Source organism: Cucumis melo, chromosome 1 (assembly GCF_025177605.1).
Source record: "Cucumis melo cultivar AY chromosome 1, USDA_Cmelo_AY_1.0, whole genome shotgun sequence".
Classification (NCBI taxonomy): domain Eukaryota; kingdom Viridiplantae; phylum Streptophyta; class Magnoliopsida; order Cucurbitales; family Cucurbitaceae; genus Cucumis; species Cucumis melo.
Window position 1 is genome coordinate 8,386,638 of NC_066857.1, and position 72,089 is coordinate 8,458,726.

Here is a 72,089-nt window from a genome sequence, read left to right on the forward strand (position 1 = left end):
TCATTATCAATAGCATCAAGTTATGCATTTTAGCTACCATCAATGCATAATCATAAATACATGTGATCTCTTAAATTCTGTTTGAATGTCTAGTAGGAGAATCTCTTACCTTGAGATTTTAGCCAAACAAAGTACTCTCTAACTGACAGTAAAAATTCTCCAATTAACTTGATCCTAATCATAAAAGGAAAAATATTCAGTATCTTAATTAATAAAATTAGCAATTAGCTAACATTCAAAAATTCTCCCAAATTAATTAACTTTCTAAAAAAATGAGGTTGAAACCAATTCAACATTGATTGGGAAAAATCTAAGATTAAATCTTCAAGAATTAGTCAATTGAACCTTTAAAGAAACCTCAAATAGATCCAAAATTAAATTAACAAAATATTGATTCAATTACCTTAGCTTACTAAGGCCATCTAAATGGAAGTTGAAAAATTTTCTTATCCTTGATAAAAAAATTCATCACTTTAAATCTTCAAGCTTTGCCAAAAGAACCAATCATAACTAAAACTGGTGAGACGACGACAGTAGAGGGTTATCTTAAAGAAGAAGATGAAAAACCTTTTTCTTTTTTCTTTTCTTTCTAACTTAAACTATAGACCAAAATAATAACAATAATATTTATTATTATTATTTCCTTTTTCTTTTTGGATATATATATATATATATAATGCCAAAAATATATCTTTATTCTCATTATCTTTCCCCAATAAATGCCTTAAATGCATAAAATCTTAAGCACTTATAACCATTAATAATAATAATACTTCTTTATTATTATTATTTTTCTCACACCAAAATCTACAATAAACATATATATTTATTTAAACCATTATTCTCTCTTCTACATAAATATATATCTTTTTCGTCCAATCAAATCAACTATCTCTCTCCTCATAGATTATCTTCTTTTCCAAACAAATATAATTATATTCCAACATATAATTAACTTCACTTTTTCAAATTATTAATTAAATATATATATATATATACACTCAATTAAATCCAATTTCACCTAAAACCAACTTTTCCCTCCAAAATCTCAAATTAACTTAAATCCTTAATTCTTTTAATCAATCAAATCTTTTCCAATAAATCACTTATAACTTCCAACATGAATTATCTTAACCCAAGCATAACAACTCCACTCCAGAATCAATATTTATCTTTCTGCAGAATAATTAATTATCTTTCTCCAAAATAATTAATTATCTTCCACCATAATTAATTATTATTTATCTTTCTCCAAAATAATTAATTATCTTCCACCATAATTAATTATTATTTATCTTCCTCCAAAATAATTAATTATTTTCCACAATAATTAATTATTATTTATATTTTTCCAAAATAATTAAGTATCTTCCGCAATAATTAATTATTGTTTATCTTTCTCCAAAATAATTAATTATCTTCCACAATAATTAATTATTGTTTATCTTTCTCCAAAATAATTAATTATCTTCCACAATAATTAATTATTATTTATCTTTCTCCAAAATAATTAATTATCTTCCATAATAATTAATTATTATTTATCTTTCTCCAAAATACAATTATCTTTTCCTTAAATAATTATATTTCAACAAATATAATTATCTTTTCCTTTCACATAATAATTATATATATATATATATATATCCACATATACATATAATTATCAAATCTCTAACGAACTTTCTACCCTACAATTTAATTAAATAACATCCATAATTATTTAATTTAATTCAACTTCAACAACACTAAAAATCCACAACTTCACTTAAATCTCTTAACTTACCATTTAATCAAAAACTCAACAAACACCACGTGTCAAAACCTCTAATTAATTAAATATTTATCCAACAAATATTTAATTAATTTCAATTGCCACAAAAATCAAATAATTCTCGTTAAATGAATTCAAAATAACACCCAATAAATTAAATCTAATTAAATAAAATTAAGATAATTAACTCCAAAATTATCTTATTTTTGGGGCGGTACATCAAATCTCAACACCTAGTATTCCACTAACCACTGATGGAACTTAGTAGACTAGGTGTTCACATTTGCTGTACCTACTTATCCCACTAAGTGTTAGTTGGATTTTTCCATTAACCTTACTCCAAGGATAATATGATCATTTAACCATTCAAGTCAAAGTTAAACTTTGGTTTTTTCAAGCTAAAAGTCAACATTTTGACTTTCAACTATTTTGTCTGTCTTGACTAATTAATTTCGACCTCTTGAACATAAATCTGCATTGATTTTTCTAAAATTCAAATCACATTTGAATATAAAGTCAGTCAAAGTTTGACTTTTCAATGTCAAAAGTTGAAAAGTCAATATTTTGACTTTTCACAACTTTGACCATTTCCATCAATTCCGAACTTTAGAATATGAATCCGCATTTATATTTTCAGTATTTAATTTATATTTAAACATAAAATTGCATCTCAAACTTATAACTGACGGATATATCGCATATATTCGTCGTTTTCTCTCTCTCTTTACGTAATTTGAACAATTTGAATTATTCCAACATATTGTCATAAGTTAATTCCATATGAGCTAGTAGAGGAATCTAATGTATCTATAGATCATGGGTTCCAACAATTCGAGATTAACTGGCTAAACCCTTTTAGACCAAGCTAAATATTCATTAGCTAACGAGTCATTCAACTAAAGTCTCGTAGTTGCACTCTCCTTACTATAGATATATTTGTGTTTATCTGTTATAACCATGATTGGTAAGTTAATTATTTACAGGTTGTTCATAGCTTCGGCTGGGTTAAAATATCATTTTACCCTAAGACTATATCTTGCTCCTTAAGTCTCATTGGTTTACTATTGAACAATTGGTTTAAGGTCCAACCTAGAAACCGAATCCCTCTTGGGTCAATGAGAGAGTGGGGTCTATTGTTCAAAACTTGGATTCAGTCCTTAGGGGAACAACTTATCTACTAACTCTAAAGTGGGTTAAAGCAAATTCTATTTTGCACCCTATGTCTCTAGCTATCCATCCGGTCTTACCCCTGAAATGGGAGGCTTATTGGACCAATATTGTTAAGCTACCCTCACCTATGCAGATCTAAGGATAATTTTTTTTTAAATAGAAGTTACCTAGATTATCAATAATCGAAATAGTCAGTCTTATACAGTCGACCGTGGTATAACTTAAAAGTAATTATTTCATGGTTCTAGTCATATGTAAACTCTTTACATAGGATGCCTTCATTTCAATGTCTCTACATGAACGATTCTGGATTATATCATTTGTACTAACTACAAAATGGGCTGCATCCTTAGTGTCCCTAGAATAAAGCGTTCAACCTTATTCATATACCATAGATTGTTTAGGCTATATACTCGAACTTGATTCACGTTTATGTCTCTACATAAAGTTCAAGTTACACTAGATAGCCTCGAGATCTTAGTTTATTGAATTCAAGATTATAGTATTCTATTTTCACCAATAAGTTCTCAATAACCACTTTATCGAATAGAATATAATTTTAAATTATAAACTACAGAGTTTTAAAACATAAATTTCAATAGAAACCTCTATATTTTGCTAAGAAGTCCCTTTCTTAGCTTCAAAAATTGATCATGAGAACTACTAAGATTCTTATTTATATAGGCGAGCATATTTTCACAATGTATAGGAATTATATTGGATAAATAAAAAGATAAATCCTCAACATTTGACTTGATTACAAAAAGTAGGTGAAAAGAAACTTTAAGATCTAATGTTGTAGATGGATAGAAAATGAAAAACAAAGAAAACGAGTTGTCATTTGCCTATAACGACAATCCGAATCAAAAGTTATGACCTAAATATAAATGACATGTTTAAAGCAACAGAACAACACATCTATAGTATATATAAAAGTCTCAACGTGGAGAAACTTTTTCTCTCTATTATATAAGTTTAGTTTTGTGTTCCAACTTATATTTTGGTTTTATGGTAAATTCGTTTTTAATTTTGTTTTTTTAATATAATTAATTATGGAAGACTCACTTTCTCTCGCTATTTTTTGAACTCCAATGTTAGAAGTATGTAAATTAAAGAAAAAACGTTAAAATATGCAAATTGTGAAAAGTTGGAAGGTAAATGTTCATTTACATTTTAGAAATTAATTAAAAATTAAAGATTTTACATTAATTCTAATTAACAATACAACTTTAAAAACTTGAAAATTCAAAAGTTTTTATAACATTTTCTTCAACTTTCACTACTATATAAAGAGTTTCTTGGATTTTTTCTACCAACATTATTGAATATCTTCTTCAATTAGTTTGTTATTCTTTCCCCCTCAAAATTTTCTCCAGAAGTTCTCTATTTAGTTTGTGAAGATGGAAACTCGTTCAAAAAAGATCGAGTGCACATAAAAGAAGGCTAAAAATGCATTTCAATCCTTAACATCCCTAACTCAACTAGCTCTGCATATTCAAGAAGAAGACAACCTTATTTATTACTTTTTTTTTTCTTATTTCCTTAAGTAACATAGAAAATAGAAGATGGAGTGTGTTAGCTCACATGGAGCTAACTTTTTTAATTTATATGAATATATATTTCTTTTTCAATAGTATATATAAAAGCATAGATGAGAAGAAATTTTTTGTTCCAATTTTATCCTTTCATTATAAGGTTTTTTTATTACTATTTTAGTGGCCATTTTGTCATTTAAATATGGAACTTAATGTAGTTAATTGCTAAATTAAATTAATTATTTTTTAGTTATCTTATTAATATAATGGTTGTGTTCTATGATGATCTATATTTTACTTTTGCATTGTTTAATAATTAGTTTATTATTCTCCCCTTCCACTACTTCTCTCCAGATGTAAGATATAAGGAAATAACTCTCCCCCACATCTAAAAAGACTAGTTTTTCTCATTAATTAATTTTCTTATTAAAACTTTTCTTTTCCTCATCCATTGTTTTTATCTTTATCTTGACCTTTTTATCTCCCAACTATTCACACTCTTCTCTTCTCTATCTCCCAACATTTTAATTTCCTCCTTTTGAAATATTTTAGTATATATATTCTTACTATTTTCTTCCATTCATACTCATAAGTCAAAACAAAAACAAAAAAAGTAAGATATGAAGAAGAAGTCAAATGATCATTTTCTTATGCTCTCTTTTATTTTTTTTTTCATTTTTGTTGTATTTATTTATTTCTATATATAAATATGTTTGCATGTATTCTTTCATGGATGTTTAAATCATGTAATCTTAGATTTCTTTTTTATTAGAATGTAAGCATTCATGGGATCTAAATATGTTCATGTGTATTTTTACAAGATGTTTGAATCATGTAACCATAAAAATCTTTTTATTTATTTATTTATAGAATGTAATCCTAGGGATTTGGAGACTGTAAAAGGATAAACTCTTTATTCTTATTTTTTTCTTTGTTTAATTAATTTATATTTTTTTATTAGAGTTTTTTTATTAATAAAATGGTGAAATGTGGTTAATACTTTTATTGTGTTTGAATTATATAACTTTTGTTGAAATGTAATTATCAATTATAGTTAAAGATAATAGAATGTGTAAAAGGTAGAAATATGAAAATAGTTTTTCTGTTTTTTGTCCTAAGAAATTCATTAAAAATAATAAAGATTTTAAATTTAATTAATTTTAGAATTTTAAAAGTTTTAGAATTTGAATAGTTTTATCTAATAATTATTAAAAAATCATAACAAATTTATGATTTTACCATAAATTATAACAAATTTTAGAATTTGAAAAGTTTGAAAATTTCAATAATTTAACAGCACTACTCAACTTTTAAAATTAAATAGACATATTATATTATTTCTATAAAAATCTTGTATGTATATTTGTTTTTTTTCCATACTCAACCATTTGTTTAAATCACATTTTCCTATAAAAGGTTATTGGATCTTTTCAAAAGTACAACAAAGCGACAAAATATTTACACGATATACAATAATTCTGGAAACGGAAAAAATCCACAGGTCCACAATAGAAAATACTAAAAATGTCATGTCAACCATGCCATCAACAACGCACGTAATATATTTGGTACGTTTAGATTTGGTTATTGTTTGGTACACGATCATTTAGATTTGGCTATCCAAATCTAAATGATTTATTATTTCAATTTTAACGTTTAATTTGGTTACATGATCATTTAATTTGGTTACACGATCATTTAGATCTGGCTAAACGAATTTTTTCAAGATTCTTTTGGTACACGATCAGTTTAGATTCGTTGACACGATTGTTTATTTTTTTCAAGATTCTTTGGTTGTGATCGTTTAGATTTGGCTAAACGATTTTGTTAATTCTTTTGGTACATGATCGTTTAGATTTGTCTACCGATCGTTTACTTTTTTACACGATTTTTTAGATTTAGTTACAACATAAATAAAGAAGAGGAAAAAAAGAAAGATTTTGGAAAGAAATTGCAACGAAAAAAAAGAAAATGAAGAAAAACGATAGAAAAAAATCAGATTTGGTTACTCAAATCTAAATGACGTAAAAAAAAGAAGAGGAAAAGAAGAAAGACGATGGAAAGAAATCGCAGCGAAAAAGAAAAGAGGAAAGAAAGAAAGTCAAGGAAAGAAATCGCAGGAGCAGAAAAAAGACAAAAGGGCAAACCTTGAATATTTAAAAAATGACTAATTTTGTAGATTTTGTTACACGGTTGTAAATATTTTAGTAGTTTGTTATATGTATGAAAATTAACCTTTGTTTTTTCTCTTCTTGACAAAGAATTTATTCATTTGGTATGAATATGAGATATTAGACAAGTGCACTAAGTTTTTTTATTTTTTCCTTCCTAGAATAAATTATAAAGTAAGTGCTTTAATAAATATATGTTTTGATATATTTGAAAAATAACTTTTAATTTGATTTTAAACGTCAACGATAGATTAAAAAAAATTATCTCAATTGCATAAACTAATCTCTTCCATTTAATAGATGTTTTCACGTTTTCTTTAATGTATACATTCTTCTTCCTAATAAAAAATGATATAAACTTTGAAAAAATTGTATATTTTTCAAAATGAAAGTAGCATATTTTGTTAAAAAGCGAAGTTTTTTTATGCAAGATTATTTTTAATACATTATATCTTATAGAATATATTAAACGTTAGCATAAAATGACTTTTAATCATCTTCAATTTTTCATTTCCATTTTGGAATACCTTTTATACAAACATTTTTTCTTCAATAAACTAATTATCAAATAATATTAGTGATAACAATAATAATGTATCTTTTATTAAACTATTAACGCAAAAAGTTTGAAATATCATCGTCATCGCACATGTTAAGTACTAACAATTATAAAAAGTAGTGAACACAAAATTTTCTCCTATTTTCACCTATTTTCTTGCCGAATATCAAACTTTGACATTCATTTCATCATTTTACTTCCGGAATAGCGGTTTTTTCCATTAAAATGTTCAATTTTCCATTAAAATTAAAATGTTCAACTTTCCATTAAAATTAAATATGTTCAATTTTCTACAATAACATAAATTAACAATAAAACTAACAAAATTTGAAGCCAAATGACTTTTACTTTGTTACAATTTTGGTATATTCTCTTGTTAAACCCTAAAATATAAAAGTCATATTTCATTGAGGTCAAATATTCGCGACAATCATCAAAAAACCCAATTGCGTTTAAATCCCTATTCTTTCGGAAAAAAATCCAAAATATCAGGGGTTTTAGTTAGCAATGTCTTACCATGAAGCTAGGAAGATGGGAGAGCAATGAGGCGGCATAATAAAACCTCCATACTTCTTTTCTTCTCTACCATTCACTTTGCCCCGTCTTAAATTCAAGGCGAAACTTCTTCTTACACCAATTGAGAATAAAAAATCGCCATGGGAGGTACAGGAAGGACTCTCCTCTCGCTTTCAATCTCCACAAACCTCTTAATCAGTTCTCGTCTTTCACCTCCTAAATGTCTTCCACTCCTCAAAATACCAAAACCCTTCAGAAATTTCTCAGGATTTAGGCCTCTTTCCTCTGCTACTACCGCCACAACCTCCACTGAATCCACGGAAGCAATCCAGGTGATTGAACCCTTGAAGCATTCTCAACTGCTTGAGAGGCTGAGGACTAGACATCTCAAAGAATCTGCTCCTAAAACTAAGCCAACCAGAAACACTCTGTCCCAGTCTGTGGGAAGTGCGGAGGATGAAATGAAGAAGTCTGAAAAGAAGAACAAGAAGTTGGTTGAAAGTTTTGAAGAGTTGGGTTTAAATGAGGAGGTGATGGGGGCTGTGAGGGAGATGGGCATTCAAGTTCCCACTGAGATTCAGTGCATTGGAATCCCAGCTGTTTTGGAAGGAAAGAGTGTGATTTTGGGTTCCCATACTGGCTCTGGTAAAACTCTGGCTTACTTGCTACCCCTTGTTCAGGTACTTTTAGTTTTTCTAATTCAACTGTATTTTTGTTGTGGGGTTCCCGTAAATATGTTGTAGACTAAACTATTTTCTAATATTTGGAGCCTGGTAGTGGTTGTGATATTTGCTTCGTGTTGTCACTGTACAGTTCTACATTTAGAAGGATTTTTTTTCCTAGTAACTATCTTCTATCTTGTCACATTATTCTATGAATTGCCTGATTCCATCTTTGATGCAAATTGGTTTGATCTTTTTCTTTTTCTTTTACTCTCCCTGTGTATAAGATGTTGGTATTGGCAGTGTAACCTATTGGATGACGACGTATGTATGTTGATTACTGTGTGTTCTTTACTTGTTTTATAGTATCCCAGTTGACTAATTAAGTAGTATTTGCGATTTCTGATTTGTTTGTTTTCAGTTGCTGAGGCGAGATGAAGAATTGTTTGGTAAGTTAATGAAGCCTAGGCGTCCTAGAGCTGTTGTTCTATGTCCCACAAGGGAACTATCTGAACAGGTAGCTTTAGGTTGACTTGGTTTTATTACATTCTCTGCTATATAATTTTATATAGTATCCCATTAACGTCAAATGATTACAATAGGTGTTTCGTGTATCGAAATCTATCAGTCATCATGCACGATTTAGGTCTACCATGGTAAGTGGTGGTGGTCGGCTAAGGCCACAAGAGGACTCATTAAGTAATCCAATAGACATGGTGGTGGGGACTCCTGGGAGAGTCCTTCAACATATTCAGGCAGGCAACATGGTCTATGGTGACATCAAATACTTGGTGCGGACCTAATATTGTGGTTTTGATTTTGCATTCAGTCCAGAATTACTTAAGTTCCCTGATATTGTTGTCCAGAATAATTTAAGTTCCCTGCATTGATTTTGTAAATTTTTCTTCTGAATATATGTGACACCGTCGTGATTGTGATATGTCATTTTAGTAGGTGCTTGATGAGGCAGACACCATGTTTGATCATGGATTTGGACCTGACATTCGCAAGTTTATTGGCCCATTAAAGCATCGTGCTTCATCACATGATGACCAAGGATTCCAAACTATATTGGTCACTGCAACAATGACAAAGGTATTCTTAGTTGCTATTGTGAAATAAATGATTTCTGAAAAATATGTAATAGTCTAAATGTTTAGATAGAACCATCATGGGTTGGTCTAGTGGTAAAAAAGGAGACATAGTCTCAATAACTCAACCAAGAGGTTTTGGATTCAATCCATGGTGGCCACCTACCTAGGAATAAATTTCCTACGAGTTTTCTTGACATCTGAATGTTACAAGGTTAGGTAGGTTGTCTTGTGAGATTAGTCGAGGTGTGTGTAAGTTGGTTCGGGGACTCGTGGATATTAAAAAAAGGTCTAAATGTTTAGACATATACTAGTGACGAGAGATCCAACACAAGAAACAATGAATTGATAACCCAGTTCAACAAAACTATGCCTACATCTGGGGACAAACTTGTCCAATAAGGAGTAATACTGATAATCAATAGTGTTAAATTTACATCAACACTACAAGGAATGTATTACACCGTTGAATGACTTAAGATACCCTAAGACATGCCTCCATCACCTTGAAGATTATCTTAGTTTAGGCTCTGCTAAACTCAATATCCTTCTTTTCTGCGGAAGATTACGCATTGAAACTCTCCCTCAATGTCTCCATCTCTTTTTCACGCCATCTGCAAAAGGGTGTGGCTCCACCAACAAGGTGCCTCCCTGAAAAACAGCTACTAAGCCTAAAAACCAACACAACCAACTACTAAAGATTGGAAATGTACAAAATAAAACAAAGATATATTATCATACAGTCTTACAAATGAGACAAAAAGGAACAACACCTATAAAGCGAATAAAGGAAAATTTCAAGCCAATTATTAATCAAGGAGCACTAACAATTTTAATTTTGATGTAATAGAATTCTTTTCTCCCTGTTGAGATCATATTGTTCTTCGAATCTGTATGGATTGATAACTTTGAGAAAAAATCCAAGGTAGGCCTGCTGAACCTGATGGAACCTTTCTTTGTAATTGCATTGATAAAATGATGTTAAATGTTAAAATCCTTTTGACAATATGTTCTATATGTGAGATCAGTTTCCTTGTCTACTTTCTAGTTGAGTCATTCGGTTTGATTTACAATTTCAGCATTTCTTGTCTCATTATACATTTTGATTTTTAAAATTCTCCTGCTCATTCGATCTGGCCATTGCTGCAGGCAGTTCAAAAGCTGATTGATGAGGAGTTTCAAGGCATTGTGCATTTACGTACATCAACTTTGCATAAAAAGATTGCATCTGCTCGTCATGATTTCATCAAACTTTCTGGTTCTGAAAACAAGCTGGAAGCCTTATTGCAGGTCTGACTATGGTATTCTTTTTCTTGGGTACTTCTTAGTTTGGTTATGGACGTCCTGGTAAATATTAGCTTAGATTCTTAGACCACAATCTCCTTATTTCCATGAAGTTCATGGTTTTCTCGTTGGTTTGTGCCTCATACCCTCTTCACAACCAGGTTAAGAAATAGGGAAATTTGTACTCTTTATAAAGCATGGGGTCTAGTTCTATAACGAGCATAACCTTCTGGTTTAGTTGCATCACTGGGAGGTGGAGCCGTAAATAGACAGCCAGCGCTAGGCTGGAGGAAGGTGAATATGTAATATGTTGTCTGAAGATCATGTTTCTTTTGCCTAGACGAAGGGTTGAATGGATTGTATTGAAATTAACGACAAAGAACAAACACAAGATTTACGTGGAAACCATAGTAGAGGGAGAAAAACCACGGTGGAGAGATTTCTTATTATTTACTTATGCAACAAATAATACAAGAGGGGAAGATTAATAGGCAACAAGAGCTTAAGTTAAAAACGGAAAGAATAACTCTAACACACATAAAATACAAGAATTCCTTTGGGCTTTCAACACATAACAAGCCCACTAACCCTAACACTTCCCTTCAAGTTGGGACATAAATGTCAATAAGCCCAACTTGCTAACGTAGGAATCAAAGTTCTGTCTGTGAAGCCCTTTGGTAAAGAAGGTCAGCAACCTGTTGACCTGAGGAAATGTAAGGAATGCATATGCTACCATTGTCCAATCTTTCTTTAATAAAGTGTCTATCAATCTCCACATGTTTGGTTCTGTCATGTTGAACTGGATTATTAGCGATGCTAATAGCGGTCTTATTATCTCAAAATAATTTCATAGGCGCCTCATAGTTTTGACGAAGATGAGATAATACCTTTTATAGCCAAATCTTCGTACATATCCCCAAACTCATAGCCCTGTATTTAGCTTCAACACTGCTTCTGGCCACAATCCCATTGCTTTTCACTTCTCCAAGTTATGAGATTGCCCCACACAAAAGTAGAGTACCTAAATGTGGAATTTTTTGTCCATAAAAAACCCTATCTAGTCTGAATCAGTATAGGCCTCAATACACCGTCTGTTAGTTTTCCTGAATATCAACCTCTTACGAGGAGTAGTTTTCAAATACCTCAGAATTCTGTTAATTGCCTCTATACGTTCCTCATAAGGTCCCTAACGGTGTTTAACTTTGCAATGGGATAATGAGTCTTAGTGTAGTTGACCCCATAAGTCTAAGTAAACTCGTTTGCCAATAAATTAGCCTTGTGTCTGTCTAGAGTTCCATATGCTTTGTACTTGAGTTTAAACACCCATTTACATCCATCCCACAGCTGTATGCCCCTTAGGTAAAGCACAAAGCTCCTAAGTCCTGTTCTTTTCAAGTGCTCTCATCTCTTCCTTGTCTGCAGTTTTCCACTTAGAGCACTCTAAGGCAATGTGAATGTTCTTAGGTATCGTGGTGGAGTCAAGACTGGTTGTAAAAACTTTGAATTGGGGAGATAAATTCTCGTAAGAGACATAGTTATAGATGGAGTGTTTTGGTGCGGGACCTGGTACCTTTCCTCAGCGTAATAGGTATGTCAAGAGACAGATCATACTCATCAAGGTTACCTGAACGATCTTGTTTAGCCTCATCACTTATCGTTTCTGCCATGACTTCTATCTCATCAGCACTTCCTTTTTCACTCATATCTTCTAGAACAACTATATTAAACCTGTTATTCTGACTCATTTTACTGTCGACATATGAATCAATAGAATTAGTCATACCTTAATCTCGTGATGGTTTAGAATCTTGGATCGGAGCCAGGTAAGCAGTAGGGAACCTACTTCCTATCTGAGATTCCTCTTATAGTAGGTTATCCAGGGAACTTTGTTTGGAGGTAAGACCATGTTATGAGGATGGAGGTTAGGGAAGGGTAAGGTAACAAGAGTAGGACTAGTAGACTTGGAACCACACAGTTAGGCTCTTCACTCATATTTTACCTCTGAAGCAGGCTAACGGGAAAGAAAGGACGATCTTGAAGGAAGGTGTTACCCATGGAGACAAAGTACCTACGGGAAGGAGGATGGAAACATTTATAGCCCCATTGATGGAGAAGATACCTAACAAACACAAATGCCTGAGCCTAAGGGGCGAATTTGGTCTGGTTAGGGCCATGGTTATGAACGTAGGCCATGCACCCGAACACCTAAAGGGGAACATTAAAAATGAGACGGGTAGAGGGATAAAACTCCTTGAGACATTCAAAGGGGATCTAGAGGTGGAGGACACGAGAGGGCATCCGGTTGATAAGATGTGCTGCAGTAAGAATAACATTGTCCCACTATAGGAGGAAAGGGAAGTAGATAAGGGAAGGAGCTACTTCTATAAGGTGATAGTTTTTTCTCTCGGCAACTCTATTTTGTTGGGGTGTAAGCTCAGAAACTTTGGGGGATAATCCCTTTGAAGAACATGAACTCATTAAGGGTATGGTTTTGAAACTCAAAACCATTCAATTTGTAGAATTGCAATTTTTGCATTGAACTACATTTCTATATTGTGATCTAAGTCCCGAAATATGGAATCAACCTCGGCTTTGTCAGAGATGAGAAAGACCCTAGTAAGGCGGGTATGTTCATCAATGAAGGTCACAAACCACCATTTCCCAGGAGCGATAGCAACCTCGAATGGTCCCTAAACATCACTATGGATAAGGGTGAAATGTTGGTTTGGTTTGTATGGTTGTAAGGGAAAGAAGACCCGATGCTTTAGCCCGAATGCACACAATACAAGATAAGGTAGACACATCAACTTTAGAGGAGAGATGGGGAAATAAATGTTTCATATATTGAAAATTTAGGTGGCCTAAACGGGAATGCCACAACATACAATCTTTTTCAGAAGTAGTGAAGTACGAAAATAAAAAAACTAGTCCTAGAAGTGCTATTAGAGGTAGCATTATCGTGAAGGAGGTAGAGTCCTCTATTGTGTTCGGGCAATGCCAATCATCCTCCCCAAGCTCAAGTCTTGAAAAGAAACTAAATCATGTAAGAAAGTTGCTTTGTAGTTCAGCTCACGTTAATGTTGCTTATAGGTAGCAAATTATGAGAAATTCTAGACACATTAAACACATTCTATAAGGGTAGTCCTTCAAAGGGAAAAATTTGCCCCTTCCTAGCAATTTTGGCTAAGGAACCATCTGCAGTTCTATTTTTTCATTACCGGCACTAGGAATATAAGAAACAAAATTCTCAGAGGAACCTGTCAAATGATCTGCAACACTAAAATCCAGGATCTAGGGATTCTTCCCATCAACACTAATAAAACTGAGGGATTGAGACATACTTGATTGAGCAGTAGCTCCTAGTGTGGAAGAACTAGGATCATTCTGGTTTCCAGTGAGACCAGATGGTTGAGAGATACCAGCAGACTCACTCACATAAGCTCGTCCTGAATTATGTTTGTCGTTCGGAGAATGTTTCTTTCCTCATGGGGGATGACCGTATAATTTCCAACACTATTCTTTGGTGTGCACAATTTCTTGCAATGCTCACAGATAGGGACTGATTTCTTGTTGTGCTTCTCACTTTATGAGTAGAGGATCTCACACTAAAGGCAGCGAAATCAATGGCGAGAGTGGTTTGAATGTTCGTAGCCTCGTATGGTCCTTCTTAAGGCGGACTTCAGAACATACCTCCATTAGGGGGGAATAGGTCTTTGGCTCAGTATACGACCACGAACTACATCGAGCTTTGGGTATAGGTGTCACGCCCTGCCCCATATGCCACTTCCCACGGCCAGATGGAGGACATGTCGCCTAGACACTCGCTGCGTATCTCACTGGAGATGACTCGATGAACATCTAGTTAGTGAAACAACTTACTCCAACTTGTTTAATCGCATGGCCTTTGCCTCAAACCTTAGAGACTTAATTCAATAAAGCGGAAAAATCTACAACCTTTAGACTTACTCCATCGCTTAGCACTCTTGTCACAACAAAGAAATTCATTACTAAGCGGTAAGTACAAAAAATAAGCAGCGAATAAACATAACTTCTCTTTTTATTAACTTGACACTTTACACAAAGTCCAACTTAGCAGTTACATTCTTTTTCTCACTAGGCATAAAATTTAAAATTGAGTTCTGATCCACTTTTCTTTCTCTACCCCCCCCCCCCCCCCCCCAATGTTGCTCCTTACAACGGGGTATTTAGAGGTGTAAAGACCTCATTTTCATCCTTCTCCTCAGTTGCCCATAAACCATTTCAGGGACAACCTTCAGGGCTTCCTTTCTTTGGCTCAGTTCCTTCACACTCATCATCTTCAGCCTCTCCAACCTTAATGCGTTGGACGACCTTCCTTCGGTCTGAGTGGGAGCCCCTAGCGTTAAGGAGTGAAGTTCTTACCCACTGACTCCTTAGATGCTAGGAAGATGACATGGCTTGAACGCCAAACAAGTTCGCATAACAATCGTTCCTCTCCCTCCTTTACTTGGCTTCTATGCCTGACAACCTGGGAGGGAAAACTTAAAACGTAAGTTGAAGACTTAGTTAGTGAGTGATGGGTTTAGGAAAACGTTTTTGGGAATACAATAGATTAAATAACAACAATAACAATAGTAACAACATCAACGACAACTTTAAGCTTCATAAACTTGAGCTTTTTATCGCATCAAACACAACCACGACAATTACAACGATTCCACGCGATTCAAGCCATCAGAGCAGTCGCTACTCATCACCGGGATCTGGGATTCACACTCACCAGCTTCTCGTGATTTACCTGGGATTTCCACTAGTGTCTTGTAATTTTCAATCTCTTCCCTGACTTGGGATTCACTTTCATCAGTGTCTTCACATATCATTTCTCGCTTAGATCTAGGATTCACTTTCACCAGCATTTAGCATTTCAAGAACACATCTCATACTCGCTCAGACCGAGGATTCACTTTCATTTGCATTTACCCACCTAGACTTAGGATTCACACTCACCAGCATTTTGCTTTAAACCTGGGATCTCCACTAGCATCTTGTGATAGATTAGTCATCATTACTCATCACAACACTAACATCACAACACTAACATCACAACACTAACATTACAAGAGAGGCGTTAGCTCAACATATCACTTTCAACGCATAACAAAGATATGACAACAAACATCAATGAAAGGATTACAAAAGAATGCTATTCATACAACATTCATAAGATACTTGCCGGTTTGTCAAGATCATAATTTTCAACGCTTATGTTATAAACAACATGCATTCATTTAGAAGGATGTGAAATCATTTACAATAGACATTCATTTTATAAGGATCACTCACAACAACACTTAGCCTAAACTCTTTCTCCCCTTAGCTTCTGGCTTCTGGCTTCCTCTTCTTGCCTTGTGGTTTCCTTCAACTGGCTTTCGAAATCTACTCTTAACAACTCAGTAGAACGTTTAGCAAATGTCATTCCCTTTTTTATCTGGTCTTTGGTCCTATTTATCGTGACCTTTCACATCCAATGGTCATTTTCTTGCTTTACATATGTCACCTTTTCATTTCGCCGTGTTCTGCAGCCAACTCAAACTTGACACTAAGCCAATAGACATTTTCCTTGAAACGCTAAACTTCTTTAAGTCGCTTGGCTCTCTGCTCGGGAAACATCAGATTTTTACTCTTCCTCAGAGGGTCGTCTAGTCACTAGGACAGTTGTAGACAATTTCTCTGTAAAGATCCATTTCCTATCAATGAGGGGAAGTTTGTTAAAATAGGATGCGACATTCACAATGCTTGCAATCATGGATTTGTTTTCTTAGAGTATAGAGGCGAGAGGCATTTTGATGCTTTAAATAAAGTTTTTGAGTCGTGCCCCATATATCCTTGGCAGTCGCAGCGTACAACAAGCGCTTGCCAATTTGTGGCTCCATTCTAGTGATTAATATGGCTTGAATGAGAGAATCTTTCCCTTTCCAAAAACGTCTTGGGAATCACCTGGTGGAGGGTGAGGTATCTCTTCTGTCAGAAAGCCAAATTTGTAGCGCCCCTTTAAGACCATTTTAATGGATTGTGACAGAGAAGTAATTCTGACCATTTAGCTTCTCCACTATAAAGACTCCTGTAGTTTCTGCCACAGAACCAGACATGTGAGTAGAAGGCAAATTAGGGAACGAAATTATCAGATTCTTAGAATACATCGGTGAGTTGGTTGGGATGACAAGACTAGATGTGTGTGTAGGGGCTCCAAGGGCTACCTCAAACACTGCAAGTTGCTGCTGAAACATAGCCGATTGTTATTGGGTGGTATCTTGTACTTTTTGTTTGAATTGGGCCGAGGGCTCACCAACTTCAAATTCTGATTGGTTATGAAAGTTACCAACACTGCGATGACCGTTGGATAGGTAGGACATAGTGTTGAGGAAGAAGTGGGTTTGGTTGACCTAGAGTTTGCGGTTGCACCAAGGATGGTGGGTTCATGTGTAGTGTTTGCGGCGGGGGCGCAAAAGCAGTGGAGTGGCTAGTTTTGGAGCGGCTACTCAAGGGCAGTATGGGGATTTTGCTGGGTTTGCTGCGGCGCATGGACAGAAGGGTTCAGCAGCGGCTTGTTCGGCTGTGGAGGAAGCTGAGGGGCGTGCGGTTGGAGGAGAGTACTGGTCGGTGTGGTCTGAAGGCGGCTTGTTGGGTGTTGGCGGCAGCGGCGATGGTGGCACTAATACTGGCAGCTGTCTTGCCTGACAGTGTGGTTTTCTGGAGGTTTCAAATTGGATTCCCAGGATTTTTTTTTTTAAGAAATCTGAACATGTGGCTGTGGATTAGTTACAACTCTATTTTAAACGACTTCAAATAATGATGGCTTTCCTACCCCTCATGGTTGTGTATGGTTAGGCCTGGTCACTTCTTTATGATAAAACTAAATGCCTTCAAGGTTAACAAATCATAGAATAGGGAATCTTTAGATAATTTCAAAAGAGAATTATGTTGCTTGATTGGATGGAAGAAAAAGGGGACCTTGATCGTAAAATGGTACAAAGAAATCCAGAATACAAGCTGATTTTCCCTCGACTGGTGGTGAAATATAACACTGCCTCCCTGTACAAGATTTTTCGCAATATATGATCGTTTTGGAAGAAAGCTTTGGATTATGTTAGGATTCTTAACCTGAAAGACAGAAAATTCCCAACAAGACAAAACAGAGGCGGTATTCTGATATAAAATATTGATAATAAAGATCAAAATATACACAAACAGATACCAAAAAATCCTGAAACCAGTAACAATAATAATGTCCAGCACCTTCGAGAAAGCTGGAAACTTCTCCTATGAAAGCTTGAAAGCTTTCACCCACAAAGACAATATAAAACCAATAAACAGCAATCTCTAAACATTCTCTATAAATACCCCAATCCCACAAAGGGCCCACGTTGATGTTTTCTTTCTCTCTCTGTCCCAGAATTACCATCAGCACTGTCATCTTTTATGTGTATGTGATATTGGGGTCTAACATCATCGCTCAACTTGAAATTCACCTTGTCCTCAAGGTGGAATGTGGGAAATTGTTTGCTTCATTACTTGTACTGATTCCTAAGAGGCTTCGCCATCCGGTAACCCCTTCCACTTCACTAACCACTCATTTGCGGCTGTCTCTCTATTTCATTGGATTCCCATGACAGTTTCAGACCTCAATTGCAATTCAAACTCTTCAGTCAACATAGGAGAGAAGTGTTGGACCCTTTGTGTTTGGGCCAATTTAAGTTTTAGTTGGGATATATGGAACACATAATGGATGCATGTTTCCGGTGGTAATTCTAGACGATATGCCACTTCATCAATTCTTTCAGTTACTCGGTAGGGTCCACAGAATTTTGAAGTGAGATTTTCACTTTTTTTCTTTGCTAAAGATCTTTGCCTATAAGGTCTCAACTTTAAATATACTTCCCCACGTGGAAAGTCAATTCTCTCTGATGTAGATTGACTTGCTTTTTCATTCTGTTTTGGGCCACTACCAAGTTTTCTTTCAATTAGTTAACTATTAAGTTCCTCTTCATCAACAGTTGATCGGCGTTGTTATTAACTGTTCTTTTCTGTCCATAAGAAATGATTGACGGAGGAGGTCTTTCATAAACAGCCTGGAAAGGTGTGGTTTTTTGTGGAGCTATGAAAGGTGGTGTTGTACCACAATTCTGCACATGGGGCACACTTGTTCCATTTTCCCGGTTGCTCATTACAATAACTTCTCAGAAAGTCTCCAAACACCTATTAACTCGTTCAGTTTGTGGATGGAAGGCAGTGCTTCTCTTTAACATGGTTTCCATGGCCGAAAACAAGGCTGTAGAAATTACTCAAAAAATTCTTATCCCTATTGATAATGTTGATTTTGGTATTCCTTGTTTACTCACGACCCTATCAATCAATACCTCCGCTACTTGTTTTGTTGTAAAGGGGTGTTTGAGAGGAATGAAGTGGTTTTGGTATCCCTATTGATGATGTTGTTATACGACCACTAAACTTGTTTTTAGAGATAAAGTCTTTTCTAAAAAGTTTCAATCCACCCTATCAAAGTCTTTTTCCGGATCAAGTTTTAAAATACAGCCCTTTTTCCGTTTTGCCTTATAATCTTCCACTGCCTCGTTAGCAATTAATATTGGGTCAAGAATCTACCTACCTTCAGTAAAAGCGCTTTGGATAGGACTTATAATTGCATCCATAACTTGTTTTAGACGTTTAGATAGAACCTTTGCAACTACCTTGTATGTTAAGGTAGTGAGACTGATTGGATGGAAATCCTTGACTAGAGTCGCATTCTCTTTTTTCTGCAATAAACAAATGAAGTTTTCTTGAATGTAAGCATTTAATCTTCCATTTATGTGAAAATCATCCATTAAGGATTTGAAGATATCCTTGAAATTAGACCAGTATTTGATTAGGAACTCCGCTATGAATCCATTCGGGCCCGGGGCTTTATTGCTGCCAAGTGCCTTCAAAGCTTTAAAAATTTCCTCCACTAAAAATTGGGTAACAAGAGCCACATTCTGAACTGAGGAAACACAAGACCAATTGCTATTAATAGCTATAAATCTGCTTCGGAATTCTTGTATAAAGTGTCTGAAAAAATTGTAGCCCAAGCCTTTCAATGTTGCAGAATGAAGTTGAAGCGACCCCATTATCATCTTTTAATTCTGTTACGAGGTTCCTTCTTTTCTTTGCATTTAAAAAGTAGTGGAAGAAACCCATATTCTCATCACCCAAAGGCAGCCAGTTGAGCTTACTTTGAATATAATTACGCTCTTCATTTTGGTAAATGCCAAGTAATTCAGCTTGCAGTGTTGTTCTAGAACGATCTCTTCTTCATTTAACCCAAACAACTCAGCCACAGAATCATATTTTTCTAATTCTAACAGCAAGATTTTCTTCCTTTTACCTTGGCTTGCGCTGCAAAATTCCAAGCTTTTACTACCATTTTAACTGATCTCAACTGTTCATGAAGAATGAAAACCGGCCCATCCACGGAAGTTTGAACTACCCACTGTTTCTGCAATAATCTGATTACATTTTCTGGACAGCAAACAGCTATTACAAAACCGAAAAGGAGAGGGACCCCAAAGAAAAGCACCACCCTCCAAGATTAAAGGAAAGTGATCTGAGAAGATACGTGCTTTGCGTGATACTCGAGAATTTTCAAAACGAACATCCCACTCTTGATTTATGAAGAATCTGTCTAATAATGATCTGGAAGGAGAAATACCATCTCTAGACCAAGTGAACCTTCCATTTTGCAATGGAATTTCCATGAGAGTGGCCGAATAACTTATTGAACAATGACATTCCTCTAGTGCTCCTGTCAATTGGAAATATTTCATGGGCCCAAGGAGTGATATTAAGATCCCCACCTACACACCAGGCCACTGCCGAACAAGTAGTTAAGGAAGACAATTCGGGCCAAACTTAATTTCCTTTCTCTGTATCCACGAGGGCCATAGACATTTGTAATCCAACATACTTTAAAGTGAGGCATTTGATAGACAGAGAGAAGCGCCTTTTAATAACCTCAGTTACCGAGATTTTACTCCTGTCCTACATGGTAAGAATTCCCCAGAAGAACCAACAGAAGCCACAAAATCCCGGCCAATATCCTTAGAACTCCATAGTGATTTTATGAAAACTGAGTTCACTGTATCCTTCTTAGACTCTTGAATTATGACTACATTCGGATTACAATTTTTGATAAACTTTTTGAGTGCTGCACGTTTAGAGGAATCATTCAAACCCCTAGTGTTCCAGGAAACAATCTTCATAATGGCTTGGAGAAGGAAAAGGTGGCTGCACTTCTAAATTAAGCCAGAATAAGACCACAATCACTTACTATAGATACCAAATCTTTAGGCAAATCCATTGGAATTTTATTAGAGGGAAATTCCTCATCATTGAACAAAGCGTTCAGGTCCGCCCCTTCAATTTCTGAGTCTAGTTTAAGGTCAACCTTATTGCTGGAATCAACTGAATCTTCACTACTAACGCTGATTGGAGAGGAAAATTCAAGCTGGTTTTTGAGAGAAAAATCATCTTGGGCAGCCTCACAGAAAAGATGCCTTTGAATTAGAGATGGTGGATGGAAAATTGAGACACTTGAAGAAGAATCAACATTTACTGACCTGATGAAGCATTCTGGAACCTGAATTTTAGAGCTGTACACTTCCAGAAGATCCAGGTTATTGGCAGAAACAGAGTGCTTGCTGAGGTGGTTCCGAAGAGAGTCCAAAGAGGGATTTTTAAGATCACAAACCCCACTAAATTCAGATTTTAGAACGGCAGTCCACACATTGTCGAAGGAAGTTTGTTTGCGGATAGAATGCTTAAGAATTTTTGGAACATGAGAGGCTTTACTACCTTTGGCATTCTTGAAACGGTTAGAAAAACCGAAATCTGAAGAAACTTGACCCCTTGGGCAAAATTTGTTATTACTCAAAGAGTTATTGAAGTGGGCTCTTTTTTCTTTATTCCCCTCATTTGATAATTTACAAAATGCCTCTTCAACTGCCGGAATAATAAAATTACAGTCATTAAAAGTGGATCCCACTTCCTTTTTGCTACAGCTGTCTGGCTTGGGTTCATCAAAATTAAAGAATTGGGGCTGTAAAGCTGGCCTCACATTTAATTCTTCTACAACATGGCTGCCGGCTGCTATATTAAGTTGGAGAGAATCTGAGTGGGGAGAGCTTGATAAACCGTTTGTTGCAGCATTAAATGGCAGGCTGGCTATCTTTTCAATCTTCGAGGACTGATTTTCTCTCTCTTCTGGTGCTGCCTTTTCGTCTTCTAAGTGTGTTAAAAGACCATCTGCACGCTGATTTGAATTATTCCCTCTGAAACAGGGCTTTTCCGGCAGAGATTTAAGGACAGGTTCACTTTCTGGCCATTCAAGATCTTCATCTTTTCCCCCCAGCTTCCTTTGTGCCTCAAATGGGTTCCTTGAGATGGATGGAGCATTTTGATTGAGGAAGTTCCAATTCTCTGGAAGGCCATCCCCTTGTAGCTCTTCATCAATAATTACTCAATTTAGTCTACATAAATCAATAGGATTGGAAAAATCACTAAGAAATAAGTCATGTTAAACAATTACAGGGACTTCTAATGGTTCAAAATCCCCAAAATTAAGGAAGAAATTTCCACGGGTCTCCCTCTTTATTTCTATAGGTGCTGGTAAAAATCCACACAGATTTTTTCGAACTTCAATTCTTGCTTTTGAGCACTTTATCAAATTAAGTATTTCTAGAGCTATACTTTCCAATCCTCCAAAGTAGGCCCCAATTACTTCAAAAATATTTCTTCTCCATAAGTTGAGAGGAAGATTTTTAGTTGACAACCATCCTCCGAAACCTTCAATAAGAGTTGATTTGTTGTGTTTAGCATCGTTCCATTTTTCGAATAACAGATTGAAATTTTCCGTAATTGAACCATTTACCCTGAGCATAAATCATGTCTTCAATTCTTCCTTGGGTAACTTTAATGATGGCTTTGTCTCCAAATAAAGGATTGACACTGATTTTGGCTTGAAATAGGCCTTCTAGATGTGACACAATGTCCTTCCAATCATAAAAAATGAATAGTCTATTTAGAACCCATGGGTTATTGAAATCTTCCTCGAAAATGTCTAACTTTTCCACACCCAGAAGATATCTAAAATGTCTTAACTTTTCCACACCCAAAATTTATCTTCTGGTTGCAAAGCAGAATGATTTTTCTTAAGAGAGTGGGTAAGATTTCTAGGGGTAAAAGCCAAGCTCTGTTTTCCTGGAGTGAAAATAGAGTATATATTTTTCTTTGGAAACTTTACTTTGTCTGCCTAACTTGAACCTGACTTTGAGAGAAGGGAGGCCTGCGGTTTTGAATGGGCAGATTCGAATTGGAGAGAGGAGTGCCATGAGGTGTAATTATGAGTCATAAAAAAGGACCTGATCATATCATGAAAGGAAAACCAACCTTGCCACGATTCTCCTTAGTAAATATGGATGAAGGATTGTATTCCAGAGGTACTACGAACAGCACACCTTATGAACCAACCAGATGGAGTTAAGAACTTGGACAGTCTTGTTATTGCAGCACATCATTCCCAGATTTGCTGAAGAACTTCTAGGCTGATTCTTTGACTAGAACCGCTATTGAAATAATGAACCATTCCAATTGAGTCTTGGATAGACGGATGATTTTCTGGAAATCTACATCTTCAATGTGGAACCGCCTTTTTCGAACCATATGTAGTAGAAAGAGTCAACAATTTTGCAACTTTTAACTTCCATTTTTGGAAAAAATGGTGCTGGGGCTTCGGAGTGAGGGCCGCTTAGGGAGTTAGGAGAAGACATGACCGGAGATGCTGTGGTTGGAGTGAGAGGAGAGGAGGGTGGGTAAGAGGAGAGAGGAGGGAGAGAACTTACCTTTTCAGTACTCCGTTCAATTTGCGATAATCAATGCAGAACCTCCACCATCCATCCTTCTTTTTAACTAAGAGGACTGGACTTGAATAAGTGCTTCGGTTTGGTCTGATTATTTTAGCCTTCAACATTTCCATCACCAATTTTTCAGTTTCCTCTTTCTGTGTGTGGCCATATTTGTATTTTGACATCAATCAGTTTCTATTCTTCCAAGGTTAATATTCGATGATCCATTTCACGTTTCGATGGTAGTTTTCCCAGTGCTTCGGAAACATCTTTATAGTGATGCAACAATGCTTGAATCATTAGGAGACCTTCCTCTTCTCCTCTTTCGCTCGTTTCACTTTCTGCCTCTTCGCTTTTTTCATTTTCTTGGTTCTGCACTTCCACCAGATATCCACGATCTCCTTCTTCCCATGATTTAGTTAGAGTTTTCAAAGAACACTCAGCTGTGACTAGTGACGAGTCCCCATGGAGTATGATCGTTTTCTCTCCCATCATAAATGCGATCGACCTTGATGGTTAGTGTATACTCATAAACCCTTTCGAGCACAAGCAGGGGATGCCCAAAATTACATCCAATTGTCCCAAATTGATAGCCAAGAAGTTTGCCTTTATAGTCACTTCAGTCAACACCAGCTCCACCCTTCTGCATATGCCTTGTTCGAAGATGGCTGTTCCTGTCACCGAAGATGGCTGTTCTCATCACCAATCGTTACCCCAAACTAGGATCCTTCCATCATTGGTAAGTTTAACTCCCGAACAATATTCTGATGAATGAAGCTATGCGTGGCTCCGCTGTCGATCAAAATCACCACCTATCCCTTTTATTTTTCCCTTCAGTTTTATGGCCCCTTTGTCGGAAAAACCATGTAAGGACCTCAAGGAGATTTCCACATTGTCTCCTAGCTCCATAATTTTTCAGTTCCACGATTTCATTAGCCTCTGTTTTGACTTCTCCTTCTTCCTCGAGTTCCACTTTGACATTCGTAATATACAACCTCAGTTCTCTATTCTCTCTCATCTTGCCCCAGTGTCCTTGTGACCATTTGTCGTTACACCTGAAATACAGACCTTTATCAATCCTCATTTGTAACTCACTATCTGAGAGTCTCTTCGTCGATGCCTCCCCCGCTTCTTTCTTTACGAAATTCCCACGTGTGTTTAGAGTTATTTGTCTGGTTTGGGTCTCCTTGTCTTTTAATTCAGATTTTTCCATCTGGGGTATAGGGGCTTTCGTCAGCTGGGCTTTCATCGTATTAGCCCCTTGAAGCCCCAACTCATTCAAAGCCAGATTTTTGTGATCGTTCACCAACTGGGCTTCTCTCATACATTCATCCTTCTTCTTCGGATGCCGACTTACCACCTCTGCCCTCAGTTCCGGTGACAGCCCCATCACAAAGGCATCCATAAATGTGCTTTCTGCCATGTTTGGTGAGAGAGCTGAATACTTCAGAAATTTCTTCACATGATCTCCATAGGAACCATCTTTTTGGATATGGATTAGTCTGGCCCCCAAACTACCTTCCTCAGCCGGTGGTCGAACATTTTCTGTTTAAGGTCTTTCTGTTTAAGGTCTTCCCAGGATGTGACCTTCCTATTATTATTCCAATAGGACCAATCGACTTCTTTTTGCCCAAAGCTTACCACTGCCACTTTTACTTTCTCACTCTCTGCTAAGTCATTAAGTTGAAGAAATGCTTTGCTTGATATGCCAATGATTCCGGGTTCACCCAATTGAAGATTGGCATCTCAAGTTTTTTGTATTTTCTTTTATCTGAAGTCACATTTTCCATCAATGGCTCAGATTTCCCTTCTTCCATTTTCCCTTTTTTTCTTTAATACAGAAGCGTCCGGGGTTCCAGATTCTTCTCTATGTCTCATGGCCGTGCTCTCCTTTATCTTCTCAGTAAGTTGTTCCATCCCTTTTGTTTAATCCGATCAGTTAACTCTCTCAACTCCTTAACTTCCTTTTCATTGGATTCCATACTCTCTTCCTGTTGTTTTCGAGCCATAGACGTTGTTCTCCCAGGATGTTAAGGCTTTGTTACCAATTTGTTAGGATTCTTAAGCAGAAGATTCCCAACAAGACAAAACAGAGGCAGCACTCCGATATAATATATTGATAATAAAGATCAAATATACATAAACTGATACCAAGTAGTCCAGAAAACAGTAACAATAATGTCCAGCACCTTTGAGAAGGCTGGAAATTTCTCCTATGAATGCTTTCACCCAAAAAGTCAATATAAAACCTAAAAACAGCAATAACTGAACATTCTCTATAATCCCACAGAGGTCCCACATTGATGTTTTCTTTCTCTCTCTGCTCCCAGAATAACCATCAGCACTGTCAAATCCCTTTTCTGCCCCTTCTTTTATATTTATGTAATATTGGGGGTCTAACAGATCACAACATTCAATTTTAAGTCTTTCTGATCAAATTGCCATCCCTAACTCTTCTCACAATTGAGCAACAGAAAAGATTCTTGATGTAGATTACAAAACCATGCAGAAGAGGAAGAAATGTTCAAGAGTTAACAGTGGATATGAGATGTAAAGGAAAAGAAAGGGAAACCATAAATGGGTATCAGTATAGCAAAAAGCTAAAATACTCGAATTTTATTGAGCCAGGATTACAAAGTGGACCTTGGGAGTTAAAATTCTATATAGTATGTAGAAGTAACTGCCAACTGGCATGATTCTGAAATTTAACATCTGGAACTGAACTTATCCATAAGTTTCATCTGTCCTATTTAACGTTTGAAGATTTTCACTGATTTCACCTAAAGTAATTACTTCATCTGAGTTTGTAAGAAGTAATCTGTATAAGATTGATTCTCACTCTTTTTGCATTTCCAGTTGTCTTTCGATATCAGTCAGTATTCTCAAATTCCTCTAGACCCTCTTTTCTTTTCTTTTTTTTTGGCAGTTCTCCATTTGCTCAATGTATTTGACCTTTATGCAACAAAGGTCTGTTTGAAATGATATTTTAAATGTTCAAAGAAGTGTTTGTAAATTACAAACACAAGTATTTCTAAGCATTTAGAAAGTACTAAAAGAGGCTCTAAATACTATCGTATGCATTAAGTCTTATTGTTAAGACTTTGTTTGATAACCTTTTAGTTTTTTATATTTTGGTTTTTGAAATTAATCTTATAAACAGTACTTGCACTTTTGAGTTTCTTTTGTTTTACAATCTACTTTATCACAATGTTTTCAAAATCCATGGCAATTATGGAAACTAAACAACGTAATTTGAAAAAACTTTGTTTCTGTTACTGGAATTAGTCATTTTTCAAAATTAAAGCTAAAACTCATATGGTATCAAAAGGGGCGGGACAAATAGTTGACAAACGAAGCAATAGGGAAAGAAATTATAAACCTGCCAAATCCTTACTAACAAAATACATGCAAAAAGGCTGGAAGTCTTGAAGATCATATTATCTGCTTGAATTATTGCACTGGCCTTCATATTTGTTATTTCGTGATGATGCAGGTTCTTGAACCAAGTTTGGCAAAAGGAAATAGGGTAATGGTGTTCTGCAACACTCTAAATTCCAGCCGTGCTGTGGATCATTTTCTTGGTGAAAATCAAATTTCTACAGTCAATTACCACGGAGAGGTGCCTGCACAGAAGAGGTAAGGAATTTCCACGATGAACTCCATTGCAATCTTATAAAATATACTCCAATGAACTCCATTGTAATCTTATAAAATATACTCTACTTATTGACAATGTTTCTAGCTGTTTCTTGATGTTCGTTTTGGGCTGCATTTAGTGTACTGGATTGGTGGGAGTTTTTTTATTCCAGAAGAAAACATACATTTTCGTTGATACAAAAAATTATAAAGAAACTGCTGTGACGTACATGGAAAAAAACAGCAAACAAATTCAGATTTTCATACGCATAGATATATTTTTGTCTACAATGATCAAGAAGCAACAGATTTAAACCTGCAGCAGAGTTTCCCCATTTATTGTTTTATTACTGTCTGAGGAATGAAATTAGACGGTATACTGTTTTAATACTGTCGGAGGAATGAAATTAGATCTCTGAACTTGAAATAGGAAAAAAGAGCAAATGAAGATTTCTTTAAAACCAGTCATCGTAGGACTTAAGCACAAATGTCATAACCCATGATTTGCACATGTCTTTTGAAATCAGGGTTGAGAATCTCAAGAAGTTCAAGAGTGATGATGGCGATTGTCCTACATTAGTCTGCACAGACTTGGCTGCTAGAGGACTGGACTTGGATGTGGATCATGTCATCATGTTTGATTTTCCTTCTAATTCTGTAGGAGTTATTATCTTTTGAACAGTTTGGATTGTTTATTTTCACTTCTTTCTATGGCTATACTTTTCATTATCTTGCCTAATTAGCTTATAAATGATATTTTGTTTTGCCTTTTAGATCGACTACCTTCATCGCACTGGAAGAACCGCTCGCATGGGTGCAAAAGGTTTTTTGCTTGCTCTATGTGATGTACTTGATATTTTGTAATTCTGTTATTTCACATGGATTTAACTATATGTCCACTCATTGGGTGACTAGGAAGGAAAATACTTGAGCCTAACCACAAAATCAGTGAAAATGTGTTGAAATTCAATAACTGAATTTCCAAATTGAACTATAAAGTAACAAGTGTGACTTGAATTGAGCTTTACTCAAACAGTAATTGACATGACCTTATTTCCTAAAGGTCAAAAGTTCAATCCCTTGTCTCCACTTTTGTAAATAAAATAAGTAGCAAGTGTGATGAGAAGAATCGACTTACAAAAGTAAATAGCCTCATCCAACCATAATAATTCTTATAGCCATTAGTCTAAATTAATTAATTGATTGTCTTATCCAAAAAAAAGTACTAAATTTATTAAAGGTACAAAAAACTTCACCCTTTCCACATGTTAAGGTTGAATTTGATGAATAGGAAATATTAGGTAGAATTGACAGTTTGACACAATAAGGTGGAAGTTTTTTGAGCTAAATTACTTAACATTGAAGTTTGTGTATATTTAGTCTTTGACTTATGAAGTTTTGATAATTCACAAATCTATTAGACACGTGAACTTCTTTTCTAACTGGATTGTTTGTACATTTGTTGTAGGAAAGGTGACGAGCCTGGTTGGAAAAAAGGACGATATTTTGGCTACTCGCATAGAGGAAGCGATCCAGAAAAATGAGAGCTTGGAATCTCTAACTGCTGATAGCGTGCGGAGAGACATTGCACGGGATCGTATAACAGAGCATAAAACGAAAAATGCAAAACTGATCAAGGCTTCAACTGGGAGTAGAGCTAAATCAGCAACATCAGCGCCAAAATCTTCAAGTGTCCATTCTAAAGGTGAAACTGGAAAAGCATCATATTCAGAAAGGACCCAGAAGCCTGGTGTTCCAGTTTCTAAGCTTGTAAAATCGTCGAGGAATATCCCAAGAAAACCATCTTCCGAAACGAAGAAGCAAGTGGCTAGCAGAAGGCGGCCTGGGAGTGCCATCAAATCGTCAGGTCAGAAACTAAATGTAGTTGGATTTAGAGGCCGAAGCAACCAGTTTGATAAGAGACGATCAGTGTCCAGTTAAGTGGAAGTCAGGTTTAAGATAATAATTCAACATAGTTGTATTTATATAAACTTCGGTAATTTTTTGTTTTAGTTCTTCAATGTGAAATGGCTTGAGTGCTAATTTATTGTTTTAGGAGTTCTCAATGGGGAAATGCCTGGATGAGTGTAAATCTGAGTACAAATCAGTTACAATCTTCCCAAGTCTCTTTTCCATCAATCATTTTCCTTTTTATTGTAATTTTTCTGTTTTGTGGATGGAAGCCACATTATCTTAAAACAAATTTAAAAACCGAATAATGTATGAAAAATCACTTGCTTTCTAAAAAGCGTTTAGATTTTTTTTTTATAATTATTATTATCATTCACAATTACTACTTTTGTATTTCTTCTGAGGAGTGAAGTTCTTTAACCCAACCCCCCTGGGTCAAATCTTCATATATGCAATTTTTTAACCAAAATTATTTGACCAAATTGATTGACATAAAATTAAATTTATATTTGAGGTTTTCGAAGTAAAAGACAAGGTTGGTCTAAATGGTTTAAAATAAAAGTTCTGAAACGAACCTCTTAACTTAAAAAATAGTTCAAAATGGTCTGTGGAGTTTAATTTAGAAATGTGGCAAAGGAAAAGTAGTCCACGTCCTTTTCCTTAAAAAAAAAAAAATACAATATTCGATTAATGGAATTGCTCAAATCACTATGTCAACTATCAAGAACAATTTAGAATTATTTTTCAAACATAAAAAACCAGAATATTCATTTTGAAACGTTAGAGATCAAATAAACATCAATTTCAAACTTTATAAAACCAAGATTGTATTTTACCTAACATAGAATCTTTATTCAACTTGGCTAGAAATGCTCATTCTTATATTATGGCCCGTTAAAGTTTAAATTTTAGCTTATTTTTGCTTTCGACGTCGTTAAAAATTTCAAGATTTTAACACTGAGTTTGGTTTTATGAGCATGGTTGGGAAAACACAATAAACGGGGTGGTTGAATAGGCAAAAGAGTAGAACGTGTTCAGCCTGATGGACTGTGTTGTGACTGGATATCTAAGAAATAAGTTATGTTGGTGGTTTTAAAGGGAACTAAAGGCATGGTAAAGTTCAAGTATATCAAACAAATTTGATTGTGTTTAGAATTGAGATATTGGAGAAGGAACAAAGCAAACTTTAGTGCATAGTTATTTCGGTGAGACTTCAAGAAACTGTTTTGAGTTTACCATGAAGGATAAATTACAGCTAGTTTAAAGTTTAAGTGATGAAATAACGAACTCCTTTAGAATAACTAGCTAAGTTGATTTCATTAAAGAAAGCCAATAGTTGTACACGAGTTTGGACTAGATCAAGGAAAAAAAAAGTAAAACTATTGAGTTCTAAAGAATGCTAAATGGTGGAGAATACCTTATTTATGGTCGAAGTTTGAAGTTGGAAAATAGAACGTAGTTTTTGAAGAGTTATGAATTAAGTTTCACTTGGATGAGTGAAAAAAAATGAGAGAAGGAATTTTCCTTGGTTTGAGTAGTTTCGTAAAGAGAATTGTAAAGGAAAGAAGAGTATTTGAGAAAAGTAATATTTTATCAAGAGAAGCAAAGCTTTGCGCAACATTAAGTTGTACTTAGGAAAATTTTATGTTAGAATTACCAAGTTGACAATGCTACTTAGGAACAAGAATATGACAAGAGAGCTCGATACTCGAAATTGTTCAAGAACTAAAACTTTCGAGGACGAAAGTTTCTTAGCGAGGGAATATTGTAACAACCCATAAATTTAGGGAACTTATTATGGGTATTACCACTAGTAGAAAAAGGGCCTACAATGACAGTTAAATGCTGTCATTAAAAGTTTTCGTGACAGTTTTTTGCAGTCATTGATGCAGGAGTCATGGAAAGTATTTTATGACAGTTGTAAAAAACTGTCACAAAATACGATTTTCGTGACATATAATAAATGTCAAGAATGATATATTCTATGACAGATTATAACTGTCATTATTTACTTATGATGACAGTTAATAACTATCACAATTTACATTTTATGACAGGTTGTAACTGTCATTATTTATTTTCGATGACAGTTAATAACTATCATTGTTTATATTTTATGACGGAGGATAACTGTCATAGTTCACATTTTATGACGGAGGATAACTGTCATTGTTAATATTATATGACTGACATTAAATGTCATCATATATGATTTATGACACTTTTTAACTGTCATTATTTAACTTACCATGATTTTAATTAAATATCAATAAAACTTTTTCGATGGCAGTTTCATTTTTCAATTTAAATGTCATATTTGTGTATTTAGTCACTGTTTTCAATAGCCCTCTTTTTTATCGAATCCTGTTTTTCTTGTCGCCCTATCATTACAAATACCACTACAAACCAATACAAAACGAACAAACTTTGTAAATAACTATTTAAATAACTTGGTACAAATGTGTTTTGGTACGAACAAACTATTTAAATAATTACATTTAAACAAAAAAAATTCCTAACAACCTACAAAAAAGCATATACATTAATGAATTGGCATAAATATGGCTTCATTGCTCCAATGGATTGTCGCAAAACCTGATAAGATAAGAGAAGGAAAAAAAATGATTCAACAAGACTCATTCACCCAAATAAACACATCACATTCACTTCATGACAAACAACACACTTCAACAACATAGAGCACAAACTAAGATAAATTACATATACACTTCAACAACACTTCATGATCGACAAAACACTTTAACAACACTTCATAATCAACAACACACTTCAACAACATTTTTTATCAACAACACACTTCAACAACACTTCATGATGAACAACATTTCTTCAACAACTAACTTTTATCAACAACACACATCAACAACACACTTCAATAACATAGAGCACATACTTAGCTAAATTACATACACACTTCAAGATCAACAACACACTTGAACAACACTTATTTATAAACAACACTTCAACAACATAGAGCACATACTTAGCTAAATTACATACACACTTCAAGATCAACAACACACTTGAACAACACTTATTTATGAACAACACACTTCAACAACAAACTTCAACAACATAGAAAGTCATACTTAGGTAAATTAGATACACACTTCAAGATCAACAACACACTTCAACAACACTTTTTTATCAACAACACACTTCAGCAACACACTTCAACAATATAGAGCATATACTATAACGAAATTACATACACACTTCAACATTAATAACACACATCAATGGGTAAAAGTAAGAAAATTGATCGAACGATGGATTAGCACAAAGTACAAAAGGAGAGAAAACCAACCTATTGAATGAAAATGGATTATGAAGTGCTGGGATTTGAAGTAGAAGGCTGAACATGGCAGCTGTATTTTCCTCCAACACTGTATTTTCAATGGAAGCTCGAACACAAAAATATGTGACAAAATATGTGATAAAGTATATGACAAAATATGTGACAAAATGTGTGACAAAATATCTTATCATAAGCACAATGTACGTGCTTCCCTACAAACTCAGCCCACTTAGACCTTATATAATCAATGTCATCCTGTGTGTAAGCACGGGGTGAATCTTTCATCTGTAGACAATAAAATGGTTCTAAATGAGTTTCATTTACAAAAAGTACATATACACGTTAGTTTTATAATTGTTATTCTTACTATATGTATGATAGAAGTACTCGTTGACATTATGATGTCACGCATGAACAGATTCACATAATAACCATATTCTTCTACTCCTGATTGCTTAGGACACTGGAGATACACATACAAATGACTTGGCCTATGTTAGAAATATGAATTAATTTACAACCCATAGCAACATAGATATTCACATACCTTCACGATCCTCCAATTTGGTTTTTTCTTGTTCATTAAGTTGAACGACCTACAGAACAATATTGAAGTTTGAACTACTTAAACTATTATCTCATTAAGAAAAAAGGAAGTAAAGGTAAAAGTAAGTATGACATACCTTTCAACTACTTCGGTTACATTTGGGTCAATACGGTTTTTCAAAGGGTCTATCCAAAAGGTAGCACCCTTCGTAAGGTTTATTACAACTAATGTCCAATGATTCCTAAATATATGTGTCAAACAATAATACTACATCTTAGACAACCTTAAGCACAATTCGTATCAATAACTTTAGGTTATGGACATACTCGAAATTGTAAGGAATTAGTAAGAGTTGATCGTAATCTGTTCCAAGTAATCGTGCAGTCAACAATTGGGCTCGTTCTTCTTTAGAACTCCCACAACTAATCGACCCAGCATCAACGAACTTGTATAGATTCAAAGTTCTTGATGATTCCATACGTGTGTATAGATACCTATGAGTTCATTACAAAGACATTGAAAGAAGATAAATATCAAACAAATTTATAAAGAGTAACACTGTAATAACATATCTTACATTATGTACGCATCAAGGCAAGCAGTAGCTATTGGTCGCATAGATGTGAAATCCTTCAATGACTCTATCATTATGCAACATTTTCTTCGGACCCCAAATACGTCATATGGTGTGGTGATTTGAATTGCTGATCCCATATGTTCAACCATTCGTAGTAAGAACCATAGTGCAACTGGAGCATTTTGAATTGGTGTCGCTGCGAATGTGCTCATATCCTTAGTAAATTCCCCATAGTCCATCTACAAAAGATATTGCAAGTAGGGTTTATACAAAATGCGACATGTATATCCTTCAATAAAAATTTCATTACCTTTATATTATCAGTAATGACAAGATCACGTGGCCACAATATGTGTGAACCAACTTCCTGGGACATTTTGTACATCCTTTGCTTTGATGGAATGGGAGTTGCACAATCCCCATCCACCACGACATCTACTGTCACTTTAACATTTTCACCTTCTACATCTGAATCAATTATGGTCCCCCATGCAACGACATGATCTTTCGTTTCAAACACCAACTTGCACGGGGTTCCAACCTATTTAGAAGACTTTGTCAAATACGTATACCTCACAAAAGTTTAATTACTAAATCAATTAATTTGGATTCACTAACCTTCATTTTATCTAATGTCACACCTTCCACCTCCTCATCGTCCTTCACTATGTTGACCTTTACGAATCCAAGTCAATTGTTGGGACAGTATACACATAAAACATGTAACCTTATGGATTAAAGGTCTTTAGAAAAACATACCTTTATGTCTTCATTCAATTCAACAACATCCTCTACGTCTTTTTCTGATTTTAATTCATTTGATAGATCTTCCAAATCGTTCACATTTTCAGCCCCTTCCATGAATGATTTTTCTTTAGAACTCATACCTGGTTCTTCTTTTAAGTCGCCTACGCAATCATCCTTCTCTTTCATTTTCAACAATTCCTCCTCCAACTCTTTTATTCTTTTTGCCATTCGATTGTGTTCTTTAGGAGTGGCCTTCTCATCCTCTTTTTCATTTGTTTTTTGTTGTGTTGCGGTATGAAAGTACTTTTTCTTTGTGACATACTTTCCCACACCGAGGAGTATTCCAGGACGATCCTTACCACCCAAAGCCCTTGTTAGAATATCCTCATCACCGAAAGCATTAGTCGTATTTTGGGTGGCTACAAGTTCATCCTACAAAAGTGCGAAGAATGGAAATTAGTACTTGCTTATACAAAAAAAAGTAGAAAAAAATGCAAGGACTTACTATAAGATTCACCACTTCCTTCGTCTCCTCATCCGGAATTTGTCCCTTACGATCCATTCTAGCTTATTTTCAAACTATGGATCGATCAATTTGATCCGAGGATGATGCTTTCTATTTATAGTTAAAACACGAAGTGAATGTTAAAGAATGTGGCAAAAGAGTAACTATAACACAATAAGATATTTAGAATTACATATAATCCTACAACAGCTTAAAGAAAATAAACTTACCAACTCCTCCATAAGATTTGCATACCCCTTCCTAGAGGTTCTGTGGTTGTACTTATGTTTCTTCCGTTTCTCCTTCCCATTTTCACTCTTTTTCTTTACATTTCATTATATAAATTTAATCAATTAGCATATAAAGCTTATAAAATTGCAATTCAAATTTAAAGAAGGATCGGAAGCGTTATACTTACTTTGAAGTCTTCCTTCAACCGAGATGCAACAAACTCAGTCCAATGTTGTTGATCTATGAAGGAGTACTCATTCTGCGGGAATTTCAGTTTTTCAAGATCATCCAAAAATGGCAACACATATGTTGTCGACAATCTGTACTTGAATTGACGAAAGCATACGTCGGCGTTCTGGATGATAGTCTTCTTTGATCGAGGGTCTACCACAAATTCAGCCTACATAATTGTCACATAACATGTTACATAGCAAAATAAATGGATAGTGTACCAAAGTTCAATCACTCATGGCAATTGTTACCTCTATTAGTTCAAATATTTTATCCTTTATTTCCTTTGGCACCGTAGGCCAATCAGAGTATGTAATGGAACGTGGAACCGCACAGTCGTTCCTATAAAACTCTTCAGTTTCGTTGCATTTTGACCAATTGCTTGACCCAACTCGTTGTACTGAATCACTAGTTTTTGACCCTCACTCCTAGCACGAGTTATTTCTTTCATTTCAGTTGGACCACGTTTTCTTTTTTGTGTACTACTTTCTCTTTTTTCCTTCGGTGTAGCAACATCCTGTTAATCAACCATATCTACGATACTGATGTAATAGTAAAAGAAGAAACAGTTAGTAATAATCATAATTACAGTACTAATGGAATAGTATGAAAAATAATTAGATTCGAAATAGAACACATAGTACTTTAGCAAATTGTTCTTTCAAACGCTAACACCATGATTAACTCATAATAACTATAATAGAACACGTAGTACTTTAAATATGGAAAATAAAAGACTTAATAATGTTCAAAGTTGTAAAAAAACGTCGTGAACATGAAATAAGTTTGCTTCATAACATGAAATTATAGCTCTAACGAAAATGCTATCAAATGTTTTTATAGCAACGCATATAAGCTATATCTTCAAACTCTACGATACCACTCATTATAGCTTTGGAAAAACGCTATAAAAAGCTCCAGACTTTTAATAACATGGGATGTTAGGACTTTCAAAAAAATGCTATAAAAAGTCTATTATAGAGTTTTTCGTTAGCTATCGTATATGTTATTTCTTGTATTGATTTTTGTTCTCGAATATATTTTTCTCCAACATTTTGTACAATGGAGCTTGTGAACAACTCCATCTTAGTATTCTAGGGATTGACCCCTTACTGTTTTTTATGGTCAGGTATTCAATTGCAGTTGAGAGTGTTTCATAAGCCCACACCTAGAGCAGTTAAACAAATATGCAATCTTTGATGTTTAGTTTGTATTTAACTAAAATATATAAACAAATAAAAATCACCTGAAAAGCAAGCACGTAGCCTTTAATGTTGTAGTATGCCACTACTTTGGAACTTCCTGCCCTCTTTTAACCTGTATGCTTCATTTTTCCCTTGTAGATGTGTCTTCAAATTGTTGAACAAATGAGTGTAAAAGAAAGTTGACCAATCAAAGTTCTTGAAAACTTCATCATCATCAATTCTTCCTAAAACATCCATATCGAACTACATTTTTTTATCCTTCCCCACCATTACAGTTTCGATAAAAAGGACTAAGGCCACCTTCATCTAATATTTTCATCATTCGTAAAATCAAAATTTTTAAAAACTTTCTCAACTTCCAAGCACGTTATTATCTTCTTCTTTTGTGAGCCGAATAAAAGGCTTTATAGGCGTTTATTGTCATAATTTTTATCTAATGTTACATTGGTTGGCCACAAACCGGTTATAATGTTGAACTTGTTTTGGATGAACATACATTATGCCCTAAGACAAAAACAAAGATTCCATTTGTTTTGGCTTCTTCAAGTATTTGCCTCAGCAAGAAATTATGGATCAACTGGCCGTTGAAGACCATGTTCACATTTAGTAATGGACCAAAAATTGTTTTATGAAATATATGCAACTGTTCTTTGGTCAGTTTATCCTTAATAAGAGTGCCAATCTTGTGGACTTGGCATGAGACAGTGGTAGGAAAGTATTTGTCCCCAGGTACAATCATCCTAAAAAGAAAGATCATAGTATATTTTAGTTATGTACACGATCGTTTAGAAAACACTAAATCCTAAACCCAAAAAGTAATATGTAAAACGCTAAACATCGTTTAGACTATATGCACGATCGTCAAGATAAATCTAAATGGTCGTGTAAAATATATACACTATCGTTCAGACCAATTTATACGATCGTTTAGTCTAGGTTAAAATATCATTTACTTTACGTAACAAATCGTTTAATCCAAACAAAAACTCAAACTCAAACGTCATAAAATTAATCGACGAGTAATGATAAATGGAAACGTTTAACAATCTTGAGAATAAAAGTTTTACAAAAAAAGAAATGTTTGGGAGTAAAAGCTTAATGACAGAACGACCGTGTTGAAGACAGAAGTGAAAATGTTTGAAATTTAAAGAAGATGAAACGTAACATGATAGTACAACAGTCATAACATAGTTCAGCAACTAAAATTTAGAGTTACTTAAAGATACCTTTTGATGTTGAAGAGGTAAATGGATGTTAGAGAGGAAAGGATTAAGGGAATTGCAAACGTTTGAGACGAAAAGCTAAGAGAACAATGCATTTCAAATGAAGCGATTGAAAACGAAGAAGGCAGTACGTATTTGGTTGGTTTTACCAAAGGGGCAATGGTTGTAAATTCACGTGCTTTTTAAGATGTCGAATCGCATTCATTAACATGTCATCATATTTTGTAAACGATATGTGTAAATGATCGTTTACACTTCTAGTTTAATATATATACGATCTTGCAATTAAATCAAAACGATCTTTTAAAATATCTAAATGATCGCATTATTCAATGTAAACGCTACATTGTAAACGATCGTTAGGTAAGATCTCCTAATAACATCAAAACAATCATACTGATTAATCTACACGATTGTTTATTTAAGTCAAAACGATCTTTGAATACGTCTAAAAGATTAACATTAGACCATAAACCGTAAATGATCTTGTCGTTTCGTAAACAATTCTTGTTCATTAAGGTGCATGATGTAGTAATTTGGTGCAAACGTTCATCTAATAACATCCGAGCGATAATGTTAATTACTTTAAACCATCATTTAGAACATATATACGCGATAATGTTAATTATTTTAAATGATCATTTTACAACATCTAATTAATAACATTAATAATTTTAAATGATCGTTTTACAAAATCTAGGCGATAATGTTATACAAGTTAAACAAGTATAGAACAGAGACTCAAACATTTAGACATTTTTTTCCTTGTCAAGAAACTCAAAGGCTTCAAAAAGAAGGTCTTCACCTTTAACAAGTCTTCTCATTATAAGAAATTAAGGCGGACACACACATTTTTGGTTTCAACTAAACACAAAAGGAGTTGGCTGGCTCACTTACCTATAGCTTAGCCTTATAGTAGCTAAAGAGTAATAATAAGACAATAATTACAAATTTGATTCACCATAGCTAAGATTACTAGAAGATATCACTTGTGGTAGAATAACATACACCATGTCACCTCAATGGTTACTTCTTCTTCTTCTTTTTATAGGGGCTTCTTCTACTCCTTCCTCTTCTTCAATGAGTGCATAACTTCACCATAACCGTTGCCAAAGATAAAGGATTGTCTCCATAAGGCACTATAGAAGAAGGGGTACAAGGATTCGAATATCCTAACCCTTCTTGAGCTAAACAGTGCTGTTATCTTCCTTTGTGAATTCCGCCCGCTTCCAACTTGGGTTGGACGATGCTTTAAAATCTAGGAAAGTTGATAACAACATACCATAGTCTTTTATAGACATTTTTTGAAGTACCTTGCATATCTTTTCTTTTTTCTTCTTGATTTTATCGCTCTTTGTCCAAATAGCAACATTTTGAATCTCAGCATTTAGACTCTTATTTTCTCAGATTAAAGAAAAGTTTGAGATGAAAAGTTTAGAAACCCTAAATCTAATGGTTTGTGAGAAGGGGTTTAAAGGGAGATGAAAGGACGAAAAAGGAACAGTTTTTTTTGTGTTAATAAATGTGAATTGATTATTTTCAACACGCTTATTGACCATTTTCACCCACAAATCCTAAACTCTGTACATGGTCGCCACATGGCACTAATCCATTAATCTTATAACTGAACTTAGTTTCATTAATTACACGATAAGTGTAAACGATCGATTAAGACTATGCAATAATCTAAACGATACTGTAATCTACGAGATATCTGATTTAAATATAAATGATCGTGTTGATAAACCTATACAATCGTGCTAGTAAATCTAAACAATCTTGTTATACGTTTTACATGATGGTAATAAATGTTAAATGATCATGCAGTTACATAATTATACAACACGCATATTTACCCTTTTCACCCACAAACCATAAACTTTTCACATGGTCACCATGTGCCCTTAATCCCTTAATTTTCTAATTGAAATCACTTTCATTTATATGTCAGCGTGTTTTTGTAAACAATAAGTGTAAAGGATAGGATTATTGCCTGTAATCGATAACTCTAAACGATCATGTTGCTAAAAGTAAACAATTGTTAGGTAAGTAAACCCAATAATTTTAAAACGATCATACTAATTAATCTACACGATTGTTAATTTAAGTCAAAATGATCTTTGAATACGCGAAAACGATAAACATTAGATCTTAAACCGTAAACGATATTGTCATTATCATAAACAATCGTTTCAAATGTACGTGGACGATCTATCGTTTCAAATGTACGTGGACGATCTACTAATGTGATTTAAATGATCATTTAACAACATCTAAGAAATCATTACTTTGTGATTAATTGTAAAGATCATTTAACAACATTTAACAACGATCGTTATAACATCTATTCAAAAACGATAATTACTTTAAAGATCGTTTACAACATCTAAACGATAATGTTATACAAGTTAAACGATCTCGTAGTTAATCTAAAACGATTAAATGTAAATGTTTAACAAGTATAAAATAGAGAAATTTTGAAAAATTCTTATACATTGATTGTAAATGTTATTACATGTAAATGTTATCTGACTTCCTCAAACCAACTTTCCATTGTATGTAAATGTTACAGAACATGTAAAATAGACATCCGTAAAATATAAATGTTCATGCACATAACGTAATGAAAATGGAAAAATGTTTAATGCAATTGTCCTCAACCATATGCTTCGTAAGTTTGCATTCATTGCAATAAACATTGTGGCATTCTTTTCATTCTCAAGAAACTCAAAGGCTTCAAAAATAAGATGTTCGTCGATATCTGGTAATGTCTGGTAATGCCTACACACCTTAAATGGTTGTACAACTTCACCAAAATCATACACTAAACACCGACGTTATTTTCCTTTGTGAATCTCGTCCTCTTCCAACTTGGGCCAGAAGAGTCTTCGAAATCTAGAAAGTTGTCAAGAGCATACCATAGTCTTTTATAAACATTTTGAAAAGCACCTTCCACGTCTTTTCCTTTTTCTTCTAGATCTTATCGTTCTTTATTTAAATAGCAACATCTTGAATCTCAACATTTAGATCCTTATTTCGACCAAATGAGGAAAAGTTTGAGAGAAAAATTTTGAATCGAAAAGTTGAGAAACTTTAAATCCAATGGTTTATGAGAAGGATTTTAAGGAAGATGAAGATGAAGGGACAAAAAAGGAAGCGTCTTTTTCCATTATACTCGCTGACAGGTTAATAAATGTAAATTGATTATTTACAACACACATATTGACAATTTTTACCCACAAACCCTAAAACTCTACACATGGTCGCCACATGATCGTAATCCCCTAATTTTATAACTAAAATCAATTTCATTAATTACACGATAAGTGTAAACCATCGATTAAGATCATGCAATAATCTAGACGGTACTGTAATCAAAGAAATATCTGATTTAAATGCAAACGATCGTGTAATTAAGTCTAAACAGTGAACGATTTTTTCGTGATCATAAACGATTGTTGTTCATTCAGGTAGACGATCTAGTAATTTGTTCTAAATGATCATTTAATAACATCCAAACAATAAAGCTAATTATTTTAAACAATCGTTTACAACATTCAAGCGATAATGTTAATTATTTTAAACGATCGTTTGACAACATCTAATCGATAATGCTAATTATGCTAAATGATCTTTTTACAATATCTAAGCGATGATGTTATACAATTTAAACGATCTCGTAGTTAATCTAAAACAATTAAATGTAAATGTTTAACAAGTATACAACAAAGAAGTTTTGAAAAGTTCTTATACATTGATTTTAAACGTTATTACATGTAAATGTTATTTGCCTTCCTCAAACCAACTTTCCATTGTATGTAAATGTTACAAAACATGTAAAATAGACATTCGTAAAATGTAAATGTTCATGCACATAATGTGTTTATAAATTTGACCATCCAAAAATCGTTCAATCATTTTGTTCAAAAACACTAGAGTTTTGGAGCTCTTGTCTACTAGTTTTGAAACAATATCCTGGTGAAGCCAACTTTCCATTTCTTCTAGTAGGATTTGGAAGCTTTAGAATTACCATCACAGTTTGGGTGAAGAAGACCACACCAATGTTACGGAACATATAAACTACACGTGCTTTACATGTAAATGTTATTTTCTTTGAGGGAAGCTCCAGAGTCATGGAACTTGATAAGAGCTTCCCATATTATTTTTTGAAAACATCTTCCAAATCACCATCACCATTTCTAAATAGTCGAAGATGAAGGAGAAGCAGATTTTCTTCTGAAGGAAGTTGATAAGAGCGTACCATAGCTTTTATAAAGATTTTTCAGAAGAAGCTTGCACGTTTTTTCCTTTTTTTTCTTTTGGACCTTGTCGTTCTTTGTCTAAATAGCAGCACCTTGAATCTCAGCATTTTGAGCCTCATTTTGTGGGAATGATGAAAAGTTTGAGAGGAAAAGTCTGAAAATCCTAAAATCTAGTGGTTTGTGAGAAGGGGTTTTAAAGGAAGTTGAAGAGACAGAAAAGGAAGACTTTTTCTGCATTATACTCATTAATAAATGCGAATTGATTATTTACAACATGCGTATTGGTCTTTTTCACGCACAAACCCTAAACTCTAAACATTATCGCCACGTGGCCTTAATCCATTAATCATATGACTGAAATGACTTTCACTAACTGCACGATAAGGGTAAATGATCAATTAAGATCATGCAATAATCTAGAATTTACAGTCATCTAAACGATATCTGATTTAAATATAAATGATCGTGCATTTATGTTAAAACAATCTTTGAGTAGATTTAAATAATGTTATCACTATATGTGAATGAACATTTAATAACATATGAACGATTAGTCTGTTAGTCATAAACGATCATGTGGTGTTCTATAAACGAACGTTTATGTAAATAAACGATTTGATAATAAAATCTAAATGATCGTTGATTTACATGTAAATAATCGTGTTGTACCTACATGATCGTGCTAGTAAAGTTAAACGATCTTTTTATACGTTTTACATAATGAAAATATTTGTTAAACGATCGTGCATTTATGTTAAAATGATATTTGAGTAGGTCTAAACGATGTTATTATTAAACGTAAATGATCATTATATAACGTCTGAACAATTGATTTGTTAATCATAAACGATCATATGGTATTCTATAAACGAATGTTTATGCAAGTAAACGATCTGATAATAAAATCCAAATGATCTAAACGAACGTTCATATTCTTTATTTTAAATGATTGTTTTGCAATATGTTGTCACATGTTACTCTTTAACAAGTGTAATACAGAGAAATATTCAAACATGTACGATCTTTGAGTTGTTGAATCTCACTATCCAAGTATAATACAGAGAAATATTCAAACATGTATAATTTCTTGAGTTGTTGAATCTCACTCTCCATCTCCTTTGACTCCTCGATTGTTTCCTTCCACTTCCTAAATCCTTTAGGATCAACCTCAATGTTGTCTTGGTCGACCATGGATTTATGAGTAAGATTTTTAAGCCTCAGAAACTCGTATTTACTTTGGAGAAACTCATATTCTTTATTCTTGCTCTCAATCTCCTTCCTCATCTTTACTTCTTTAGCAACAAAAACCTCCTCAGCCATAAATTTCACTCTCAGCCTGATATACAATCAATTTTAACCAGGACCACTATTTTCTGGAGTTAAGGAGGTTCAGGATGAAGAAAGTATGTAAAAGCTTACCATAGTCTTTTATAGACATTTTTGGAATCACCATCACAGTTTGCTTTGTCAAACCTATTGTCCATTCCTTTCCATTTGCATTTTGCATGCTTTTTCCTTCTTCTTTTCTATCTTGTTGTTCTTAGTTGAAATAGCAACATCTTGAAGCACATTTTAAGAAATGAAAATGTTCAAAAGGAAAATTTTGGAAACCCTAAACCTAATAGTTTGAGAGCACGGATTTAAAAAGAACATGAAGGATCAAAAAATCAGTGAAAGGCTAATAAATGAAGATTAAAGATCGAAAAACGAAGAATTTTTTTGTGTTAATCAATGAGTGGCTAATAAATGTGCATTGATTATGTACAAAATGCAAAAACCCCAAACTCTTTGCATGGTCTCCATGTGGCCTTAATCTCTTCATACGATTACCACGATAGACGTAAACGACCATTGATGTTTATCCAACACTATCGATCTTCTACATCTTTAAATGATCGTGCTGCTAATAATGGTAAACACTAATAAATGCGAATTAATTGATTATTTACAACATGCAAACTCTAAGCATGGACTCCACTTGTCTTTAAACGATCGTGTTGCTAATAATTCATACTGTCGCCATGATAGGCGTAAACGATTGGTTGTGTTTAACCAACCCCATCGATCTTCTACCACTTTAAATGATCGTGCTACTAATAATGTTAAACGATCATGTTATACGTTTACACGATCGTGTAGGATATTATTTAAATGATGCTATTATATATTCTACATGTAAACAACATTGTTATACAGTTTACACAATCATGTAGGATATTATTTAAACGATTCTGTTATATATTTTACATATAAACGACGTTGTTATACAGTTTACACGATCGTGTAGGATATAATATTAAACGATCATGTTGTACAGTTACACGATCGTGTAGGATATTATTTAAACAATGTTGTTATACATTTTACATATAAACGATGCACTACACAAGTTACGCGATCGTGAAGGATATTATTTAAACGAACATGTAGTATGGTGTAGTTATATGTTTAAATGATAGTGTTGTTGAATCTAAACGATCGTGATAATAAATGTAAACGATCCTGTTATACATTTAACAAAATGGTGTAGGATATCAAGAGAGAATTGAAATACAAATTACTCTAGTATAAAACAAAGAAATCTTCAAAAGGTAAAATTTACAGATTTGAAGCTTTACAACCACTATAAACCGTCTCTAAAATATCAAGAAATTTTTAGGTCAAATGATGGAGCAGAATCAATGTAGTCTTGAGTTCGCATTCCTCTTTCCAACTGTTTTCTACTTATTTTGAGATTGGTTGTCTCCATATCATTTTTTAAACCTTTGGCTTTTTTTGGTCACCATCATTTTTTCCCTTTGCTTTTCTTTAATTTTTCTTTTGTTTTCAATTCTTCTGTTGCATCTTCTTCACTGTTATTAGTGTCAATCTCTTCTTCACTTTCATTATTATCAACATCATCATCTTCATTCAGCTTTTGTTTTCCTTTTGTTGTATCTTCTTGATTTTGTTCACCTTCAACTTTGTCATCCCGTTTTTCTATTTTCTTTTCTTCAACGATTTGCTGCAATAAATTGTTGAAGTTATTTATTTATATTGCTTCTAGCTTTGTTTTGTTTTGTTTTCCCGCCTCCTATTTTCTTTTTCATCACTTTCATTTTAAGTTTGATTATCTTCTTGTTCATCTTCAACTTCTTCTTCTTTTTATCCATCTTGAACTTCATCTGTCTGAATGTAACAAGAAAATGTGTTGTTAAAATGGTTGTGCAAGAAAATGTAGACGACTATGCAATATAAAGATCGTTTAAAGATCTATACACGATAGTGTACAATATATAAATGATCGTGTAACATAAATGGACGATCATGTAAACTATATAACTAATTGTGAAACGAATTGTATACCAAAGAAATTAAAGTGTGTGTAACCTAAATGAACAATTGTGTGAAATATATAAATGATTGTGTAACATAAATAAACAATCTTGAAACCAGTTGTACACTAAAGAAATTAAAACCTTTGTCAACACTTGTATTTTTGGCATTTCTAAATTTATGATTTCGTTGTACTCTTCTTCTTCTTCATCTATCTGCAAGTATGTAAAGTAAGAATGTTGAGAAATCATCATGTAGAAAACATCAAAAAACTATCTCTGACTATGGTAGATAGAAGGAGATAGACCTCTATCTTTGTTTATACCCGATAATGTACACTATTACAAAACTGGGTTTACTTGACGCTATTTACAATTGATATACTTGACAGTTTTAAGAAAAACTGTCAAATAACATGAAAAATCGTCAAGAATAAGAAAGATTGAAAAAACCCAATTTTTTTGTCTTTTTGTTTTAGATACTTGACAGGTTAAAATTGTCAAGATTATTTTTAATTACTTGACATTTAAAAAATGTCAAGTAATATATATTTTTTCAATTAAAATTTTCTCTCTTCTAATTTTACTTTCCCAACCTTTTTTCCCCCAATTTTGTAAAAGAATTAAACCCTAATAATTCTCCCTCTTCTAATTTTACTTTCCCAAACTTTTTCCCCCAATTTTGTAAAAGAATTAAACCCTAACAATTCTCCCTCTTCTAATTTTACTTTCCCAAACTTTTTCCCCCAAATTTTGTAAAAGAAATTAAACCCTAACTTTTTCCCCTTCCAATTTCTTTATCTCCCTCTCGCAAGGCATTCCCTCGAAAACTACTGCCACCGCTCGTCTGCTGCTGCTAAAGAGTCTGTCGCCACCACGCTGAAGCTTCATCTGTCGTTGCACGTACGAAGCTTCCGTCCGTTCGAAGGTTGCGCTACGGACGAAGCTTCCACAACACGTCGCTACAACGCAACCCGCCACCGCTGCAACACAAACCCGCCGTCGTCGAATTCTCAATCTTCTTCCCTCTTTTCCTCTTAATTTTATCGGTAAATCATTGTAATTAAATGATTTGTTTTGATGTTGATTTATTTTTTTATTTTTTTATTTAGTTTCATGGTATTGAAATCTGATTTCTGCGTCTATTTATTTATTTTTCATTTTTTATTTAGTTTCATGGTACTGAAATCTGATTTCTGCATCTATTTATTATTTGTTTTCGATTTTGTTTGGTGTTGGAGATTGAGGGGATATGAAGTTTCTTAATGTGTTCACTTCAGCTCACTGTGTGTATTGGCCAATACGACTTTGTTATTTTATTATTTTCAATATAAAAGATCCTTTGGTGATGGGATATAATATCTCACACATAATACCAAACTTCAATTCTCTCTCCATAATCAACACCTTCCTTTCATTTTACAAATAGAACATATGGCTAATTCTGAGCTTGATTCTGGGAAGGGAGAATACAGAAAAATTTTGAGCATCGATGGAAGTGGCATTAGAGGCATTATTCTCAGAGTTATTCTAAAATTTCTCGAGTTTGTGCTTCAGGTAATAACAACATTTGGATTTTGATTTTTTTTTGTTTTTTTTTTTTATAAAAACCTAAGGTTGAAGTTGACTTTAAAATATTGAATAATGTTATAAGGATCTGAGATCACATTGAACTATTTCTACAAATGAATTATTCATCTAATAATAAGAACTAAACTAATGTATATACAAATATATTATATGTGGCACCGAAGTCTATAAAATTCAAATGATCGATGACATGACAGGTTACTTAGGATAGTTACAGCTTTCTCATTAATCGTCCCTTTAAGTTTAATTTGTATATGTAAAATTTTGATTATTGGTTATTTGATACACTTTTGGCTAGAAATTGGATGGAGAAGATGCAAGAATAGCATATTACTTTGATGTAATTGCTGGTACAAGTACAAGTGGTTTGGTTGCCACGATGCTTACAGCTCCTAAAAAGAACAATCATAAATAACCTTTGTATGCAGCGAAAGATATTGTCTCCTTCTATAAAGATCATGCACCAAAAATCTTCCCTCAATCAAAGTTTCCACTGTAATACATTTCTTTTCGCTTAATTTATATGATTTTCAATTTGGGAAAAGCTAATTTTCGTTGTGGTTTAATTCCCTTCACTAAATTGGTGTGTTTTATGGTGTAAAAACAGTAAGTCTTTAAGATCAGCAACGGATGTTTTATGCTAGGTGTACTCGATCAATTTCTATCGGTAAGTTTTCAATTGATATGATATGACTTTGTTTTGCCTTACTGTCTAATCAACCGTTGTGTGATTAAGTTTAACACTTGGTTTTCACAGCGTACTTTTGTTATTTCGTGTCTTTTATAACTCACAATGGTGGGCTCATGTCTCCCTTCGGTGCCATGCTTTGCCTTCCATTTGAGTCCTTATTATGTGAGACACCAGATTTCATAACTATTTTTACTGCTTTATTTGCTTTAATCCTTGATCGCACCATAGGATTGTTGATGTTTTGTGTCCATTGTTACGATCATATCATTTTCTTCTATCTAATATCAACTTAATTTACTTCATTTAAAAAGAAAGTCTAAAGTTGGTTTATTTACAAAAGTGTTATTTACAATATGATCTATATCGAATGAAATTGAACCAAAAGTTAAATTTGGTTTGCTAACTCTTCGTGGAGTTCTATTGCAGATTCAAGTTTTCTAAGAAATGAACTTTTTCCATACATTGTTATGTTTTTTTCTTTACCTCAATCTTCTTTTTCTGGTCTTGGATAAATGGATAAATTGTTGACAATTGCTAAAACAATTAAGGCTATCCTGATTGTGCTTGTGTTAAATTTATTATTATTATTTTGCTGAAGTGTGGTGAAGGTGACAAATTAAATCAAAGACTTGAATTTCGATCCTGCCTTATTGAGATATGGAAAACAGGTCGATTGTTTCATGTCGTTTACTTTTTCCATAATTAAGTCTTTATTTTTAACTGTATAATGGTTGTAGGGTGTTAAAAGTTTGTTTTGGGTTTTTTTTTTAACGCGAAAAATTGAGTATATATTTAAGATGCACCAAGAAATACTTCGTTGTATCCGCTTTGTGCAACTAGAAGTACCTTATGATTTAAGCAAGCCTGATTGTTAATAAGATTACATTATGTGGAACTTTAAGATTTTGATATTAAGACACAGTGCATCTCATTTTTTGCTGTAAACCATGATCCTTTGTAAGTGTCAGTGCTTTTATGTATCTCTCTACTCTTTTTTATAATTATTATCTCTGTATCCTTTTTTTGCCTTCACCTTTAGTTTTGGACTGATTCTGTAGTAGATCAACATTCAGGTATGTTCATGGGGTTTAAAGAACTTGAAGGGGATGATGATATAAGGGAGGAATTCCCATGCCCATTTTGCCCAGGATATCTTGATACAGTCGGATTGTGCTATCACATTAATGAAGAGCATCCTATTGAGGCTAGGAATGGGGTATGAATCCTTGCAAAACAGTTTATTTGCATATTTCCCTTGGTTAATTTTGTTTTAGCTTCTCATAATCATTGTCTGGCATAAACACATACCTTACATTCTTATAAAAAGAAAATAGGAAATTAGAAATAGAAACTCTAGTGGAACTTTGCACTTTTTTACGTTGGTATGTTGTGTTTAAATGAGTGTTTGAATTATTTTCTACAATTCAAGTAATCGAAGTATTAACTTCAATATTTTGGGTTTCATATCAGATTGATACAAGAAGCTCATATGGTTAATTTGAGTTGGATGAAGTACAAATGGAGTTAGCTTGGGCTATTGTTAATTAGTTGGATGGAAAGTTTAGGCTATTGTTAGAAATTTGGGCTGCATATATATATGTTGTAATTATCTATGTACTCACCAACTTATATATGGTTCATTGATATATATATGCAATTTCTTTGATGGAAAGTTTGAGTTGATTTCAATTTTTCAATTGATGTGTATTTTAATATTGTTGGACATCAAAACAGGTGAATGATAAAATATATGGATATTTTAAAATATATAATTTTTTATTTGAACAAGCCTTATATACTTGATACCTATAAGCTGTCAAGTAAACATCCCTTATTCTTGACACTGGATTAGTTGACACATTGAAAAACGTCAAGTAAACCAATACTTGACAGTTAAAAAGCGTCAAGTAAACCCAGTTTTATAGTAGCGTGTGTGATAGATTTATTGTTCAAAAGAATTAAACCTGTGACAATAGTTGTTTTTTGGGGTGTTTCTAAATCTGTAGTTGCTATTGTTTCCAATCTACTTTATGTTTCAAAAACCAAAGTTCCCTGCATAGAAGAAGAAACAACATTGTTGTCTTTTACTTGGAATTTAAGCAGTTTTAAACAACACAAAGAAGTAGCTATTGTTGCATACTTGACCATTGTATTAACTTCTTCATCTTCATCAAGAAAGCCAAGGCTAGAAGTAGGTGGTTTATTTTTTCCACGACTTTTGCATATTCACTTTCTTTCTCTCTTTGTTGTTGTTGAAGTTTGCTGACGGTGGCTGAACATTCAAGCTTTTCATAACCAGTGTCATCATGTTTTTTATTTATTGTAGTCCTTGTCTTAATAAAATTTGTTATGCTTCTATTTTTTCTTTATTTTTAATGATCTCTCTTATTTCATTTAAGATTTTATTTGTTTTTATGTTTTTTTCCATTTCTTTCTTCATTTTTTTATGTTTTTATGCTTCTATTTTTTCTTCATTTTTTCTATTGTTCTATTTTCCATTTCTTACTTCTCTTTCTATTTCATCTAAGATTCTATTTTTGTTTGAGACTCTTCTTCTGTTGAGTCTAGTGGTGTCATAGAGCACTACAAGTAAAGTGATATTAGATATTAGTGAAAAAGTAGTAAACATATTGATAACGATAGATTTATATCATCATCTATTCCAGATAGACATAGATAGAAATCTTTAATTGTCTATCTAGATAGACATATATAGATCATGCTCTAAATTTACTTACATTCTTAGATTAAAACATGTTCATATTTAGAGTTTTAGAGTCACCTGTCTCCAAACATTTCCATTTTACAATTGTTGACCCTTCAATTCCAAGCTTTCTTCCAAACCCAACATCTAAATTGGAAAGTCTTGGTATTGTCTCAAAAGCCCAATAGACTAAAGCTAGGGGAAATCCTTAAAGGTATACAACATCCTGTCGATGTATGACGCTTTCTCAAGAATTGATATGTTAGGATGTATGATAACCTTCCCCATAGATAATCTTTGAAGGTTTTTTCATGATCCAATATGTCTAGATGTTGGAGATTTATGTGGTTGTGTTGTTGCTTGGGAATTAAAAACGATTCTAAAATATAGAGGTTAACTAGTTTTTCCTTCAATGAGTTTTCCTCATTGCATAATGCTTTGAAAGTTCTTTCTATATCTCTTCTTGTTATAAATTCATCATGAAGGAAAAGGGCATTTTTCTTACAATTTTCTTTTCTTTCTCCTAGATTTAACTCTGGAAATTTGTGGCCTTTTAATCTAGTCACCAAACAAAATTCTTTCAGCCCAAATTCTGCTATATGTCTATTGAAGTTGAAAGCCAGGACATTGAATTTTTTTTTTATGGCATTCCTTCCTTATTAGGAAATTCAGAAATTGTGTTGGTATTTTGGCCATTTTAATGTTAAAGAACTGGCCAAAAGGATTGTTCATCAAAACTCGAGAAAGAATATTTGGTCTATTTTTCAATTTGATCTGATTCAATGTTTCTAAACGTATACAGTAATTCTAAGATTTTTTTTGTTCATCTTCCACAATAATGTCATTTGGATAGTGTTTCACCTGTTCAAAGACGTAATAAATAGTATGTTACAAACAAGGGCTAGTTTTAACAAATTCACAAATACTCATCGCTATTCAGACAAAAACACACAAATATAGAATACTTTATAAACAGATATTCACATTCTATGTTTGTTCACACGAGATTTCTGGAGAAATTTGGTTCGTGGAGTTGAACTTGTGTTAATGTTGTATTTATGTTGATTTGATACAATGTGGTTTTATCTCTAGAATTTAATCCTCTGATTCTCTCTTAACTGAATGCTTACGCTTGATTTTATGGAAGCGGAGTACGTGATGTTCTTGAAGTTAGAGTCTTGGAAGAAATCTTGTATTTTCAAAAGAGCTTTAATCCTCAAGGACGATTGACTTCAGGAGTTGTGGAGTCTTCTAGTTTTTAGGAGAATTCTCTCTAGGCCTTGAACTCCTCTATTTATAGAGTTCTCTGGTGAGCTTTTATGGACTTGAGCCTAGTTGATCCATGGACCAGACCCATCGACTCAACCACATGGGTTTGGGTCATATTTAACCTTTAGACTAAATTAAGCTTATTTTTTTGGATTAGTTGAATTTTAGTCCAAGTAAATAATATTTAATCAAACCAAAATTATTAATTTGATCCAATCGTCATAATAAAGACATGTGGCATCATCAAAATTGACCAATTTATGTCTTTAATTTTAATTTGGGACACATGCCAATTTTTAGTTAATCCCAAATGCAATTATTTTAGTAAATGACGTGACAATTTATGATTCACTACTACAAAAACTGACTCTCTTAACGGTTTTAAACTGTCAAGAATGAGTATTCTTGACAGTTTCAAAACCGTCGTTGAATCCAGTGTCAAGAAAGGTCATTTTCTTGACGGTTGTAAAAAGTGTCAAGAATTGATATCGTTGACACTTTTTAACCGTCAAGTATTCAATTTTTATGACAGTTGAGAACCGTCAAGAGGATACGTTTTTATGATTGTTTTGAACTGTCAAGAATGAGATGATGAAGCTCGAAAACCGTCAAGAATACGATTATTTATGACATTTTAAAACCGTCAAGGGTGCACTTTTCATGACATTTGAAAACCGTCAAGAGTGCATTTTTCATGACATTTTAAAACCGTCAAGTATTCAATTTTCATGACATTTACAAACCGATACTTCTCCTATTGGTTTCAAAATTTATTCTTCAACAACGTTACCTTCACTTCTTTTTCTTTTTTAATTGTTCTTTCTTTGGCTTTTCCTTTAGATTTCATTGATTTCCTACTCGATACTTCTTGCTCACCATCTATTTATATATATATAAAAAAAAAGTTAGTGTTATGTTACAAAGAACAATAATGATTATTCAATTAAATATACATAATGAATATAGATTCAGACCTCTTTGTATGCGAGATAGATCATGATAGATAGAGATAGATCCAAATAGATGGAGATAGATTTGGTTGTGGAAATAAAATATAGATTAATGATGAGAATGCTGTAAACAAACTTTTGAACAATCGAAGATGAAGAATAAGACGAAGAAGAATTTCTAAAGTTATGTTGAAGTAGATACGAGGAAGTAAACGATTGACGAAGAAGATGTACGACAAAAATGTAGGGAAGAAGACGAAGGATTGTAAAGAAGATGAAAAGTCTGACAAGTGCCTTCTCCTTTTTATAGCACCTTGATTTTGATGGTATTTTTGTAATTATGAGTGATTGGGGCTAGTTTCTCTAAAAGATCGTTTATACTTTCATATAGAATCATTGAAGCTACTCTACATGATCGTCTACATCTAAAGTTTTCGTCATTGTTTATCGCTTATTACCTTATCGTTTATATATACGGTAATCTACAAGATCGTGTATGAGTTCTTTATTTTTTATACGATCGCGTATGATAATCGTTTATACTTACATACATGATTAGACGCACATATGTGATGATCGTTAAAAATAATCTACATGATCGTTTATATCTAAAGTCTTTCGTTATCGTTTGACGTTTATTATTTGATCGTTTATACATTTGTAATTTACAAGATCGTGTATCAATTGTATCTTATTATACACGACTGCGTATAATAATCGTTTAATAGAACATTAATCGTGCACATGTGGCCGATTAATCGCAAGTTTATTTGAGTATTTTTGGCATTTTGTATTGTGAGCTATAAACTTTTTTTCATTTTTGAAATTGTTTTATTGTGTGTAAATAATTTACTGATTTGTTATATTATTGAAAAGAACCCGTTTAGAATACATTTTTTTATTTATTCAATATTATCAATAATATTTGTCATATTTACGTTAAAATAAATAGAAGTGATGGATGGTTAATTTTATTAAAGGATTTTGGTGTGTGGTGTAAATTCTCCAAAATTAAGCATGGTGATGCAATCGTGGACCGTGTGGTATAACGAATATTATTTATGGGATATAAAGAAAGAGGAGAAAGGAATTAGAATGTGCTACGAAAGAAGAAAACGTGGCTAAGTCTTGTTCACTCCTTCAACTTCCAACGGTTTCGGAGTCTACTACGGACCTTACCAACTCCATAATTCCCCCATTAATATGGAAGCTGCAACTCTCCAGCTTCGAATCCACATCTCCATTGGAACACTCGCAATGTTTCTTCTCAAGGCATTCATCTCTCACTTTTCTTTTGTTACACCCCCCAAATCTTTGATTCTGTGTTGAGATTTTTTGTGTTTTGAACTCTTACCCTATTCCCCTTGTTGCGTCCAGGCATGGAGACTATCAGCTTTTGGGGTCTATGGCTACCTCAACTTCACCAAATCTGCATTCATGTAAAATTCTTGTTAACCATTTTTTGTCAATTTTAGTCCTTGTCTCTATAATTTTAGAAGTTGGAATTTAGTACCTGTGATGTGATAAAATATCACTGATTTTTCTGATTGATTGATGAAACGTTCCTAAATAGTCTCTATCAGAGTTTAGTCCCTACCCGAACGCTTTGATAAAACCTAACTAATTATGACGGTTTTGTCAATCCGCGGGACTAATTTGATTCTAAATTTCTCCGGATCATGGGGCCAAATTTGTAATTTTACTTTAATTTTTTAATGGAAGTTGTTTGATTTGGTCATGTTTGGACTCAAAATGAAATTGCATTGGTAATTTGGAAACAATTCTCTGTGAGTTTCATTTCGGAATCGAAGGATATGATGTAGATATGGTACAAAATGGTTGGCCAAGGAGTACTTTTAGAAACAACTTTTGCCAAAAACCTTGATTATTTCGCTTTGTTTATGGTGGCTTGTCTATTGATCATTCTTTGGATGCTTACTTTCTTGAAGAAATTCAAGAAAGTAATTCAGGTTGGAATTCTTATACAATTTTACCCTGTACCTTGCTTAGAAAACCCCGTTTATTTTAACAGTTCCTTTTTTGTGATTTTAACCATGAACAACTTTATAAATATGTTTCTAATTTCGCTTATGTAATTAACTCTTAACTTATTTATGACTATAGTGAACATTCTAAGATGTTCAAACCAGAGGATATGCAAACGAACATTGAAGGGAAAAATTGCATTGTTACCGGGGCGAATTCCGGGATTGGATATGCAACTGCAGAGGGTTTAGCATCACGGTCTTGATTTCTTTTTCCCATTTTTTTTTCTGTTATATTTGTTGAGTCGACATGGAACAAAGCTTATGTAAAAAAACTAGTGATTCATTGTGGAAGCATGAAATTTCTGCCGTTTTTGCAGTGGAGCTACTGTCTACATGATATGCCGCAGCAAGGAAAGAGGAGAAGCTGCTCTTTCCGAGATAAAGTCTAAAACAGGAAACCAAAATGTTCATTTGGAGGTAGTTCTTTTCCAACCACCATTCACTACAGCATGCGGTTTCTATAATAAATCTGATATCAAAATTGAAATCATGCTGGCTTCTAGGTGTCCTTAGTATCATTTTCTTTTGTTAGGATACCTCCTAATAAACATTTAAGAACAACACGGAAACTCAAGAACACTTGACTACGGAAATACGCTGTAATATTATAAGAAAAAACCAGATAACCTAAACTTTCGAGAGAGCTAGTGTCTCCCAAATTCTCCAAAGAAAATCCCACAAAAATCTTTACACCTTGCTGCCAACCCAATTCCTCTGTCTACTTATATAATTTTTAACAAGCTTACTACCTATTTACTAACATCCCCCTTCTAATAGGCATACTAATAATCTGACTATTTCCATAACTAGGAGGGTCTTACTTTTTTCCTACTTTGTGGTAGACACTCAACCTTTTTGTAACTTCTTTCTTGTAAATGATATGTGTGGCAAATCTTTTAGGATATGCTATATTTAATAATATTAAGGGATAGTTTGAATGATAAGTATAGTAGGTTTGTCTCAATTTAACTGTGGGATAACTAGAAGCAGTGAAGCACCTATTAATTCTATTATCGAGTTTGGTTTTCTTTTTTTAAATAATACATTATAACCTTAGCTCCCTTATTATTTAATAACTTTTCTTTAGTTTGCAGGTCTGTGATCTTTCCTCAATCAGGGACATTAAGTCATTTTCCTCAAATTTTATTTCAAAGAATGTCCCAGTCCACGTTCTGGTAATGAATCTGTCTTTGTAATATATTCCTTTTATGTTCTAAAAATTATATGTTTTAGTCTATTTTTGCATTATGCCTGCAAAATCATCATCATTTACTTCATGTTAGATCTGGTCATTTTGTCAATGTAAGGTATCTCCTTACTATTAATGATATTACCATTATAAGAAAGGGCCCTAAAGATGTTCAACTCCTGCCGACATCGGAGTGCTGGTTCTCTCCTCCTCGACCTACTTCTTTTGTACAGACAAAAAGCGTATATTTCCTATTCACTAAACATTATTATATATACTGATGACATGCATTCCCGTATGCTCTCTCTGTGGTCCGCCCAATGCTAACTAACCTTCGCACATAATTTTCCTTCTTACCTCTCCAAGAATACTTTCAGCATATTGGGGGCCTAGAACCCTTGCTATCTATTAATTTGTCACTTTTAACATCATGAAAACAGTATCCTTTGGACTTTGATTTCGAAGACCTTTTGTATTCCATTAGTAGCATTTTACTTAATTGGACCCTCTTCAAGTTGGGGTGTTTTGGTGGCCGGTTCTTTTTTCCTTTTTTTTTTTTTTTTTTTTTTTTGTATCCTCTTATATTTTTTCATTTTTTTCTCATTGAAAGTTGTTGTCTCTATTAAAAAAAAATAATCATGAAAACAGTGGGTTTTATTTTCTCCCTCATCCTTGATACAAAAGTGTTTGATTTCTATTACTAACTGTAAATAGGTTAACAATGCTGGATTGCTTGAGAAAAATCGGATTACGACGTCTGAAGGGTATGATCTCCTTTATTTGTGTGCTTTTACTAAGCTCTTCTCTCTATCTATATTTTTTGTTTCTCCCAAAATTCTTAATAATTTCTGAATTCCAGGTTCGAATTGAACTTTGCTGTGAATGTTTTAGGCACTTATGCAATGACTGAATCATTGTTGCCATTGCTGGAGAAAGCTGCACCTGATGCAAAGGTCATCACAGTTTCTTCTGGTGGAATGTATTCAGTTCCCTTAACCGATGATCTGCAGGTAGGCTTCCTTTTTAAACTTCTCTGCCTTCCCCATTTGCGGACCTGATATAGTGATTCTTTTATTTGTTTCCTTGTAGTTTAGTGAAGACCAATTTGATGGGGCCATACAGTATGCACTTAACAAACGAGTTCAGGTTAGTAATGCTGCATATAGTGTTCTAAAATCACTATGCTTTTGATTTACTGTATGCTGTTACAATGCATTGTTTTATGGTTTTCTCTTACCAGTGTTAAAAATTTTAGTTCTTTTTAATAGGATCAAAGTTGAGAAGAAATGTAAGAATACAAGTGGCATAAAAGAGAAAAAAAATTAAACCCACAAAAAGGGAGCCTTACAAAATGGCACTTCAGTCGAGTAAAATAAGACCTTAATGATAGCTGCAGAAAAGCGTCACTACTAAAGCCGGTAGATAAACATAGAACTTTACAAAGGACCAAACATCACTTGAAACCTTTTCACGTCCTCCAAAGATTCTATTGTTCTTCTTACTCCAAAGACCCCAATCTGAAACTTTTGTTTTTTATTGAATATCTATTTTAAACTATTTGTTAAATTATAAATTTAATATGTGATGTCTTGTATAATTCTTACTTATTCTTATACAAGTAAAAGCTTTTATTTTTATCTGTTAATTTGAATCTTACTTTTGTCTAATCTTTATCACTAGCATTACTGTGTTTTAATTAAATTTTTTTACATGTGTAGATTGATAAATTGATCAGGACTCAAATTTATTAACAAACTATTATTGCCACTTAATTTTGATGAAAATTTTCACGAAGTTTTTATAAATCCAAAAGGAATAGAAGCTAAATTGTTACGTATTATAGTTTATAGACAGATTTGTTACCAACTAAAGTTCAGGGAACAAAAAGTATTTGATAAAAGAATCGATGATGTGACATGTTCATTGGAACTTTGAATTATACTTTTTTCTAGTCTCTAACGCTTATATGTGCAAAGAAAGTAAAACCAATGTATATATGAAACCCAATAAAGTGACATGAATAGATGTGTGTAATTTAACCTCGCTTGACACTGTTAAGATTACTTGATTTAGTCATTGCCGCTAGTGAATGAAGCTTCCTTTTCAGGTGGCTTTAACAGAGAAATGGGCAGAGATGTACTCTAAAAAAGGGATTGGATTCTACTCGATGCACCCCGGTTGGGCCGAAACACCCGGAGTGACTAAATCTTTACCGAGTTTCTCTAAATCGTAAGGATAGCTAGCAAAATCTTTGTTCTTTGAAGTGAACTTCTAATAGTTTTCGATTATCAATTTGGCATTTGATCATTTCAGTCTCTCGGGGAAGCTAAGAACGAGCGAGGAAGGGGCCGATACGATTATTTGGTTGGCTTTACAGCCAAAAGAGAAGTTGGTACCTGGAGCATTCTACTTTGATAGAAGGGTAGCACCAAAGCATTTAGCTTTTGCCGCTACGCAGTCTTCTCATACAGCAATGGGCTCTATATATGATCATCTTCGTTCTTTGTCTGGCTTGGCTCAATAATCTAAACGAGTTGAGAAAACACACTTAGTTAATATTGTAGTATTTGTTGTATCGTATGTTATTGACTAGAAGATAACTCAGGAAACACATAAACAACACAGAAAAAACATCTGACTTTGTTAACCTAGTTTGATGACACAACATTTACATTGGAAGGTCCTTGACCCATGATAATAGATAATATATTGTTTTGTGTAATATTTGATGATTATGATGTCATGACTCAAAAGTACAACAATCTTTATCTAACTTAACATGTATACAAAATGATTTGAACGTCTGAAAAAATTGTCATAACTTCAAGAGAGTTACTCCCCCTTAATCAGGATCTACTTGCAATAGTATTATCAAGTCGACTTGATATTCTAGAATCTCTTATTTATGATAAACAACACAAGCTAAAAACTCTCAACCAGTGAGTCACTTGCTCACCATAGTTTTTGCAATATATCCACCATGTCGCACACAACACTTGAATTTTTTTTTCCCTAAAGACTTAGAATTGCGCACATCCAAAAGGGCTAACCAAAATAGAAAGATACGAAACACAATATCCAACCACCTCGAGAAAATAGGAATGATCACAAACAACCAACCGAAATCCTAACAAACCATGAACATAAAAATAATGAAGTAAACAAATAAAGGAAGAGAGACCACTCAAACTAACAAACTCCCCTTTCGAATCGACTTCCTTTATTTGAGCAGACAAACGTAACAGCAATCAAAAACAGGTAACAGACATCGACAACATCATAAACAACAAAAAAAACCATAAATTAGAATTAGCTTAATATGAAGCCATAGAAAGGACAAACCAATCTAGTCAAGAAGAACCATAGAAAATCTCAAAAGAAAACTAACCAAACAAACAATCATCCATAAACCGTTTATAAAGAGAAAAATAGTTACAACTATATACGAGAAATAACACTAACTCTCTCATGCTTATTGGCAAATAAAGTTATAAGGGAGGCACAGAAGCTGCATCTGTAGACGCCACAAAACCCTGCAAGTCATGAAGCAACAAATCCACCACAAAGCGATGATTCATTAATTCCCGCATAACACGTTGCACAGTTTGAATAGACACACTCAGCATGCAAGATTCCTTCGGCAGAACTTATAAAACCCAAGACGCCATGGCAGAAGAAAGAACCATGCCATTAAATAAGATGGGAATATTAGAAGATGAAGGTCTAGAACCAACCTAAGCAGAACAAAAAGAGGATGACATATTGAGAAATGAGCCCCTTGAAACAAATGAAAACTCAAAGCCATTGTCTTAGGCTTCAGTTCAACAATGTCAATAGTAGAGAGGATAGAAGAGTGTTGAGATAGCAAAAACGCACAAAGCAGACGGGGAAAGCAGATAGGAATATTAATTCCAAAAGTATCAACATGATGCATCATATGTTTAACAATAAAATCCCTCACATCAATAGGAGAACCAGTACCAATCAAATAAATTAACTATGAGAGAGAAGTAGAGATAGTAGAAGTATGAGTCAAGAGGTACTAGATAGTAATGTCAAATTTATGCCATATGACATACTTGACGCTTTGCGAAGCAGCAAGAAGTTGGCCATCCAACAGCCAAGCATGCACTGTGCCCCCAATTATTCGATAGCTAATTGTTCAGGAGAAGGTGTAACACCAGTAAAGTCAGCTGGCAAGGACACCCCAAAAAATTGATTGAAAAGAGAGAAAAATGGTAAAGAAAACCCCATGCACATGCACCTTGTGAAACTCATCGGCACTCGGATAATTGAATTCAGTTGGAAGATTGACAATTAACTCTTGAATCAGACGAGTATAAAATGAGCCAACATTAGAAACAATCTTCATTAACCTCGCTTTTTGAATTTATTTGATCACAGGAGTACATGGTTGATGTTTATCGAACATATTGAGCTCATCAGCAATGTGACGCTGAACCATATATTTCCATTTATGAACACTTTCTCTAGAATGAAATGAAACATTGTTAATAGGGACGCCAGACATGTTCGGAGGAAGTTTACGCACGTTCATAGGGACGATAGGAACGTGCTTAATAAACATCCTTTTAGCAGCACCACCTCGACAATAACCTTATCGAGAAACAAATTCTGACAGTCGTTAATACCAAGCTCAGGGAGTTTGTTTGAGACCATATAAGGCGCCTTACGTAGTTTGTAAACATGTTCAGGATTGACCAACTCAACAAAGCCCTTTGGTTTAGCAACATATACTTCTTCATTTCGAAAACTATTTAGGAAAGCACTTTTCATATCCATCTGGTAAAGCTTAACTTGACGAATGCAAGCAAACCTAAGAAACAACCAGATAGCTTCAAGACGTGCAAAAGGGACAAAGGTTTCACCAAAATCTACTCCTTCAATCTAAGTATAGCTTTGAGCAACCAGACGAGCCTTATTGCTAGTGACAATCCCTTTCTCATCAGTTTTATTTTTAAACACCCACTTTGTGCCAATAATATGAACATGATTGGGCTTAAGGACTAGCTCCCAGACCTTATTCTATCCAAACTAAAGCAACTCTTCATGCATGGCCATAACCCATTTTTCATACTTTAAAGCCTCACTAAAAGAAGTAAGCTCAACCCTAAACCCTAAACCCTAAAACCCTAAACCCTAAACCCTAAGATCCACACCTAAATTAAGAGAAAAGAAGTAAAATTTGGCTAAGTGTTTTGAACTAGGCGTTTTGATGTAAGAGTAGGCGAGAAGAAGGGAAAAACCAAGGTCGTTCGGGAAGATTTTCAAAGTCTAAGTGTTTCTATGCGATTAAGGCATTACGCAAGAAGAAGGACTAGGGGAGAAGAAGTAAAAAACTTCTTAGAAATTTCCTAAGTTATGGGCCACGTGCAAATATTAGGTTAAGCATGTTTAGGATAACTCTTAAGCTTACACGTGCACCATTATGTGTAGTAGCTGGCAAAAGGACAAGAGTTTAAGGGTGACTAAGCTCAGTTGAGAAGTAGTATAAATAAAGGCTTGAGGTCAGAATATTTGTTATTGTTATTTTGGAAATTTAAAGAGAAAATTTAAAGTGTTGAAGTGCTATCCAAATATCTATGTAAGAAAGGAAGGAGTGAGGCATTTGAAGTTTATTGGCAAAGCTGTGTAGTGAGTGTTTTCTTTTAAATTGTTTAAATGTTTTAAAAAGAAATGATTGTGAATGGTTTCCAAACCATTGGCTACTTCCTTTTAAGTGAGCTAACTTTTATGTGCACATAAAAACTAAGGGCCACCAAAGAATGTACGGGGCTACATGGTGATAAGATGCTAGTTAATATGTTGAAAGGAGCGTATTAAACTTAGTGGCCTTACGTAATTCATCTTACATGAATCAGGCGTTGAGACCAAGTAAGGAAGGAGGAGGGGCTTCCTAGGAGAGAAGACTACTAGGCATTTTAGCTTAAGTTTTAAATTGTTGTAATTATGTTTATGTATGTAAAGTTGTTATAAAGTACTTGAACAAAGTTAAATAAAATTTAATTTGGTTTACCTTGTTTGTATTATGCTTTCATACTGCCTAAAGTTGTGTTTTAATTCGTAAGTTAAGATTGAGAAAGGAAATGAGGCCATTAAGCAAAGCTTAAAGAACTAAAGATTGAGTGTCTTTGAAGTTTAGACGCGTCAAGGATACTCAAGTCGCGTCGCATCTTGCATACCAAGCTAAAGCATGTGCGGGGTGGGGTGTGACATTTTAGGTATACCCATCAAATATTAAATATTGGTTTAAAATAAATTAATTTTGGATTTAAAGTTGGATTTTTTCTTGAAGGTTCAATTGACAAATTTTGGAAGGACTAATCTTGGATTTGTTTTCCAAATTGGTTTCAACCACAATTTGGTAAGTCAATTTGAGAAAATTTAGAGGTTGACCAATATTATTTTGTTATTAATTAAAGTTATTGAAACTTTCTTTTATGATTAGGATCGAGTTAATTGGAAAACCTCTCGACTGTCAGCTAGCAAATAATTGTTTAGTTAATCTCAAGGTAAGAGATTCTACTAATGGACCTCGAACATGAAATTAAGAGCTTGTTGTAACGTCCCAAATTAAGGTAATTTAATTTTAATTATCTTAAGTGTAATCTTAAAAATTTTAGATGTAATTTTTGTTTCAATTGTTGGAATATTAGATTTGTGGAGATTGGAATTTATTAGATATTTTGAAAAATATCTAATTATTTAAAGTTGGAATTTTGATTAAAGTTGTTTGTTTTAAGAGATTTGTATGAAAGAGAAATTGATGAATTATATATGATTATGTAATTAATTAAATTGAAGTTGAAATAATTATATTATGTAGATAATATAATTATGTAAGGGTATTAATTTTAGAAAAGATAAAAGTATTGGATTGAAGAGAGAGAGAGAGATTTGAGTTTAAAAAATAGATTTGACGGGTTTAAATGAAGAGAGAAAGAGTTATTTTTTTTGAATAAAATAAGGAAAGGATAAAAGAAAAATAATTATAAGTTATTATTATTTCATTAAATAGCCTTGAAAAACGTGGAAAACCTATTCATCTTCTTCTTCCTCATCACAAAAGAAAAACCTTAATTCCTTATCTTGCTCCACCGCGCCGCCACCCTCTCTTCGATCATCGCCGCGAGCCTTCAGCCGTAAACGCCGAGTTTCCTTCACGCGAGCCGTTCCACTATGTCGTTCATAACCATCAGCGTCTCTTTCAGCCATCCTCGTCACCAAGTGTTTTGTAAGCCAACCGATCACCCGACCCTTACCCGAGCCACCTTCGTCCACCGATCAACGTCTCTGTCTCTGTCTGTCTCCGTCTCTGAGTCGTCTGCTCCTCGTCAGCCGTCACAGTCGGTTGTGGTTTCGTCCGAGTCGACCCGTCAGCGAGCCACCCCTAGCCGCCCGAGCCGTCCCTTCATCTACCAACCCGAGCCGCATGCAGCTCCAGCCGAACCGCCCTGCGCGTGTTTTGTAAGCTAAGTCGAGCCGCACGCAACTCCAGTCGAGCTGCCCCTATGCATGTGAGCCACCTACCCGAGCCGTTTTCCCTTCCTTAGCCGAGTCGATCCCTATCTTCCAAGCCATTTGAGCAGCCAAGCTTAATTTTCTGCCCTTTTCATCTATATTTTTGTAAGTTTGAATTAGGTTTTGATTAGTGTCCAAGCAAAAATTAGTTGGACCCTAAATAATTTAATTTTGGATTAAATTGAATTATTTTTCTTAAAGGATTGGAAGTGAGATGTGGAACTTTTCCAGTTAAGGGTAAATTGAATTCAACCTCAACTTTGGGTAAGTTGAATCAATTGGATTTTTATCCTTAAGCGACTGTTAAGTAACTTATTAATTTTTAGTTATTGGGTTCCCTTGTTGAATAGGACTTGAGTGTTGGAAAGTTTGACTGTGACGGTTAGGATAATTTCAGTTTTAACTAATTTCCAGGTAAGAGATTCTCCTACTAGACATTCGTATTGAAGTGAGAGATTGCATGAAATCCTTCCATTATGCTTTGATGTAGCTGGTATGCATAATGTGATCATGTGTATGGTGATTGGTAGTCAGGATTATTTCATGATTATGATGACTGATAGATCCGATTGAGATATGTTTATGATAATAATATTTGAATACGAACGCTATGACTGATACTTATGCGATCTTTTTTATGATGTGATGATATGTTCATGATATGGATAGGGTGTACTGTTATCTTAATCTATTAGAGTTGTATCTACATGGGTGTCCCTCGAGATCACCACCTTTTTATGACTGTGTAGTCCGACGGGATCATCAGTCCAGTATGACATAGACATGATTATGAGTGATTCGACGGAGTCACTCACACCCGATTGTCTTAGTATTTTTTCTGGGTATACTAAAGAACAGTTTATCCTAGGTGTTCCTTTGGGTTCATCGAAGACCAGAGATATTCCTACGGGATCACAGATCGCACGTGTTCGGGAATATGCCAGTTTAGGGGTAACAATTTACAGGACTCTAATAGGAAGATAACAAGCACCTAGCGGGACTAGTAGTGGGCCCCTTACTGAGTATATTTTTATACTCACTCTTTCTTATCTAATTTTATTGGCAGAAGTAGAAGTAAGGGCAAAGGCGAAGCTGGTAATTGACAATAAGTGACAGTGGCGAGCCATAGGGATCATTTTTGCTTCCGTATTATGTCATTTGATCAGATGCACTTTACATATATATATATATTCTTTAAAACTAGATAGAACCCGAGTTAGGATTTTATTTATTTTTAATTTATTTCTATATACATTTGTTTAAAAATTTTAACGAGTAATTTGAGGATTTTGTTTTATTTTCTACCTTAATTTAAGAAATTTTATTTTTCTTTTTATTTGTAGTGACCTCGGCTTAGTATAAAAAGTTGGGTCGTTACACTTGCATATATTTACTATTATGGATTGAGGTAGTAAAATGCATAATGTGATGTTTTAGTTGAGGATTGATATATTTATGATGATAATGATGCATGATATATTAATTACATGATTAAAGACTTTATGATTAATATTTCATGTCATGTTTATGATGTTGCTACATGCTTTGGACTTTAGTGTCTCTGTTAACTTTGGCCATTAAGATATGTACCTACATATATGGTGTCCCTCGATATCACCACTTTTCGCAGATTTATGACTTGTGTGTTCGATGGGACCACAGTCTGTAATGTCATGTTTATGAGTGGTCCGATGGGATGACTTACAACCTAATATCATGTGTGTTCCTTCGAGTTCACTGACTGATGAGAGTGTTCCTACAAGATCAGCAGATTGCGTGTATTCCATCGGGCACACGATAGTTTTGGATACCTCCTAACGGGATCCTAATGGAAAGTTAACAGACACTTAGCAGGACTAGTAGTGGGTCCCTTAATGAGCATATGCTTATACTCGCTCTTTTTTATGTTTAATATTTCAGGCAAAGATAGAGGTAAAGGAAAGCTGACGAGCAACAGAAAGGGTCTCTAACATGCCTTATAAGGAATTAGATTTGCTTCCGCTTTTCATTTTTTCAGTATTTTGACTTTAATTATTTTATTGGAACTCATTAATTATTTTATGTTATTTTCTTTAAAATTTAGATAGGACCCGTATTAGGATTATGTTTACATAGTATTTTATTAAAGATTTAGTTTTTCCATTTTCTTTAAATGCAAAGATTGTTATTTATTTTAAATTAATTACACCAGCTTAGTATAAGAAGTTGAGTCGTTATAGCTTAACTATTTCGTGAAGCAAACAAATGCCAATAAAATTCACAATCTTATCCTTTCACGCATGAAGAGGAAGTTATCTGTTGCCATAAGTACAAAAGGTTCCCTCACAGTGAAGCCAAAACCCATCACTTTGACAAATTCTGCAAACGAAGGAAGGGACCAAAGCCATGATAAATGTAAAAGCTTCTGAAATATGAGTATAAAAGAACTCATTAACGCAAGAGTAAAAATTGTATGTTGCTCCTATCCGCATGAGCTTAAAAGAGGATCAATGACAAAAAGAAAAAAAATTGAACTACATTATGACTTTTTGATATGAACTGCCAAGACATCAAATAATTAATGGTGTAATAATTTTGATGTAATTTTAGTATTTTCAGTATCATCCTTTTTAATAACAATTAAGTAGGATTAATTTCGTCCTTTTACAATGCAATAGAGTTTTATTGTGATGCTATTTATGTCTTGCGCCTTTAATTGTTTGAAGAAGTTGTTGGATAATTGAAGTTTTAGGGTTGAATTCTCTAAATAACAAAGCTTTCTCATAACCATTTTGCAATTCTTGTTTCAAGGTTGCATGCCAAGAACATTTAGGTAAGTTTGATTAACTTGCTTGCGGAGTGTTCAAAATTGAAGCTGGAAATAGTTCTCTTGATCTCTTGATCTTGAAGGGATAAAAGCCCTTATGCCGTGGGAAGTTTTTACAGAACCTTTTCTTAAATTAAATTGGAATTTTAGAAATACAAATACATTGGCAATTAAAATATGGTGATGAAATCTACTGTAATATAAAGTAATTGGCCAAGCATGCTTGACAAAATGAAGTATAGAAATACAGAGAAAAAGAAACTCATGTTTATTGTCATCTTTGATTTCTCAAATCACCAAATTTGGAGTCAAGAACACAACCACTTGGAGACCCTCCTATCCTCTGAGTAAAAGAGTTAGGTTTGTGGGAACCTTAATTTGATTGGGAAAAAAATGAAAGAGTTGTTTTTCTTTCTTGTGCGAGCGATTTAGTAGAGCACTCATTTCAACGAAATTGCTTCCTCTCATCTCAGTTACCAACTTCTCTTTCCGTCAAGAGGAAGAATAATGAGTAAAGGCAACCATGGGGTGAAAGGACCACATGGCAGGAGAAGCTGACTAATACGTTGAAAGGAGCGTATTGAGCTTAGCAACCTGAGCAACAAGAAATGAACCAAGAAATCTCAGGGGATGCTGATGATTGGAAAGGACATCACAATACTAGTCTATGTAAGGGATGATTCATGTTCTCGGTGGAAAGGAAAAAGGATGGCTAATGTGTGTTTTACTTGATGTGATTCATGGAAAGGAAGCGTTAAGCCTGTGTTATGTAATGGAAATGTTTTATGAATAATTGTATTTCCAAAAGGTTATCAAAAGAATCACTCACTAAGTCTTTTGACTTACATTTTAAGTTTTCCTTCCCTAAGTTGTAAGAGGTAAGCGATCGAGTAGACAGGTAAGCGATCATTCAGGTAGCTAAGTGATCGTATTTGAAAGGGTAAGTGATCAGAGCTAAGAGATCAATCAAGGAGCTACACTATTGGACTGGAAACTTAAATGATCGTTGAAGATTGAAGACTTTGAAGGATTTTGGCTTTTGGCTTTTGGCTTTTCTTTATTAAATTTTGTTTTGAGAATTTGTATCATGTCCTATAGTGTTGTAGAAATTGTTGGGTTTGAGTCAATAAGATAAAATTTCTGATTTCATTTCCACTGCGTGGTATCTACTTCAGTATAAGTGAGATGTGTTTAGTAATTTGGTACAGGGCGTGACAAGTATCATTTGAGTGTAGGTTTTTCGTTTGGTTTTGTGTAGCTCCAAACGAAGAATAGAGGTTGTTTTATCTCAGAGACGATGGGACAATTTTAGAACTATTTGCTTATCGAACAAAGCCGTGAAACGTCTTAAAGAAAGCTAGATCCTTGACACAGCTCCATCAAAGTGCACCTGCAACTTTACATTTGATCTCGATTTTGTAATCATGGCCGAAATTCTCCTTTTAAAAAAGAGATGGGCAAAGAAACGTACAGAAGAAAAGAAAAAGGATAAATTTTTCATTGAGCAATGCTGCAATTACCGAACCATGAAGGTAACTGGAAAGAAAATTAAACAAAATGGAGGGACCGATAAGATTGAAAGGTAAAAAGAAGAGGAAAATTGAGGATTGAAATTGAAAAGGAAAAGAAGCAAAGTTACAGCAGCCACAAGCTTAAGAGAGAGAGAGAGAAAAGGAGGAGGAAGTTAAGTAAATAAGAGGAAAAGAAGAGGAAGAAAAGTTTTAAAAAGAAGAATGGAGAAAAAAAATCATAATCAAAAGTCTCAAATTGCTAGAAGTAAGGAAAAGCAAGCATCGATCTCTCAATCATTGGAAGGATTTGAAGAATTCGTGTTATAAAGACTAATAAATCTCACCCAACCTGAAATATGGGTTCAACCCTTCCCAAAGATAAAATGGAGGTTCTACATTCCATTATTAATTTTAAAGTTCTATGGGAAATTGATTCAAACCTAAATAATTTTTTATTGATCTCAAATCATGTTCAAAAACAATTACTCCTTAAGCATTGGAAAGCTGGGCAGTTTTAAGTTTTTTTTTTCTTTTAAAAAAAAAAAAGAAGCATATTTCTAAATGGAAGAGTTTAATTTAGGTCCAAACTAAAATTTTAGGTTGAATTCAAATTATGTTAACGGTCAAATTCTTTCAAAATCAAAATGTGGCAAAACCCAAATTTTATGTCAAATCAACATTTGAATAAAATTGAAATCATATTCCAAATTTAAAGCTAAGATTCAAGGATTCAACCAAATTTTATACCAATATCAAAATTTTGGCATGTTCCAATGTTGCCTAAATCAAAATATTGGCTCACTTTACGCATGCACCATAGTTTTTTTGTTCATGTTGTGGTTTGCATTTGTTCACAGTTATATCGCATTAACCTCTAAGTGGTTGACTTAGTAGGTGATTAGGTTAGGAATATGCGATAAAAGGCACTTCCTACCTATGCATTTTTTATCTCCAAACAATAAACATGTAGTACAAGTTTTCCTATCGCTTGTCAAGTGTAAGCAAAATGATAGGTTTCCTGGAAAGTCTAGGGTAGAGCTCATGGAATTTCTATCAAATCTTAGTTATAAAGCTTACTTTTCTTCTATGCATCATACAAACTCTATACAGTATACAGTAAAAGTGTGAATATTCACTATATCTACTATCTACACTAGATATTCTGTAACGATGGCGAGAAGTGGGATAAGAGTAGAAAGTGAACTAACTTGTGTTTTAAGAAGGTGTGAAAGGAAGATCTTCGCGTTATACGCGGTAGACTTTGATGCGATAGAGGGCAGTTAACTATCTTTTAATTAAGGTGAGCACCTCCAAGTGCCTTAAATACCATACTTGCTCGCCTATCGGGATGCAAAAAATAAAGCTTAGTTAATTGGCAGCTATATAGAAGTTATTAATTATAAGACTCATATTGTCTCTCTTTCAAAGGTGGTAGTCTCTCGCTGTCAAGTCACCACACTTGTTTTCCTTCCGAGACACAAATGATGGAGGTTTAATCACCAAGGTAGATTTTTTCTCCTAACTCTCTCTTGGGCACGTTAACTATGTCCTTGCTACTTACTCTCTCAAGTAGTTGACAATAAACTTTGGCCAAGTGGAGTATAGCTCTCAACTAACGTGATAAAACTTATAAGTTAGACTTCTTATCAAAAACTTATCACAAGCCTAAACTACTTATAACACTTTGATAGATGAAGTAACGACATGATGGATAGAAAAGAAATAAACTTGAAATGTATAAAAGAATGTAGGCCTTCGGCCACTATACAATATAAACTCATACATTATAATGAAATACAAAAATAGAAAGTAAGAAAGGGCATGAGGGAGCCGCAGAATGCCTAAGCATTCCTTGGCTTTTTTACAAGTTAGGGGGAGGAAGATGATGGTTCACTTTCTAATTGCTCTTTAAGCTCTCACTTACAAGATTGACCGAAGAAGAGAATGAAGTTCTTAATCCTTTCCGTCGGCTTCAATGAGGCTCTCTAGGTTATGGTCCATTCAGACCAGACTTCTACATGGTAAGGATGAAGGCTTTATATAGACTACTTTCAGCAAAAAACTTCTATTCTTATGATCATGTCAACGTCGATTGTAGCCTTTGTCAAGCCACATCAACTCCAACTACCATTCTTGTCCTTTAGTGAGTCCTAATCGCATGCTGATGTGGTTCCTCGCCTAGAGATGTTAAGTCACCAGACAAGCTTCTTATCGTGTAGCATGCGCTCCTCTGCGATTCACTGTCTTTCTTCTTTTCTTTATAAACTTGCGATTAAACACTGGAAATAGGGTAAAACGGGCATGGAAACTTATGCAAGTTGTATTCTCTTATATTTATGAATTTATGATATAAGTTATGCGTTCTGACACTTTTATCCCGCATTTTGGCTCCATTGTTCTACCTAAAAAGTCATAATAACTTGTAATTTCTATAAGTTACCACACCACATCAAAGTTGAAATGAAGACAAAGACGAACTCAAAATTATACTTCAAATTTTCATGGAGAATTGAGCATGTTCCAAATCTAAAAAGATGTTAGGGTTCAAATAATACTCAAAACTTAATTTGCAATTAAATTGGATCATAAATATTCTACTTTAGTTAAAGTAAAAGACCACTCCCAAATTAGAAGTCAACGATTAAAATTCATCTTTTACTTACTTGATGTAAAATGCATCAAGCAAAAAGAATTTCAAACCAAAATTTTGAACTAGATTCTCATATTTTGATCAAAATGATGCATCAAAGTAAAGGAATCAAAATCATACATTGATTTCAATTTTTATTTTTTTAGATTCAACCAGAGTATAGCCGTGCATAAATTTCGAAAAAGGACATTTGTTGAATGAGAAATTTCGACCAATTAAATTCAGTCACGTCATTACAACGAAAATCGAGCTCACCATGAAAATTATAAATGGATTGGTTTCAATAATTAAAATGGCTTGGTCTAACCTAATTTAAGTCCATGGTAGAAATTTGCGCCAAATAAGACATTAGGCTTGAGCCTAAGCCCAAGTCTATTAGGCAACTAGGGTCCAAGCCCACATAAAACCCTTGAAAATCCTCTTAAATAGAGGCTTTGTCCCTAGGGGTGTTCACGGTTTGGTTTGGATCGATCTATAATTGAAATCGCATCGAACAACAAAATGCAAAAAAATATCATCCAAAATCGAACCGAAGCACTCATTTGTGCCTGTGTGAAATTGAATCGATGTGGTTCGGTTTTAAATCATCTCATACCATAGACGTATATGCCTACAACCTCTTGCACAATCGTTTAGCTTTTTATACGATCGTTCAACCTCTTACTCGATCGTTTAGCTTTCTATACAATCGTTTACTCTCTTACGTGATCATTTAGCTTTCAAACGACCATAATCGTTTACCCTCTTACATGATCGTTTAGCTTTTGATACGATCGTTCAACATCTTACTTGATCATTTAGCTTTCTATACGATCATTTAATTACCCTATTACACGATTGGTTACCTTTCAAACGATTGTAATCGTTTTCAAAACGAAACTGAACCATAAAAGGATATGTTCTTTTATACAATCATTTAGTTTTCTATACGATCGTTCAACCTCTTACATGATCGTTTAGCTTTCTATACGATTGTATACCCTCTTACGGTTTGATTAGGTTTTAGAATCAATTTAATATCTTAAATGAACCGAATCGCATAAGAAGCTGTTTCAATTTAAACGAAACTGAATCGAACCACATGCATTCCGTTTTGGTTTAGTTGCGGTTCAGTTTGTAGTTCAATTTGGTTTTTAACTTTTCTTGAACACCCCTACATGTCCCTTTTCATTTGGGTAGGAAGAATTCACAATGAAGTGCTGAAATTTTGGATATTTAAAGATTTCACCTCTGAAGCTCTCCAGATGTTAAAGTTCTTATCGACTTTAAGCTTATTATCTTCTGAAAAATTGAAGCCTTGGAAGATTAACCTTCCTTGAATTCTAGAAGACTGAAGCACTCAAGTTATGAAGATTGAAACTTCGAAGCTCTCAAATTCTAAGGACTAAAGTTCCAAAGCTCTTAAGATCCAAAAGTTCGTATGATCAAAGCTCTGAAGATCTAAAAAATATAACTCTTTTGAAGATGGACCCAAGTTAAATGAAGATCATCAAGCTCAAAGGTCGATCATCCAAGAAAGTTCATTAAGTCCAAAGGTCGATTATCCAAGAGATCAACAATGATCGATCCAAGAAGATCATCAAATCCAAAGGTCGATCATCTAGGAAGATCATTAAGCTCAAACGTCGATTATCCAAGAAGGTCAACGAGTTTAAAAAAATTAAAATTTGTTTTTCGAGAGAAATCATCAAAGGATCATGTATTAGAGATTGTACTCACTATCCCAAAATAAATACAAATATAAAGTTCAAATTT

The 72,089-nt window shown here is 34.0% G+C and overlaps 2 protein-coding genes and 1 long non-coding RNA gene across 4 annotated transcripts; all 3 read left to right on the plus strand.

The window, feature by feature from the left end:
- The first annotated feature begins 7,696 nt into the window (after positions 1-7,696).
- On the plus strand, positions 7,697-29,472 carry LOC103500395 (DEAD-box ATP-dependent RNA helicase 39). Its single transcript, XM_008463679.3, has 9 exons — positions 7,697-8,405; positions 8,809-8,904; positions 8,990-9,178; positions 9,342-9,482; positions 10,628-10,768; positions 27,170-27,312; positions 27,840-27,969; positions 28,087-28,135; positions 28,781-29,472. The coding sequence occupies exons 1-9, from the start codon at positions 7,866-7,868 to the stop codon at positions 29,251-29,253; spliced, it is 1,902 nt and encodes a 633-aa protein (XP_008461901.1). The 5' UTR covers positions 7,697-7,865; the 3' UTR covers positions 29,254-29,472.
- Positions 29,473-47,291: 17,819 nt separating this feature from the next.
- On the plus strand, positions 47,292-48,832 carry LOC127143875 (uncharacterized). Its single transcript, XR_007815441.1, has 3 exons — positions 47,292-47,469; positions 47,582-47,641; positions 48,739-48,832. It is a non-coding gene; the product is annotated as an uncharacterized LOC127143875 (long non-coding RNA).
- A 4,817-nt stretch (positions 48,833-53,649) lies between these two features.
- On the plus strand, positions 53,650-58,547 carry LOC103500396 (uncharacterized). Of its 2 annotated transcripts, XM_008463680.3 has the most exons (10): positions 53,650-53,860; positions 53,966-54,027; positions 54,713-54,832; positions 54,954-55,053; positions 55,731-55,811; positions 56,540-56,589; positions 56,685-56,835; positions 56,915-56,971; positions 57,933-58,054; positions 58,139-58,547. In XM_008463680.3, exons 1-10 carry the CDS (start codon positions 53,792-53,794, stop codon positions 58,347-58,349), a joined length of 1,023 nt encoding a protein of 340 aa, XP_008461902.1. In that variant the 5' UTR covers positions 53,650-53,791; the 3' UTR covers positions 58,350-58,547. The 2 variants fall into 2 exon arrangements, with proteins under 2 accessions (XP_008461902.1, XP_008461903.1); XM_008463681.3 differs by lacking the exons at positions 53,650-53,860; positions 53,966-54,027 and adding an exon at positions 54,369-54,558.
- Positions 58,548-72,089: the final 13,542 nt, after the last annotated feature.

Excerpts from the sequence above, each read along its gene's own strand:
- LOC103500395 (XM_008463679.3), top strand. The coding sequence starts at position 7,866 with ATGGGAGGTACAGGAAGGACTCTCCTCTCGCTTTCAATCTCCACAAAC. Across the intron at positions 10,769-27,169 it reads AGCTGGAAGCCTTATTGCAG|GTTCTTGAACCAAGTTTGGC; the intron begins GTCTGACTATGG and ends GTGATGATGCAG. Across the intron at positions 27,313-27,839 it reads GAGGTGCCTGCACAGAAGAG|GGTTGAGAATCTCAAGAAGT; the intron begins GTAAGGAATTTC and ends TTTTGAAATCAG.
- LOC103500396 (XM_008463680.3), top strand. The coding sequence starts at position 53,792 with ATGGAAGCTGCAACTCTCCAGCTTCGAATCCACATCTCCATTGGAACA. Across the intron at positions 54,028-54,712 it reads TTCACCAAATCTGCATTCAT|TGAACATTCTAAGATGTTCA; the intron begins GTAAAATTCTTG and ends TTATGACTATAG. Across the intron at positions 58,055-58,138 it reads TTACCGAGTTTCTCTAAATC|TCTCTCGGGGAAGCTAAGAA; the intron begins GTAAGGATAGCT and ends TGATCATTTCAG.